This window comes from Homarus americanus, unplaced genomic scaffold (genome assembly GCF_018991925.1).
Source record: "Homarus americanus isolate GMGI-L3 unplaced genomic scaffold, GMGI_Hamer_2.0 scaffold19318, whole genome shotgun sequence".
In the NCBI taxonomy this organism is placed as follows: Eukaryota; Metazoa; Arthropoda; class Malacostraca; order Decapoda; family Nephropidae; genus Homarus; species Homarus americanus.
The window spans coordinates 3,120,415-3,192,503 of record NW_024732238.1 but is presented as its reverse complement, the minus strand read 5'-3'; the positions used below and the strand labels follow the sequence as shown (position 1 = coordinate 3,192,503).

The following is a 72,089-nucleotide window of genomic DNA, read 5'->3' as shown; positions in this document are numbered from 1 at the left end:
CTGGCTTAAACACTGTTCATCACTGATCCCACTTCTTTCCGAAACGAAATTGTCACTTCTGATTCTGTTGATATCCCGGTGGTGAGGATGGTCGGGGAGAGGGACTTGGGGAATGGGCCGACATGGACAAAAGGGGGCGGGGGGGCAGCTGCGCAGCCGGAGCAGCGCCTGAATAGGTCTTGACCCTCTGGTGGTCAGGATAGTGTGTGTGTGTACGTGTATTTGTGTATATATATATATATATATATATATATATATATATATATATATATATATATATATATATATATATATATATATATATATATATATATATAAAGGTACATGCAGTATACATAAAATGCAAAAACAACTAAATATGAAGAAACACACACACACACACACACACACACACACACACGCACACACACACACACACACACACACACACACACACACACTTGACGTACATATAAATATTACAATTATTAAGATATACACCTTACCTCCAGGTGTATGAGACGATGGAATAGTACACTGGGTTATGGGTCTAATTACAGGTGTTACAGGTACAGGTGTGGGACTCAGGAGGCCTAACGTGCAAGACGGAACACAGCACTAACCTGCAGGAGGCTGATGCTGTGGAGTGGAGCTGCTGACGAAGGAAATGTATTAGGTGCAATAATCTTGGTATACACACACACACACACACACACACACAGTGACATTGTTCTTAAAAAGGTAAATTAGCTTCGGTTCTAGGAATTAATTATCATTACGACTTGAAAATTTATACAGTAAGTTCCAGGAAAGCAACTATTAGCAGGTCACACATCTCAGGTCATATCCACAGGTCACACATCCCAGATTACGCTCCAGGTCACAGGTCCTTGTTCACACATGTCAGGTCACATCCATACATCATTATGCCCCAGGTCTCTCCCCAGCTGTAAGTTATTCTCACAATATTTAGCGTTTTTATCTTTATCCTCTTCCTCCTCCTCCTCCTCCTCTTCCTCCTCCTCCTCCTCCTTCTCCTCCTTCTCCTCCTCCTTTCTCTAATTATATCCGTCTCCTTCCTTTAAATTATTATATTTATCCCCCTGCCTAATAAAACCAAATCCAACCAAGAATAATTTAATCATAAAGGATTGGAAACCACTAGGAATGGAACCGATTAGAATTTTGGATCATCAGGCCTGAGACCGATTAGGAATGAGGCGGCCACTTTGATTGGGAACTGTTAAGATTGGAATAGATTAAGGATTAGGATAAAGATTAAGATTAGGATTGGGGCCATTATACCAATCACTTGTTATAATCTTTAAGACTTACATGAGGTTCAGGAGGCAGAAGGTAGCCATCACCGTCAGCGCCCCCCTGGAGGTTTTCTTTAGCATTCGTCCCATGAGTCACCACACACCTGCCGCCACACACCTGCTGCTCCACACCTTCTGCTCAACACCTTCTGTCTTATCGGATACGCTCTAGACCTTTCAGCGTCAACACCACAACTGGACTGGCTAAAAGGACTCAGGGTGAGGTGTATGGGTCGAACGTAACTCGGGTTTTTGAGATGATTTTCCCCCTAACGTTTCTTCAGCGTTAGACTACACTCTTTAATGATTTGCAAGCGTCTTCCATTTGGCTTCGAGGAAAAACACGAAACAAAATCCTACCAGCTCGTTGCCTCGTCACCAATACAACTACACGGGGATAAAATTTCTCCTATAATACAGAAGAAAAAGATTTAGTAAAAAGAATTACATCTACGATCCAAAAGTTTCTGGGAAATCTATTTCTATTTGTTCTCGGTGTCACGTCCGCAAGATGCCCTGAGAGGCGCACCCCTGAATACAAACAGGAGGACTTATCTGCCTCTCCTCTCCCACCTACCACACAGCAGACACGCACACACAAACACAAGCTTTACCACAACAACTGTATGTTCAAGAGTTCTCCTGTGTCCTCCTGTTTATAATTACAGATTTAAGACAGTTTACAGCTAATTAATAATGAATGGAATATGGCAACAAGTGATGGTTGTGGTAACCTGTACACTTTGGATAATTTTTGTTCCTTCGTTCAGCTGCCTGGTCGACTGGGCCTCATGTACAAAAAGACTACAATCCTAATGGGCCCTAATCTTAAGTTGCTACATTAAGTTACGACTAGGTCTTATTACCATGAGGGACTATTGGGATTAAGACACTATTATTGAGGCCTATTAGGATTCAGGCTTATTAGGAGTGGGGCTTATTACACACATACCTGGAGAGCTAATTATCAAGCTTCTACCTGTTAACCACCGAGATATAGTTTGGTTAAATTTATATTCAGGTATATATCGACTATAACTATAACACACACACACACACACACACACACACACACACACACACACACACACACACACGTCTCTTGATTTCTTCCTCCCTGCCTGTCTCACACCTACACCAGTGCCAAATATCGTACTCTTTGTCCTTGCATAACTACTGCCTGTCGTACCAAGTGTGAAGGATTCCTTGACAACTTCGTAAAACTGGAGACGATTAAGACAGATTTTTTTGGTTTACGGGGATTAGCCCACCCAAGTACAGGTCACAGAGCAACAACGGGGCCTAAAGGGGGCAAAAAATAAATAAATTGAACCCAAAATAAATACAGAAATGGGAAAAAAAAGGTTAAAGTAAATCAGAAGTGGTGCCGATTAGGCCTGGAGCTCGAGAGAGAGAGAGAGCTCGAGAGAGAGAGAGCTCGAGAGAGAGAGAGAGAGAGAGAGTACCGAGAGAACCAGTCATTACATCCCTCCTCACTTACAATAACTCGGGGCTCTGTAGTGGCAACAGCCGGGTTTAGGACGTTCTTTCCTTATTACTGTATCATAAACTGTTTCATCCAGAAATTAAATCTTAGAGAAGAGTTAATGAATATGACCATAAATCTTAATAATGTTTTCATCTGTGTTGTAGATATTTTTTTATTAATCCTAAAATTATATGGAGAGTCGCCAAGAGCTTAAGAGGGAAGGAAGTGACAAAACAGAGAGTCTCATAAAGGAGGAAAAAGATAAGATTTTCCTGGACTGCGGGGGGTTGACAGAAGGAGCCCGGTGGACAGGCAGCCAGTTGGCGAGGAAATGTCTGTCAAACTACAATTATTTTTCTAAAGGAAAAGAAAAGAATATATACTTCATTTCCTTTAAGCTGCGACAGTTGGCGGCTTAGTCTACAAGTAGTTGTGAGTGCTGGGGTAGTGCAGTACTTTGGGTAGTACTGCTGGAGGTGAGATTTAGCCATTACTGTCCACATTACTTTATAATATTAACACTGATCAAAGTACTGGGAGGTAACAGGACGAAACTCATCATAAAACTCAATGTTAAGCTGAGTAAAGCCTCCCCCCCCCCTTTACTGTCTATTTGTTTGTCCTTACGTGAGGGTTAAATGAGACGAGCTGCTGGTGGACAGTAACGATCAATACAGCGGTAATGTCTCCTCAGTGTTATGGTAGTACAGACGTCTTAATGATCAACACGTTTATAACTTGTGTGCTTATATAGTTAATTAATTTACAAGTGGAGTTCTTATAATTAACAAACTCGTAACTACTTAATGGATATAATTATGTTCACTTATGTTCATTATAGGTAATGTTCACTTAATGTTTACTATACGTAATGTTCAATTAATGTTCACTTATGTTCACTATAAGTAATGTTCACTTAATATTCACAAAAGGTAAACTTCACTGTTCGTATGCATTGGATCACGGTAGGAAAAGCAAGATGGCGGTGGATAGAGGGAATGTGTTGCTAGCCACTACCTTCTTTTGTGTGCTAATGTAAGTAAAACATGTGTCATATACCTTACCTAACCTAACCAGTATTATCAGTATATTCTTGGGCATAATACACTAGACATACGAGGAACCTTCAGCATACAACACTGCACGTCCTCCAACAGGCTGCAACACTACCTTCAGGAGCTGCCGTTTGGGTGTTCCCCTTCGCCATGCAATGACTCCACCCACACAGTGTCCAGCAGGCCTTCTGTACACGACCATCACCCTCATGCAGGTCAGCTGTTCCCACTGTGTGTAGATTACGTGGTCCCTAACATTTGTTGGGGGAGAGTAGGTAGTTGGAGCTGTAATTGCATGGAAGTTACCGAGGAGCAAACCTTGTCTTCTTTAGGGCTGAGTTTAGTGTTTTGTCAAGGTCAACATAAAAGAGCTCATTGAACCCGACAGCCAGTTGGTATGAGATGGTGTGGTGAATGGTAAAGCCGACACGTGAATAAGATCGAGTTGTGTGGCTACCTGTCGTGTGAGTTGGTTCTCGTCTAGAAAGTTGGACACGAGGCTGCTGTAGTGACAGTTATACCTACAGTAGACAGATCTTTCGGTACAAGGGACGCTCGCCTGACTCAGTGACCCGACACTCATATAAGAGATGACCTTACTGGGCCAGAAGTAGGACAGTAGTAGACAGGTTACTTTTAGGCCACTTGTCTCGTCTTCTCTTTATGCGGGTGAGCACAATGGCTCCTGAATATGCTTGAGGAGTCACGCAAACAGGACCAGGTTACTACAGCTGTCATCTCCGTCTTCCCAAGCTACCACTCGACTGTTGCCGCAGGACTTTCTCGGAACTGTGTGAATAATAATGAGTGTGGTGCGGGTTTTGATTGCTGGCCTGTCAGCCGAGTCCGTCTGACCCGCGGGGACAACACAGGTCGAATACCTTGGGTCTCACTATAAGCTGTGACCAGCAGACAATGGCTTGTAACAATCTACACATACCTTTATACTTCACTGTACTACAACACTGTACACTATAACACCCCCGCACTATAGTACAGTGGTTATATTGTATGTTATAATAGTTACAGCAAGTTATATACCTTATACATTACCTCAGTAGGCTGCCATGTGACTCACCACTCCTTCAAGTGTTCTCACCAGGCAGGTGTGAGGGTCGGGGGCAGGAAGGGGACGTCCTCACAGGAGCGCTACACCAACGGGTCGTGAGGAGAGCGGGTATGTCTGTCGTGTGTCTTGCAGTACTCCATGTTACTGACATATACTCGTCAATTATACTAATACGGATATATCAATACAAGAGTAAACACCTCGCTATTCAACCCCCCCCCCCGTCTCTCACTCATTTCCTTTCTCTCTCTCTCTCTTTTGTAGGCTTTATTTACATGCTAGTAAATTAGATCTAACTACATAACAATAACTTTACAGGTGACAATTTAAGGGTGAACATGACAGGACCATCATGGCAGCCGTGGCGAGAGGATGACCCAGGGAGCCCGTGTGTCAACTATGAGACCAGGTCAGTCAAGGTCTGTCGTTATAAGACCAAAAGATCTCATTTTTTTGTATCAGACTTAATGGTGAGTTATAAATAAACAAAAGACTCAGTAAACAGCTCAGGGTTTGGTAACTCCTCCTCCTCATTAAATTCACTGTGTCCAAAAAAGTTTAAGTTTGTCGTACCTGTCTGCTGTAAATACTGTAATGAGGAAATTAGAAATAAATTACCAGCTTGAGTTTGGCATCGAAGTATCTGTAACTTGCTGACAAAGGCTTTATGGAACACTGAAGGTCAAGCACCCAGTAATGAGTTTGTTAAGTTGCTCAAATACGTCTGTCAGAAGTGCCAGGTAAACGGGGAAGTAACGATCACTCACTCTCGTCTTACAGGAAATTGTTTTACGTATTGCAAAGAAAGAAATTCCTTCCCAGACTTTTTTCCCGAGAAAGTCATCTAACAACGGTGTTCATCAGTAATGTCTGGTGTTCGCTGCAGCAATTCAGGTCCCTCGCCCTGACATAGTTGACAGTTATAACCACTGACCTTTGTCGCCTGGCCTCAGAAAAATGATCGCCTTCATCCTCTGACCTAACCTGACTTCACACGCACCGCACTGTTGTTTTCCTTTGTCACCTGTCGAAGAAAAATGACCATGACCCTTGTAAAGACCCCAGCGACCCCCTGACTCTTTATGTGACCTTTCATGACGGTCTACCAGCACTGGGACCCATTACGTCATGGTCAACCAGCACTGGGACCCATTACGCCATGGTCTACCAGCACTGGGACCCATTACGCCATGGTCTACCAGCACTGGGACCCATTACGTCATGGTCTACCAGCACTGGGACCCATTACGTCATGGTCTACCAGCACTGGGACCCATTACGTCATGGTCTACCAGCACTGGGACCCATTACGCCATGGTCTACCAGCACTGGGACCCATTACGTCATGGTCTACCAACTCTGGGACCCATTAATAACACGAGGAGACCAACACAACCACTTGACAGGTTGGGTGGTGGCATGGCTCGCGTGTGGCTGGTGTCCTTCCCCTGCTCTGGCAACACCTGGACACGCTACCTGCTGGAGGCGGTGACGGGGATCTTCACAGGGTCTTTCTACAACGACGATTTTCTCTATAAGTCCGGTGAGTGGGTCACTATTATACTACTACTACTACTACTACTACTACTACTACTACTAAAGGTTGTATTCTACTTCTACCTTTACCTCCTCTCCTCCATTAACTCACTCACTCCTTCAGGGATGCTGGGGGAGGAGGAGAAGGTAGACAGTGGGAGGACGTTGGTGCAGAAGATCCACGGCGCTATGATGAAGACAACATATCCTTACGACCTCCTGATTCGCCACTCCTTCTTCGACCACCGCCTACCTACCATACTGCTGCTTCGTAACCCTGCTAGGTGAGAGAGAGAGAGAGAGAGAGCATGGCCGGCACTGTACTTGATTGCTCTCACTTCCTCAACAGCAAAGTTAAATACCCGTTTACATATGATTATCTTATGTTAATTCATTCCTGTTGATAATATTCAAGATAAAATGAAGTACAATAGTTAAATCTGATCTACAATGTAACTAGGAATTAACAGTTACTTAATACCAGTTAAGATACAGTTAACACTCCATTACCTGCAACACAAGGAGATGGCAAACCACCTGTAGATGCTTAATCTTCAAGGCTAATTAACTCAGTGTTGTAATTAACTAGTAACAAAACATACCTGAACCACTGGAGAGAGAATGTTAATTAATTTCACTTAGGCACAACACCTTAACACGTTCCTTCACCACTGATTATGTAAACCATTCTGGGGATTTTTTTTGGGGGGTGGGGGGTGGGTTAGGTTAGGTTAGGTTAGGTTATAAGTATGACTCCACCACTTCCCACTCACCACCACCTACACAGAGCAATCATCTCCTACTGGAAGCTACTCATTCTTCAGGACAGAGGTGGACACACAGGTGACCTCCCGCCCGAACAGTTCCTCAGCAAAGGTGAGATACAACTTACTGTCCACCTGACTTTAATTACTTGAGATAATTCCAAAAGTCAGGAATCAGATGAATATTAGCCACACCTAACCTAACCTAACCTATATTTTACCTTCAGATTTCCATGATTTCGTTGAGACTTATGTTTCACACTGGGAGGTGATCGCGACAGACAGGCTGTTATGGAGCTCAGGACCTCTGTATGTGCTGCACTACGAACACCTGCTGCACAACACCACCCACCATCTTCGTCACCTCCTCCACTTCCTCAGGTAAAAGCACCCACCACCACCTCCTTCACTTCCTCAGGTAAAAGCATCCACCACCTCCTCCACTTCCTCAGGTAAAAGCATCCACCACCTCCTCCACTTCCTCAGGTAAAAGCATCCACCACCTCCTCCACTTCCTCAGGTAAAGGCACCCACTGCGGCGTCTCATTGTAGTGTAAATCAGACAAATATCGCTGCATTTCCTCACTAGATTACAATTTCCTCTCACAAATGCCACAACACTTGTGCTTGTCAATCTTCCTACGTCTCCCCAAGGCTACTGCTGCTATACTTAGGGACTACAGGACTACAACAACACTACTACGTCAGACGCTACAGCACCACTACAACACTGTTTCTAAGCACCATAATTCACAACCCTATATTCGAATACTACAAACATAACATAAGGAGGCACAATTCTAACCAATATGACCTTAATTTTCAACCTTTTGACCTTAAAATCATAACAGCCCTAAGGGAAGCTAATGGTTAATATATACACGGATTTAAAAGGTCACCTGGTGGTCGGGTTATAAGTTATCTTGACATTTACACATATAGAAATACTGCTGATGTCTCTATACACACAGATACCACCAAGGTGAGTGATAACAATTATTATTATTGTATGAAGTTATGATTCACTGTAGTGGTAATGATAATCCTTAGGTACCATTGTTATTTCACTGTAGTAATCACACCATACTCCCAAGGTACCATTGTATTTCACTAAAGTAATCACACCATACTCCCTAGGTAGCACTGTACTTCACCACTATAATGACACCATACTCCCCATGGTAGCACTGTACTTCACCACTATAATGACACCATACTCCCCATGGTAGCACTGTACTTCACCACTATAATGACACCATACTCCCCATGGTAGCACTGTACTTCACCACTATAATGACACCATACTCCCCATGGTAGCACTGTACTTCACCACTATAATGACACCATACTCCGCAGGGTACCAGTGAACGAGGATCGGCTGGCCTGCGTCTCCTCACACCTGACTGGACCCTTCAAACGCTCCAGCAACAAAGACTTCGATCCCTTCACCACCCAGGAGAAGATTATCATGTCCACTGTCGTCAGGAGGGTCACCCGTCTCCTGTTACTTCTGGATTACCCTCCACCTCCTGTCTATGAGTGGTTGTCCTAGCTGTCTGTCTATCCTAGCTGTCTGTCTGTCCTAGTGATGCTCCTGTCTACGAGTGGTTGTCCTAGCTGTCTGTCCTAGTGATGCTCCTGTCTACGAGTGGTTGTCCTAGCTGTCTGTCCTAGTGATGCTCCTGTCTACGAGTGGTTGTCCTAGCTGTCTGTCCTAGTGATGCTCCTGTCTACGAGTGGTTGTCCTAGCTGTCTGTCCTAGTGATGCTGTCCTAGCTGTCTGTCTAGTGATGCTCCTGTCTACGAGTGGTTGTCCTAGCTGTCTGTCCTAGTGATGCTCCTGTCTACGAGTGGTTGTCTAGCTGTCTGTTCTAGTGATGCTCCTGTCTACAGTGGTTATCCTAGCTGTCTGTCCTAGTGATGCTCCTGTCTACGAGTGGTTGTCCTAGCTGTCTGTCCTAGTGATGCTCCTGTCTACGAGTGGTTGTCCTAGCTGTCTGTCCTAGTGATGCTCCTGTCTACGAGTGGTTGTCCTAGCTGTCTGTCCTAGTGATGCTCCTGTCTACGAGTGGTTGTCCTAGCTGTCTGTCCTAGTGATGCTCCTGTCTACGAGTGGTTGTCCTAGCTGTCTGTCCTAGTGATGCTCCTGTCTACGAGTGGTTGTCCTAGCTGTCTGTCCTAGATGCTCCTGTCTACGAGTGGTTGTCCTAGCTGTCTGTCTTAGTGATGCTCCTGTCTACGAGTGGTTGTCCTAGCTGTCTGTCTTAGTGATGCTCCTGTCTACGAGTGGTTGTCCTAGCTGTCTGTCCTAGTGATGCTCCTGTCTACGAGTGGTTGTCCTAGCTGTCTGTCCTAGTGATGCTCCTGTCTACGAGTGGTTGTCCTAGCTGTCTGTCCTAGTGATGCTCCTGTCTACGAGTGGTTGTCCTAGCTGTCTGTCCTAGTGATGCTCCTGTCTACGAGTGGTAGTCCTAGCTGTCTGTCCTAGTGATGCTCCTGTCTACGAGTGGTTGTCCTAGCTGTCTGTCATTCGATGCTAACCATCCAACCATGAGATTGGTGCCATCTTTCCCAAGCGTCTGTCCCTGGATGGGCAAGAAAGACTGACACATTTACCTGAATTCGATCATAGTTTGTGACAGATGTAATACCTCAGCTTCATAACCAGGAATTATATAACTAAAACCTATTCCATTGATGTTCTATAATCTATGTCTATCTTTATATGTCTATGTATATTTATATGTCTATGTATTGTTTAATGTATTGATTATTTATATCATAGTGGAAATAATGTGAATAAGTTTTTGGTTTACTTTCCCTGGGGTAGAGGAGAGAGACGTGGTAAGGGAAGAATTTTTACCCTTGACTACGGTAAATTTTTATTGACATGAAAACACACAGAAATATTACACACAAGATAATAAATGGTGTAGAATATTATAGGTCCATTGAATAGTTAATGGGAAATGGAGAATGGAGAGAGAGAGAGAGAGAGAGAGAGAGAGAGAGAGAGAGAGAGAGAGAGAGAGAGAGAGAGAGAGAGAGAGAGAGAGAGGGTTAATAAGGCCTTGTTTATATCAACACACCTGAGTGGTCAAGGGCAGGGCAGGTGAGCCATGTCATCAATGGCTCAGTAACTTCTTGAGTCTTTTGGGAGAAAAACTCGACCGTCGTCTTTGATGGCGACAGTTTCCACTTCTCTGAATTCTGTTCTCAAACTTGTCGATTGGTGACCTGCCTGCTGGAGGACCTGCCTGCTGGAGAACCTGCCTGCTGGAGGACCTGCCTGCTGGAGGACCTGCCTGCTGGAGGACCTGCCTGCTGGAGGACCTGCCTGCTGGAGGACCTGCCTGCTGAGGACCTGCCTGCTGGAGGACCTGCCTGCTGCCTGCTGGAGGACCTGCCTGCTGGAGGACCTGCCTGCTGGAGGACCTGCCTGGTGGAGGACCTCCTGCTGGAGGACCTGCCTGCTGGAGGACCTGCCTGCTGGAGGACTGCTGGAGGACCTGCCTGCTGGAGGACCTGCCTGCTGGAGAACCTGCCTGCTGGGGTTCCCTATAACACAGGTACAGTACACCCTTGCCAGGGTAGTCTGTTACCTGTACAATCAACTGATATACACACACCTGTTGGTCACCCCAGGAGCCTCATAGCAGGGGTGACAAAACTCTCTGGTGTGTGTGTGTGTGTTACTTGAGTGACCCAGAAGTAACAGCTGTGGAGTAACACGTTAGTGACTCGGTTCCCAGTGGTTGGATGTGGTCGTAAGGTTGTTTCTGGAGGGAATAAATCTGTCGTACCAGATTGAGAGAGCGGCCATAAAGTTCTGGAGGTCTCAGGGGAGCAGTCGTGTGTGTGTGTGTGTGTGATTCAACAGACACAAACCCACATCAGTGAACCCCAGGCGTCCACAGCGAGAGTGACGCTACAACGAGACAAAACTGTAGGAGTAACAGCACCCGTTGTCCAATCATCACCGGCAAACTGCGCTCGTCACAACAGGTGGTAGAGTGGCGCCACCTGTGAGCCAGACAAGGTCATCGGTCACCAGGAGGACGAACACTCATCATCGGTCGTCCAATATTGTTGCGAAATCCATCCCAGAACTCAACTAGACCGTGTTAGTTATCGCTATATGTCCGTAAACATTGATACTCCCGCGTGTGACCGATGCTTTTACCTGTCTGATTAATTCTCCTTGTTGGTTTCAATATTAGGTGATTAAACGATCTTTTTATTTAATTACTGTTAATCTAACTATCGGGTCCATACTAATGCCGCTGGGAAAATTGAAGCATAAATTGAATTAATGATCCATAAAGCGAATTAATCTTGAATGGTTATTTTGGTAGTGGCCGACTCACTGGTCCCTGTGGTGAGGTGTGGTGAGTGAGGTGTAGTATGGTGTGGTGTTGTGAGTTAGGTGTACTGTAGTGAGTGAGGTGTAGTGTGGTGAGTGAAGTGTAGTATGGTGTGGTGAGTGAGGTACAGGTGTGGTGAATGAGGTGTGGTAAGTGAGGTGTGGTAAGTGAGATACAGGTGTGAGGTGGTAAGTGAGGTGAGGCATGGTGAGATACAGGTGTGAGGTGTGGTAAGGAGGTGTGAGTACAGGTGTGGTAAGTGAGATACAGGTGTGAGGTGGTAAGTGAGGTGTGAGGTGTGGTAAGTGAGATACAGGTGTGGGAGGTGGTAAGTGAGGGAGGTGTGGTAAGTGAGATACAGGTGGAGGTGGTAAGTGAGGTGAGGTACAGGTGTGGTAAGTGAGATACAGGTGTGAGGTGTGGTAAGTGAGGTGTGGTAAGTGAGATACAGGTGTGAGGTGTGGTAAGAGTGATGTGTGAGGTACAGGTGTGGTAAGTGAGACACAGGTGTGAGGTGTGGTAAGAGTGATGTGTGAGGTACAGGTGTGGTAAGTGAGATACAGGTGTGAGGTGTGGTAAGAGCGATGTACAATATACAGGTGTGTTACAAACTTCAAAGGTGCGAATAATTAAACAGAAAATCACTATAGATTAAATTAAACCATCGCTTTAGTCAAGTAGTTAATCTTCCACTATATTATGACACTCATCTTATTGTCTGTCTGTCTGTCTGTTTGTCTGTCTGTCTGTGTCTGTCTGTCTGTCTGTCCGTCTGTCTGAGCCCAATGGACAATCTAAAACAGGTATTGCCAGTAGCCTATACCAAAACACTCACTAAAGCACACATCCGCGTCTAGTCAGTCGTTTAAAATGTAAAAAAAAATTCCAAGGAACTATCAAGATGAGAGGTTGTACACGTGAAATAACAGGTATTATATCACAATAAGACAAGTGTTATCACCACTGACATGAGATTATAAGGTGGAGGAGTGGTGGTTAATACAGGCGATCACAGGTGTCGCCTACCCACCCACCCTCCAGGTGTGAGGTGAGGTGACAGTAATTTTGATATCACTAACACCAGATAGACGGACACAATTTGTTTTCAATTTCAACAGAGAGAAAAACTTATCATTAATCCTGACGCAGTTAACCCAGAGAGTCAGTTAAGGTCACGGAATTTAGTTAAGTGTAATTTTAAAGCCTCAATATCCTGAACACGTCTCTAATTAAGGAGAGAACCTACCTGTATTTACCTGTAACATTTATGGGAAGAAATTATTACTATTTTTCCACCTTGCTGCTAAAAATACCACTTGAGGTTAATGGTCACGTAAGTTAATTATAAACATTCGGTATTCAGAAGCTGAGAGACCCAAAGGTATGTATGTTCGGTCAGTTTTCCACCTAATTGGAGATGAAAGAATCCACCTGATTGGTTTGGTGAGGTGAGACAGCCCATCTTATTGGTTCAGTGAGACGAGACAGCCTACCTGATTGGCTCACTGAAATTCAGAAAACCCCAACCCTACCTAGAGTCGTGTTGAGCGGGTAATGGAAGCCGACACACACACACACAGACACACACACACACACACACACACGGAGGTTGTAACTTAGAGCAAGAGTAAAAGAGCTTATTTTCAACTCCTTGTTTATTGTTTGTCACCGAGGCAGCTGGCAAGAGAAGTAGAAACTTATATGTGAAACTTTACCAGCGTGTGTGTGTGTGTGCGAGACAGAAACAGCCACCATCATATTATTGGTGCAGGCTGTAGAAGAACCTGCAGCAAGCTTTACAGGTTACACTGCACTGTTCTTCTCATACTCTGAATTCTGTTGGCGTTTATAGTGTAGAATGTTGCCTTAAAAGAACCACTGTTTTAGCTGTGTAAATTGCCTGAACGTTTTCTTCTCAGCGGCAGCCGTGAGAGGTTGGCTACTTTGAGAGTGGAAAAAGAAACAGGTAATCTGTATCTCGCTTGGGAGAAACCAGGTGGAAGGCTGTGATCGCGGCCATTTGCTCTACTGCACATCTTCCCTCTCAGCGTTACTGCAGCGTCTGACAACATCATCTTTACTGCACATCTTCCTCCCAGCGTTACTGCAGCGTCTGACATCATCATCACTGTACACCTTCCTCCCAGCGTTACTGCAGCGTCTGACAACATCATCTTTACTGCACATCTTCCTCCCAGCGTTACTGCAGCGTCTGACAACATCATCTTTACTGCACATCTTTTCCTCCCAGCGTTACTGCAGCGTCTGACATCATCATCTTAACTGTACACCTTCCTCCCAGCGTTACTGCAGCGTCTGACAACATCATCATCACTGCACACCTTCCTCCCAGCGTTACTGCAGCGTCTGACATCATCATCTTAACTGTACATCTTCCTCCCAGCGTTACTGCAGCGTCTGACATCATCATCTTAACTGTACACCTTCCTCCCAGCGTTACTGCAGCGTCTGACTTCATCATCTTTACTAATAAACTCCTTAATAATTCCACGTCGGGAACACTGTGTGAAAAGATATCCCCAAGTCCCTCGCCACAGCTGTGCTCGCCACGTTCTGGGGAAAAGTTCTACAAAGTTTTGACAAGAGAAATTTGTTTCGTGAGTCAGCAGGTGTTTCGTGAGACACAGAAACGACCGAGTTAAACGACATACAGGGGACGATGTCTTTGAGGAACGAGAAGACAGGAGTTGTGTCGTCTTTACTGTATTATCACCAAGACGAACAAGACCATAAGATGATGTTAAATATGATGAAAATACAGTTATATGATGAAAATACAGCAATATGATGAAAATAAAGTACACAATGTAGGAAAAATATAACAAAGTATCGGGACTAGTTTAGACTGTGACGTGTTTCCTGGATCGGTATAAAGGGGAAGACTCTACCAATTGCATCACGTCTGCCAGCTCTTACAACAACACACTCCATTACGTTACTCAAAGCTGCTTACTTCTTTCCAGGCTGTTTATAAAGTCCCTGTGGCCCACTTTTAAACTTTAATAACTCTCTATGTTGATATAAGACAAATAATATATATATAACAGATTAAAGATAGATTTAATATAGTTTTAGCATAATTACTACATAAATACATACAAAATTATTGATGTTAAAAAATGTACACACGGACTTTATAAACACGCTGTAGGCCTCTAGTTCTTGTTTGTAGGCCTATATATTGTTTGTAGGCCTAGTAGCTATACAGTCGATGGTGTTTATGGACATATATTTTTCCTTAAATTCTCTCGCCATCAAAACTCTTCTGTCGTGATAGATCGGGAGGGAGGGGTTGGAGAGGGGATGGAGGGAGAGAGGGGAGAGGAGAGAGAGAGAGGAGAGAGGTAGGATCTGTTGGGCCATTTTATGTCACTGTAGCTAGGGATCAACTCTTGTCTGGTAACAGTGTAGAGAAATATTTCCTTCTTGGTATCACTGAATGGAAAGTACCACCGTCTTCCTGGTACCATTATACTGTGTTGGTTTATGTCTTGTAGTGTTGATTTATGTCTCGTTATCAGTTTGGCAGATAAGGTGATAGTGAGCTTTCTTCCATTGCTATCAGTTTGGCAGATGGGTTCGTTGTTGTGTTGAGGAAGTTCCATTACCGTGAGAGAGAAGAGAAGACGTGTTTTATTACCGTGTGAGAGAAGAGAAGAGAAGACGTGTTTTATTACCGTGTGAGAGAAGAGAAGACGTGTTTTATTACCGTGAGAGAGAAGAGAAGACGTGTTTTAATACCGTGTGAGAGAAGAGTAGACGTGTTTTATTACCGTGTGAGAGAAGAGTAGACGTGTTTTAATACCGTGTGAGAGAAGAGAAGACGTGTTTTATTACCGTGTGAGAGAAGAGTAGACGTGTTTTATTACCGTGTGAGAGAAGAGTAGACGTGTTTTATTACCGTGTGAGAGAAGAGAAGACGTGTTTTATTACCGTGTGAGAGAAGAGAAGACGTGTTTTATTACCGTGTGAGAGAAGACGTGTTTTATTACCGTGTGAGAGAAGAGAAGACGTGTTTTATTACCGTGTGAGAGAAGAGAAGAGTTTTATTACCGTGTGAGAGAGAAGCGTGTTTTATTACCGTGTGAGAAGAAGTTTTATTACCGTGTGAGAGAAGACGTGTTTTATTACCGTGAGAGAGACGTGACCGTGTGAGAGAAGAGAAGACGTGTTTTATTACCGTGTGAGAGAAGAGTAGACGTGTTTTATTACCGTGTGAGAGAAGAGAAGACGTGTTTTATTACGTGTGAGAGAAGAGAAGACGTGTTTTATTACCGTGTGAGAGAAGAGAAGACGTGTTTTATTACCGTGTGAGAGAAGAGAAGACGCGTTTTATTACCGTGTGAGAGAAGAGAAGACGTGTTTTAATACCGTGTGAGAGAAGAGAAGACGTGTTTTATTACCGTGTGAGAGAAGAGTAGACGTGTTTTATTACCGTGTGAGAGAAGAGAAGACGTGTTTTAATACTGTGTGAGAGAAGAGAAGACGTGTTTTATTACCGTGTGAGAGAAGAGAAGACGTGTTTTATTACCGTGTGAGAGAAGAGAAGACGCGTTTTATTACCGTGTGAGAGAAGAGAAGACGTGTTTTAATACCGTGTGAGAGAAGAGAAGACGTGTTTTATTACCGTGTGAGAGAAGAGTAGACGTGTTTTATTACCGTGTGAGAGAAGAGAAGTCGTGTTTTATTACCGTGTGAGAGAAGAGTAGACGTGTTTTATTACCGTGTGAGAGAAGAGAAGACGTGTTTTATTACCGTGTGAGAGAAGAGAAGACGTGTTTTATTGTCAGTATGAGGCTTCTCTTCCCCCAGCTGAATCTTTTATGGGAAGCAATCCGGATCATTTTTCACCACTCTTAAAAGAACGTTCGGACAATTGTAGTTTTACGAGACGATTTTTGGTCGATTTTTTTGTATATTTTATTCATTTATTTATTTATTTATTATTTAAAATGTGTTGATGCTTTTTTTTTCAGTGACTTTTGTTGTTAATTAGAAGAGTGTAATTTACCCGAATCATACACCTGTACCTACACACACACACACACACACACACACACACACACACACACACACACACACACACACACACACACACATTAACACCATAATATCATAACCAACCAATAGCTATAAAATGAGATCACGTGACTAAACCAAATTGCCTTTTCCGCATGTGAACAAAACTACAAAGAGGGTTTGACGTAAAATAGTAATAACACCTGTCCACCTCATGCAGCTGTTCCTCCCCGTCTGCCTGACTTGTGTTTACAGTGTGTCGACGCTCGCATGACTTGAAAACAACAATAAAGTATTAGGAGAAATATATTGTGCCAGTATTGTACTATTGTATGACGCACGAGGCACCTGGACAAAACCTAGTCTACGCCCTTTTACCGTGCACTAGCTGTTACTCATGATATGTGCACGTGAACCCTGTCGTGCACTAGCTGTTACTCATGATATGTGCACGTGAACCCTGTCGTGCACTAGCTGTTACTCATGATATGTGCACGTGAACCCTGTCGTGCACTAGCTGTTACTCATGATATGTGCACGTGAACTCTGTCGTGCACTAGCTGTTACTCATGATATGTGCACGTGAACCCTGTCGTGCACTAGCTGTTACTCATGATATGTGCACGTGAACCCTGTCGTGCACTAGCTGTTACTCATGATATGTGCACGTGAACCTGTCGTGCACTAGCTGTTACTCATGATATGTGCACGTGAACACTAGCTGTTACTCATGATATGTGCACGTGAACCCTGTCGTGCACTAGCTGTTACTCATGATATGTGCACGTGAACCCTGTCGTGCACTAACTGTAACTCTGATGTGTGCACGTCACTTCTGCTGTACACCAACAGAATTCATGATAAATGCCTGAGATTCCCAACCGTGCACTCACCATAGCCTTACGCGTGCACAACTCCTTCTTGTGCACTGGCTGTACCCAAACACGTGCACACTACTAATAACTTCATCTAGAGAGTCTTGTTGTTATATGAAAAAGAAGATAACATTTGCCAAGGTAAAAGTTGTTAATAAGGAATTGAATTTGAAGTTTGCTGCGGATAGCAGCTAGTTTATTGTGCACCCCGTACGCATCCTGTGAGCGGTAGCGCAAAAAGGATAACAGAGCAGAGGTCACGAAGGGTGTTTATCAGACTCCAGTGACAGCGACAGCCGCCCTCCCTGTTTAAGCACACCACCACATCCCTACTTGATGCCACGTGTTTGTCCCCACACCTTCCCTATCCTCCCTGCCCACTTCTCCCTATCCTCCCTGCCCACTTCTCCCTATCCTCCCTGCCCACTTCTCCCTTTAAAATGTTGACGTAGATGGTTCAGGTAGTAACTGAGGTAGATTATCTGCACCAGACTAAGAGCTCACTAACCCTGGTACAAGATGACAAGAGCCCCGTCAGGAGTGTGTGGCATTTCATGTTAAATATAATGGGGATAAATAAATGTAATTGCGAAAACAATCGTGAATACGATTACATTTGAAGTGTAATCAATTACGATGTAACGCAAATCAAATAATGTGATCGATTACGATTATTTAAATACGTGTAACTGGTTGCAATAAATTATGATTACAGGTCACCAGTACCTTGTATCTGTCTTATGGTTAAACGGTGATGCTTCAGCACCGCCGTCAGCCTCAGTACTGGTCGTCCTCATACAAAGTCGTAGTTAAAACTGAGGTAGTCGAGTATATAGCGGCTGACGAAGGCCCTCCTGAGGGTGGAATTGAGTTTGTGCAGGTAGGTGGAGGCGAGGCTGGAGGCGGCTGTGGTCTTCATAGGGACGGGGAACTGACCCATCTCCTCCTCCACCTCCAGCCACTTAAAGATATAACTCGAGTCTTGGTCCAGCTGCTCAAACTTGCCGATGAAGTCATACTGGATGCCACACGGGTTGCATATCTGGAGTATAAAATGTTGAACTTATTGCATAATAACTTAAGACTAAAGGAAATTGCATTAGAATATTAGGTCATGTGAGGCAGCTCCTGTTTATACCCAAACATTATTACTTATATATCCGCCTAACCTATATTACAAACTTTCCAACGAGGAAGAATTAAGGAAACTGTTAGGTAACTTGTTCCACATATCTGCAACTCGATATCAAAATCCACGTTTACATATTTCCTTCCTAGATAAAATGAAATATCTAATATCGGTCACTCTACGTCATCCAAGATAATCCATATTCAGGTTTCTTAATGTCTCACTAACGGTAGATAGAGTCACACTACTGCTCCTATCATTAATGCTCCTAGATGTACAGTAAACCCTCTTACCCATATTACTTCCATAAACAAGATGCTGTCTGGGTGTTAGGGCCCAACTCACCATTACCCCTAAACCTGAGCTCATAACCAGGTCCACTATTTTCTTTATCAGTCTAACAGTTCCACATTTCTCATCATTAAACTGCATTTGACATTTTTCTCTCGATATCGTTAGCTTATTGAGGCCATCCTGTGATTCTCTCGAGTCCAGTGTTTATGTAGTCAGCTGAGGGTCTTACTTTTTGTTTATGTCTGAGTCACCTGAGCGTCAGACCTAAAGATCCTTCATATGAGGAGTGAAAATGACGTAGAGCTTTGTTGCCTCAGTTCCTTGAGAGGCATTTGGAGACTCTTGTGTGTTGCTACGACAGTGTGGAGACTAATGGGAATTTGCTTATAAAATTATAAATATGTATATTACGTTAATGGCAAAATTATCCGGCTATCACAGTTTGCCTTCCCTTATCCGGGTAGCCATCTCCTGCAATCGCCGTGGTGATGTCTCAGTCCAGACCACCCGGGGTTCCGTGGTCAATGTTAACACCTTAGAATGGTCCGTGGTCAATGGTAACACCTTAGAATGGTCCGTGGTCAATGGTAACACCTTAGAATGGTCCGTGGTCAATGGTAGCACCTTAGAATGGTCCGTGGTCAATGGTAACACCTTAAAACCTCTGTAATATATGTGTAAAGTTTCAGATCTCTAACTGCTTCCGTTTTGGGTGATGAGTCAACACCTGGACTCACCTGGTGGACAGGAAGCCAGTGGCCATCCCAGGGAATATCCTCGTATTCTTCCTGATGGCTGATGAATCTTACAAATTCCTCGAACTTGACGACTCCTTCAGGATCTGTTGACGAACTACTGTGGGATAATAATGAATAAATTATGTGATGTTTGGTAACTGGGGGTCACACGTGTGTCTGGGCCAAGCAGGACACGAACCCTTGACATACGAGTGAGAGATACACTAATATTAATAGAGGTATTGATATGATTATGGATATCTGAATGTATTTTTATTTATATGCGTAAGTGTATACGTGTGTGTGTTAGCGTATATACTTGTCTGTGTATACGTGTGTGTTTGTGTGTGGGTACGTGATTGATTCGTGGATTGGACCAAACACACTCTCTCTCTCTCTCTCTCTCTCTCTCTCTCTCTCTCTCTCTCTCTCTCTCTCTCTCCCACCTACCACACAACTTGAGGCATCAGTTACTGTTGTCTACCAGGGGAAATACCTTCTCTGTTACTGCTTAATATATCATCAAGTTTGGAGATTAAGGAGTGAATTATCTTCCTGACTCACTCAATACACTTTAAGGGGAGGTTTGTTCTTTTTAATCTAGTGAACGTAGAGGTGATAAATTTTCCCCCACAGTTTCAGTATTCTATTTCCGAATTTTTCGTTGCAATTCGGATTTTCGGTATTTTTTTCTCCCATTTCCGATTTAAAGGATTTTTTTCATTGTTATTTGGGATTTAAAGGATTTTTTCATTGTTATTTCGAATTTAAGGGATTTTTTTCGTTGTTATTTCAGATTAATGGGATTTTCTTCGGTATTTCGGATTAATGGGTGCCGGATAATCGGTATTTCCAGTTTCATTTCGGATTTCAAGGTGTTTACATTTTCATTTAAGATTTATAGTTTGAGACATGGGTGAGACATAGGTGAGACATGGGTGAGACATGGGTGAGACACGGGTGAGACACATGCAAGAGACACGAGAGCCAGACACACAAACATGAGAAAGACACTTCAGAGATAAATTAAGACAAAGAAAGACATACCCAAATTTCTCAGATATTTTCTTCTTCATAAAGTGAGATATTCCAAGGTCTTCCACTTCAGTTATCACCTCCATCTTGTCCCGGTAGGCTGAAACGACTCGATGGAATGGGTGACGGATGAAGAGGAACTTCCTGTACGAGGCCAGCATGTCCGGCCACACGTCCTCGAACTTGGGCTGAATTAACATGTATTCCTGCGTCTTGAGGTGAATGTTGAGTCTGGAAATATTAAATAATAGCGATGTGTTTGGAATTAATGGATAATGCTTTGTTTTGACGTGTATTACTGTGTGTGTGTGTGTTTGTGTGTGTTTGTGTGTGTGTGTGTGTGTGTCTGTGTGTGTGTGTGTGTGTGTGTAAGCACTTTTCCTCACCTGTTGGACATGATGCCAGACACATTAAATGATGGATTAGTTAACCTCAGCCACACCTTCTTCCACGCGCTGCTGGCCACCTGTGAACAGATGGTCAGACGTCATTATGGGGCTCAGAGTTGGTCACTGTACTATACAATGGATATCAATTTCCTGGAAAACATTCAATGGAGGATGAAATCTGATTTTACCTTCTCCCGAGCAACGTAGAGTGAGAGGCGACATGATCGAGGTGTATACACTGAAGTCGGAGTTATATAAAGATGATATAACTAAGATAATTAAGCTATCTAACCCGTAGCGAACACATAATAATGGTTTAACTAAAATACTTCAGCTACCAAACCAATAGCGAGCACAAGAGCAGTGGTTTAGGCGTGAAGAAGGCAAAAACACGTTGGGAAGCTTCAAATATTGGTTGGATATGAGTGATAAAGGTTGGGTGTAAACGGGGCTGCCTAGTATCGTCTACGAGGTATACTACAGCTTCCTTTCGTCTTACCTTCTGGGCGCTGCAGTAGAGGAGCCTGCGGGTGTCGTCGACGTAGATATGTTGTAACTGGAGGGGTGAGATCTCTGAGGACACGTTGAAGACGCTACAAATCTCCTTCACTCTTCTCCTCAATTCTTCACTTCGCTCCTTCGGTCCTGTAAGATAGTTAGTTAGTTTGTGGTCCTGAAGGTTAACGAGAGGGAATATTAATACACACTTGCAGGTTATATCTTGCCGCAAGTGTCTTAAGAGTGTTAAAGCACACCCACACCTTGTTCAGTCTTTATCAGTCTTCCAACCAAAGCATTATTGAACTCTCACTCAAATATGTTAAAAACCTTCTTCCTTGTTGACTTACATTCTTGAACAACAAAAAATGGTTATTGTACTTGAAGAAATAAAAATAAAAAACAAAATAAAAGAAAAAAACAAAAAACAAACATCACCTCACAAGTTTGTTTACATGCTCCATCAAGCTTCGTCTCGTTATTTACTGAAAGTTAGAACTAATCGTAATTTTTTTCTTGTGTTTTTTTTTTATAAGTAATTGTCTATATCCGAGGAAGTTGAAGAGCGAGGGGATGGGGCTCTAGTGATGTGGTTAGGTTAGGTTAAGTGAGGTGAGTGTTTGTATAATTTCTTCCGTTCTAAGAGAGTTATTATACAAGTTTAAAGATGTTAGGGTACTGTGTTGTGCTCTCTCTCTCTCTCTCTCTCTCTCTCTCTCTCTCTCTCTCTCTCTCTCTCTCTCTTTTCGTTTTCTCCTTCGCTAACCTAACCTAACTTAACCTAACCTACCTGGTATATATTCAAGGACATATCTGAGACAAACATGACTGAGGGTTCTTGTTTTTGTTCTGCAATTGAGGCTCTGGATCAACAGGTAAACTTCACTGATGATGATGATGATGATGATGATGATGATGATGATGATGATGATGACTAAATAGTTCCCTATCTCGACAAAGGTCTGTTGTTCACTTCTGTTGTATGAGAACCTCTTGTTATTCTTTGACTCCTTTCCTGAAGTGATCTTTGGAGTCGGTGATTCTCTCCTGAATGACAACAAGTAGAAAAAAATTGAGACGTTTTGTTGTAATACTGAGCAGAGAGGATGGCCTGAGACACTGAGGAGGAGGAGGAAGAAGAGGAGTCGCAGGAGGAGGAGGAGGAGGAGGAGGAGGAGGAGGAACGGAAGGAGGAGGCTCGGACACTGAAAGACTGACCTGAAGAAGATGGCCCGAAGGAAGACTGGTCTGGCCGGATAAGTTGGGCCAAGAACACGAACAAGGCCAAGAGACCCACCTGCACCAACACCACCTGTCTCCTCACACACCTGTAGAAGAGGAGTAACAGAATACATCACTAAAACAAACATAAACGGGAACAATTATCATTATAATCAGTTTTCGACCAATCAGGAGGTCCGTGACGTCTAACTGGTCAATTTTCCACCAATTAGGAGGTCCGTAACGCCTAACTGGCTAGTCTTCCACCAATCAGATGTCTAACTCATCAGTTTTCCACCAACCAGGAGGTCCGTGACGTCTAAGTGGTAAGTCTTCCGCCAATCAGATGTCTAACTCTTCAGCCTCATCACTACCGCAGTTCATCACCCCCACAGTTCATCACCACCACCGCCACCACAGTTCATCATCACCACCTTCACAGTTCCTGACCATCACAGTTCATCACCACTTCCACAGGTCATCACCACCACCACCACAGTTTATCACCACCCCAGTTCATCACCACTGCCACAGTTCATCACCACCCAAGTTCATCACCACCCCAATTCATCACCACTTCAGTTCATCATCACCACCACAGTTCATCACCACTACCATAGTTCATCACCACCACTACCACAGTTCATCACCACTACCATAGTTCATCACCACCACTACCACAGTTCATCACCACTACCATAGTTCATCACCACCACCACCCCAGTTCATCACCACCCCAATTCATCACCACTTCAGTTCAACATCACCACCACAGTTCATCACCACTACCATAGTTCATCACCACCACTACCATAGTTCATCACCACCACTACCCCAGTTCATTACCACTACCACAGTTCATCACCACAAGCACCATCACAGGAGCGCAGGCTAAAGCACCTCATAATTTGCTGTGGCGAGGCAGTGTGCGACTCGCCCATCGAAGAGGATACGGGTACGATAATATTTTCACAACATTTCCTCTACAGAAATTACGCAAAGCTTTCCTGCTGTAGTCCACGTTTTACACCAGCCCATGTTGAGTCCCTCGGGCAAACATATCATCAGGGTGTGTGTGTAAGGTGACAGTGGGTGTATGTGTGTAAGGTGACAGTGGGTGTATGTGTGTAAGGTGACAGTGGGTGTATGTGTGTGTGTGTGTGTGTGAGGGGACAGTATCATAGGTGTCTTCACGACCCTTCTGTGCTGCAGAGTTTGGAAGACGGTAAAGCAACGTGTGTCCTCGTTAAGAACCGAGTGAACACCTACATGGTCTTTGCTAAGGTGATAAATGTTTCTAGATTCTGGAACAGTTTGGTTCCAACACACCTTCGGGCCTAACACAAAGAGCTAGTTCACGTTTATGCATAACTGTAAGAAAGGAGACGAAAATGAAGACTAGCGCAGAACAAGAGAAGCAGAGGATAACAAAATATATATGATTCTCAGCAGGCGAGTTGTTTGAGGGGGAGGGGGGGGAGGCGGAGGAGGTGAGGGCGGGGTGGAGGGGCGAGAGGGAGGCAAGAGGGGAGGAGGGGGCGGGAGAGGAAGGCTCAAAAGCACCCATCAACAGAGGTAAACTTTTTGTTGGGAGACTTGAAGCTCAACAATATTGTGTGGAGCGGCGGCAGCGAGGTAGAGGAAGTGTCTGCTGTGTGTGGGAGGTGGATGGAGTGTAAGGTGGAGGAGAATTAAGTGGAATACAGGTATGGCAGACGTGTGGCTCCATTCTCTCTATGTATACTCAGGTATGTATATTTTTTTACCTTTAATTAGCCTCCATAATTAATGATAATATAATCACTTAAAAACACATTAACATATTCTAAAACTTATGATTTATTGACGGAAATTATACAGTATTTAACAGTAATGATACACACACACACACACACACACACACACACACACACACACACACACACACACACACACACACACACACTGTATATTTTCAGCCTTCTACTGCCAAGCTCTTCAATAAACCGTTAGTATTATTATTATATTATTATATTATTATTTACACACACACACACACACACACACACACACAACAGATGACGTCATAACTCACCTCGCTTTAATTTATCATCAGAGGAAAAAAATAACCTGTAATTAGTGACTTCCCAATCTAGGTAAAGTCAAATATACAGTACGTGCTAAACTCCTCTTATCAACCAACACAGTTTCTACTATTCATCTTCTTATCAATTTTCTACAATTTGTCCTTCTTTCTTTTTTTTCCATTTTTTCCTTTTCTTTTTCCTCAGAGTAGTGGCAGGCGACTGACGTAACACAGGTCAACTTGACGGGACAAACAAAGATTGAGAATAAGAGTCACTTTTTCCTCCTGGGAGCAGAGGTTTGAAGACGACGATGGTATAAGGAGGAAAATAAAACCGATATTACTTATGTAGCTCCGGGCGATTAGTAGCAGATGGGAGTAGAAAAGGGGTGAGTGGCAGTAGGAGGCGGTGGGTGGGAGTAGGAGGAGAGGGGGAGTGGGAGGAGCAGGAGTGGGAGGAGTAGGAGGGGGGAATGGGAGGAGTGGCAAGTGGTAGGAGGAGGAGAAGGGTGGGGGGTGGTAATGATAGTTATTAGTGAAATTCTTCAAACTCTCAGAATCTGTCAACAATCTCTAGCTTGTCCACACCTGCATATACAACACCACATACACCTGCCCCAACACAAATTAATCCACACGGGTGTTATCGTGTTACCCAAGCAGGTGTTTTCTTTACAGGTGTCCTCCAAGACCAGACCCCCAGGCCACATTACGCCTGTCCCTCGCCACATCACGCCCCGCCGTCCATCATAACCAGCGCCTGTCCCTCGCCACATCACGCCCCGCCGTCCATCATAACCAGCGCCTGTACCTCGACACATCATGCCCCACCAGACGCCCTTGTTGGTTGCTACAGGAGGCTCCACCACTATGAAACTACCTGTGTCAGCACTGGGCGATTACCTGCACCCCCTCACTATCTCCCCTGAGTGCTCGTTAGCTCGCCTCTCTCCCGCTCTTGATCATGATAAACTCACCTCCTCCCTAATAGAGTAAAATCGGGAAGATGGTCCACGTGTCGTGAAGACCGAGAGGCTGCCTTAACACCTTCATGATGGGGGTGGGGGGACTTCACCTTTATTTAGATTTAGTCCTGTGATGTGGTAAACTAATTGACCTTTGACCTCTGCCCTAGATATTTCCACACGTTGTATGCTGTTTAATGCTGCGCTGTTATTCCATCAACTGACTTTGTATATGTATATTTTTTACCATTTACACCGTGACCTTTTCCTAACACATGTAGGTGATGTAACCGTGATGTGTCCGTGATATGTCCGTATTATGTCCGTGATGTGTCCGTGATATGTCCGTGATGTGTCCGTGATATGTCCGTATTATATCCGTGATGTGTCCGTGATGTGTCCGTGATATGTCCGTGATGTGTCCGTGATATGTCCGTGATATGTCCGTGATATGTCCGTATTATGTCCGTATTATGTCCGTGTTATGTCCGTGTTATGTCCGTGTTATGTGGTGTATAATTCCTCTTACAAAGAAGTTAAAAGGAACATAGTCAAGGCTATACTTACATGAACATTATAATCAAATATCAACCGATGTTTTAAACTTTTATATAAGAAACTGTGAACAAAAACATCACTAGACTTAATAAACATCCCATAAATGTTTCCTCCTGCCCACATCTCTCACGGGACCTAAGACAAACACCTCAGTACCTCATAAAATATCCACATTCTTAAAAAAAAATAAAAATTCCATAAAATCCCCCCCTCCCCCCTCATTAATTAGTCATTCTAAAACATTGTGATAATTTGCATGATATTATTTCGGTGTTGGAGTTAAACCAGGTCAATTTGATGTATTCTGACAGGTTTAGATTATGGGAATAAAATTTTACATACGTTTTAAGGCTTACGTTTAGAGAGTTTTCATCTGCATATTCAGCACTGAGTATTTATAACGCTGGGGATGCATACGAGAGGCGACAGGATATATAAATGGTTGATCGTACGCTGTGAAGGTTATTGTTATACCTGAAAATTGTTATACCTGTAAATATTAGAGGAGATTTATTTTAATTTATTGTTTGATTCAAGATACCCACCTGAGGTACCCACATGAGGTACCCACCTAAGATACCCATCAGGTAATGTCCGTCAGCAGGTAGTGTCAGTCAGCAGGTAGTGTCAATCAGCAGGTAAGGTAGGTAAGGGAGAGGGGAGGGGGGGTAGAGGGTGGCACCATTGATTAACTCTACGGGTTCAACACACACACACACACACACACACACACACACACACACACACACACACACACACACACACACACACACACACACACACACACACACACACACACACACACACACACACACACACACATACTCAACTACACACCCAGTCAAACATGCATTCTCCCACCCTCACTTCTGACAATCATCATTCTTCCTATTCAATATATTCATAAGACGAATAAAATTGATGTTTGTATGTATGTATGTATGTATGTATGTATGTATGTATGTATGTATGTATGTGTGTGCATGTTTACTCAAGGCGTCTGATATCAATCTCTGTGTATCTTTAATCTTTACTTTGAGAGAGAGAGAGAGAGAGAGAGAGAGAGACCATATCACTATAAAAGACTTACATTCATACACCAGCCAAGACCATTAACCACACTATGTACCTGACATGTACCAAATTCAATTCCCCCCAAAAATAAATCAAAAGAATAAATATTTTTTTTTTTACCAAGTTGGGGAAGAAAAGAAAATATTTAGGGGAAAAAAAAGAAAGAAGGGAAAGTTTTAGGGTGAAATCTAGTCGTATTAGAGAGTGTGGAAGTGGATGGTCGCCCCAGATGGTGTTGGCAGATGAGAAATGCCCCAATGAACACAAATTTGGCGGGAAAATTGTAGAATATCACACAAATTTGGCGGGAAAATTATAGAATATCACCGTGAGTTTTCAGGGTTTGTGGCCGAGTGACCTCCTGAGCCTCTAGTGTGTGTGTGACCTTGGTGGTGCTAATGAGGAGGAGGTGATGAAGGAGGAGGTGATGAAGGAGGTGGGATGAAGGAGATTGAGGATAGATCTTCTTTTACCATGATATGATTCCCTTAGTCTCTATCCTCCATTACCACGTGATGGAGGAGGAACAGTGAGGTGAGAGGGTGATGGAGGAGAATTGGGTGAATTAGCGTAGTGAAGGAGGTAGTGTGGTGGTACAGAAGGAGGGGTGGTGTAGTAGTGAGGAGGTAGTGGTGGTGATAGAGGAAGGAGGGGAGTGAGGTGTAGTAGTGAGGGAGGTAGTGGTGGTGATAGAGGAAGGAGGGGGGTGAGGTGTAGTAGTGAGGGAGGTAGTGGTGGTGATGGAGGAAGGAGGGGGTGGGTGAGGTGTAGTAGTGAGGGAGGTAGTGGTGGTGATAGAGGAAGGAGGGGGGTGAGGTGTAGTAGTGAGGGAGGTAGTGGTGGTGATGGAGAAGGAAGAGTGAGGGAGATCGTAGTAATAGTGTTGGTGGAGAGAACATCAAGTCGTGGCAGGTAATCAGAGAGAAGGAGTCGATCTAGGAGTCGGGGAGGTGGTCGTGGAGATCGTTTTACAGGTCGTTGGTTTAAGCTGGTTTAAGGATTATGGGATTACCTGAACATTTGCCCCCAGATTATTTCACCTGAGGACTCTTAACCTAACCTAACCTAATCTAACTAGTAGCGTTAGGGTGGTTAATCTTCAGGTGACGTAAATGAGAATCACGTCCTCACTAAATGACATTCTTAAGACTATAATGATGGCTCTTTGGGATCTGTTGACGAATATTGTTCTCTAGACCATGAAACCTGTAGACCACGACTCATACAACCAATGTTATTCTCAAGACCACGACTCATACAACCAATGTTATTCTCAAGACCACGACTCATACAACCAATGTTATTCTCAAGACCACGACTCATACAACCAATGTTATTCTCAAGACCACGACTCATACAACCAATGTTATTCTCAAGACCACGACTCCTTCAGACACATAATATCATCCGTGACAGCAATAGACATTTGGTATCATCCTGACTACAGCGAGAGACAAATTACATCATTCATTCGTAGCAGATAAACCTTTCAAATTCTTTCTCTCTCCTTATTTCCGGGTCATTACACTTGATGACAACTATTTCTGGATTTTTGCTGACGTGAATGGTATTTTTTCGACATTCTTTTTCTTTTTTTCGTCGTTATGTAGAATTGTTTCAGTCTCCTCTACACCCCCTGACCACCCCCTCCTCACCTCCTCTATGGTTAAACTTCGCCTCCCCTCTCCTCTTCCTCACCTCCTCCCCACCCCCTCATACCCTCCCCCTCTCCTCTTCCTCACCTCCTCTCACCCTCTTCCCCTCCTCCTCCTCACCTCCTCAGCGGGTAAACTTCGTCTTCCTCCTCACGCCCCCCCCTTGTGTTGAAAGTCAAATAGCCTCTACTCCAAACTGTGCCAAACTTAACCATTAAGTTTTGGAGCCAATTAGGATTAAACTCTATTATGGCTTGTTATGTAAGGTAACCATTAGGATCAGGGGCCCATTATGGAGAGGTGCGTGTTACGACTTGTGACTATTAACCCCCTCTCGTTATTCTGGCCTCCAATTGCTAGGTAGGGTATTATTTTCTGCCCTGTTTGTCTGTTTGTTTGTCTGTGTCACTTGCCCGAGAGAATTAAATGTTCCATATAATCTGTACAGCCTTGCTCAACCCTCTACCCTGGCTTAGGACTATTGCAGGTTAGGTTAGGTTAGTTTAGGTTAGGTTTTGGAACAATTATATTTTACAGCCACTAAGATTAATGCCCTTGTGAGTGAGGCCAATATCTGAGGTGTTCAGTAGGGTAGAGGCTCATCAGGATTGGAACTCATCACAAATGGGGTCATCAGTGTTGGGTATTAGGATCCAATGCTCCATGACGATTGGAATTCATCACATTACCACTGAAACCCCTTAAAATTAGCCCTCATTAAGATTGAAACCCGCCAGAATTATGCCCCCATTAAGAGGTGAGAACTCTTTTAACCAGCCAGCCCCACTGTTCTCCCCACAACAACATCCTAAGAAAAAGCTGCCTCACACACCTACCAAACGCATTTCACTTGTTTGAGGAAGGTCCACGTCACCACACTCTGGGTCTTCATCTGGCGAGAGTGAATACATACCCTTCAGTGTATCAGAGACTCTCATTTTTTATCGTAAACAACTCAAACATCCACACCATTGTCCCCAGTTATCACACACCCTACCCTCCTCTCTCCCTGTCTCCAATACGCTCGTCTGTCAGGGCATTTCCGTCGTTTTGCAGACTTGTGTAGCTGGGAACAATGCCGGCCCCGGTAAGCGACAAGGTCTGAGAAGAGCCTCGCCTTGCCAGGAATTGCTCAGCTTAATACCGTGTGTGTGTCGTCTAAGGTAATAAACATGGTGGGCGTCCCATTGACCTGACACCGCCAGCCGCGTGAGCACCTTACCACGACACGACAGGTTGTTGAGTGTACGAGAGACTGAGGTGTGTCTTGTGCAGTTCAGGAGGAGGCGGAGGGGGAGAGGGGGGAAGAAGAAGAGGAGGAGGAAGAGGAGAAGGAGAAGAAGAAGAGGAGGAGGAAGAGGAGAAGGAGAAGCAGGAAGAGAAAATGCCAATACATATGTTCTTCCTTCATCACCTTGCTTCTTTTCTTTCTTATTTTTCTCCACTTCCTGTTTGCAATATCTCTAAAATCATTATCCATAAACACGAGAAAAAAAATGAAAATAACATAATAAAAACAAGTCAGGATAAATGATACAATAAGAAAAATATTAACATTTGACCAAGAAAAATCCTCGACTAAACAGGAAAACATTGAGGAAAAAGCTTCAACCACGACACCACAACACCACGACAACACCCTGTACCTTAGCCAGCGTACAGGTGAAACTCACGACAGGTAAAGGTGTTAAGTGTAGGAGGAAGACCATCATTAACAGTGCTACTAGTTAATGGTGGTGATTACTACCTGTGTGTGTGTGTGTGTGTGTGTGTGTGTGTGTGTATGTGTGTGTGTGTGTGTGTAGTGGTTATACACACAGAATACCTCCCCCTGATGTACTAGTATTTACACAAACATTTATTCACGAGTTGACAGCTTATGTAAACGAGTATTAAACCATCACTAAATTATAAACCTTTGATCCACCACCTCTCCTGCTGCGGGTTTAACGTAAGAAATTTACCATCATTAATCTTAAGCTTTGAAACGTAAATGTGGTTAATAATTTCTAACCCCACCAAAAAGGTTAAAACAGTTAAGGTAAAAATGTTCTCGTTAAATACACGTTCAGAGATGATTTTTTTTATATTAATGGTGACTTGTAAGGTCGAGTGGAGGCGACTGTTTGATCAAGTGTTGGTGATATTGACATAAATTTGTCTTACGTATTCCCCCTACATCTTTGATCATCAGAGGGTAGGGCCCAATAACATGAGGGCCCTTTAGGATTGGGCCCCCATTAGGTTCGGGGACCATTAAGACCTAGTGAACTTCGGTTAGGTTAGGTTTGATTAGCGTGAATATATTTAATCATCAGGTGATATAAGATAAGCCAGTTGGGGGACTAATCCTCAGGTAACTTCAAGGTATTTTAATTGGCTTACGTTTCTTTTCAAAGTTTTCACCTGAGTAAACACCTGGTACCTGTTGATGATACCTGAGTAAATTACCTGTTTGTTGACACTTACTAAGGAGCTCACATCAACGCCAAACCCTGATGATTATTTTGGTTGCTGAGGTAAGAGAGTGGAGGCAGGTAAGGTAAGGTAAAGTTAAAAGAATATAAGATGAAAGTTAATTGTAAATAAATATTGTTAATAGAATGAGAAGCATATAGGTTCTTATAGATCTTACGTCTTTTGGTGTGTGTGTGTGTGTGTGTGTGTGTGTGTGTGTGTGTGTGGTGTGTGTGTGTGTGGTGTGTGTGTGTGTGTGGGTACAAGCCACACAGGTGAGCAGCGACAGAGAGGAATTACGTGTATGTGTTTCTCTAATTACTCAGGTGATCACTGTTGTTGGAGAAGGTTAATTACGGAGAGGCCGGGAGCAATGTGGGCCACTTACCTGGTGGGTGAGGAGGGGAGAAGGTGAGGTGGTAGGTACAGATGATGACTGATGCTGTAAGTGGTATCAAGTATAAGGGATAAGGGTAGAGCCAGTCCCAATGATGATACTTACCCCACATCACCCTACTTCACCCCACATCACCCTACCTCACCCCACACCACCCCACATCACCCTACATCACCACACATCACTCCACATCACTCCCAGCTCTCTCCAAATCACCACACATCACTCCACATCACCCTACCTCACCCCACATCACCCTACCTCACCCCACATCACCCTACCTCACCCCACCTCATCCCACATCACCCATCGTACACAAAATACCACCACTCTGTCCCATTCCTTACTATTCATTATGATTATTTTTTTGAAGGTAGAAATTAAACTTTTTCACCTGAGTTTCTTGATTAAGGTGACATGATCCTCACAGGTGTAAGGTGACATGATCCTCACAGGTGTACTTTTTCCCCCTGTTTATTTGGACGAACATTAAAAAAAACTGAGGATTTTTTTTTCGTGAATGTCAAAGGCGTGAATGAAGTGAATTATTAAATATCTTGGAGATTTTCTTTTTAATTGATGAACTCTGGTGTGTGTCAGAGAGAGAGAGAGAGAGAGAGAGAGAGAGAGAGAGAAACTATGCTTCAGACTCTCCTGGAGATTGCAAAGTCGTACAAGTTATTATGACAGAAACGAACCTGAGCAAACAGTGTAGGTCAACACGTACAGCTGTTTGTGTCGCTTCTTAATTATAGTTTATCTCTCTTGCCCACCTAACACCTATTGCCCTCCACCCTAACACCTATTGCCCTCCACCCTAACACCTATTGTCCTCCACCCTAACACCTATTGCCCTCCACCCTAATACCTATTGCCCTCCACCCTAACACCTAGTTTAATACCTATTGCCCTCCACCCTAATACCCCTCCACCCTATCAATACCTATTGCCCTCCACCCTAACACCTATTGCCCTCCAATTCTATCACCCATTGCCCTCCACCCTAATACCCATTAGTCTCCTGACCCTAATACCTATTAGTCTCCAAATTTAACACCCATTGTCTCCACCCTAACACACCTATTGCCCTCCAATCTCTATCATTCCATTGCCTCTCCACCTCTATCACACTCTATTGCCCTCCACCCTATCACATTTATTGCCTCCACTTAACACACCCATTGCTTCAATCTCTCTAATACCTCTCCCCCTGCCTTCCACCCTAAGCAGGAGACAGCTGAGAGAAGAGAGACATGTGAGAGAAGTAGGAGACAGGAGAGAGAAGTAGAGACAGGTGAGAGAAATAAGATACAGGTGAGAGAAGCAGGAGACAGGAGAGGAGAAGTGAGGAGACAGGTGAGAGAACAGATAAGAGAGAAGTGAGAGACAGGTGAGAGAAGTAGGAGACAGGAGAGAGAAGTAGGAGACAGGAGAGAAGTAGGAGACAGGTGAGAAGAAGATACAGGTGAGAGAAGGAGAGACAGGAGAGAGAAGTGAGAGACATGGGAGAGAAGTAGGAGACAGTTGAGAGAAGTAGGAGACATGTGAGAGAAGTAGGAGACAGGAGAGAGAAGTAGGAGACAGGTGAGAGAAGAGAGACAGAAAGACACAGTAAGTTGGAGAGAAAATTTTCACTAACTAAGTAACTTGATGCTGAGAGGTTAAGAAGATGAGCAGTCTAGAACCTGAGTTGGTAAGTAGGTAAGTAGGTAAGTAGAGTAGGTAATCGCGGGAGTAGGTAGGAGTAGTCGGTAATCGCGGGAGTAGGTAGGAGTAGTCGGTAATCGCGGGAGTCGGTGAGTAGTCGGTAATCGCGGGAGTAGGTAGGAGTAGTCGGTAATCGCGGGAGTCGGTGAGTAAGTCGGTAATCGCGGGAGTAGGTGAGTAAGTCGGCATCGCGGAGCCGGTGAGCAAGTTTGCACCGCGGAGAGGTAGGGAGTAGTCGGTATCGCGAGCCGTGAGTAAGTCGGTAATCGCGGGAGTAGGTGGGAGTAGTCGGTAATCGCGGGAGTAGGTGAGTAAGTCGGTAATCGCGGGAGTCGGTGAGTAAGTCGGTAATCGCCTCTCAGATCGACAGACATACGGCGTTCTCTCTCCCTCATCATCAGTCGACGTGTTGGCAGATGAGAATTAGAAATACAACAGAATCTACCATTAGCGGAACCATTGTCTTAGTGGATACATATGATTAGTGGAATTTCTGATTAGCGAACACTCCATTTAGCGGATACCTCTGGATAGCGGTCCATCAGATTAGATAACTTGTTATTTAACGGATACCTCTGATTAGCGGACGGGCTTGAAATTATTATCATTGTTTGTTAATGTGGAACTTTCTCATTATCAAGAATTAATGATCCACACGTCTAGAACCTGTATATTCTTGGGGTGAGGGACGGTAGTTAATTTGGCGTGTTTTGTTATTCACCACTCGTGCTGATTAGCTGGGGCAGGAGGGAGGTCTTTGTGTTCCCTTCATTAAATCCCCCTCTTTCTGCCCCTACCTACCCCTTCCTCCTCTCCTATCCCCCTCCTTCCCCATCTCCCCTCTCCCTAATTCCATCTACCCTCTCCTCCCCTCCTCCACTCACCATCTCCCCTTTTCCTCCCCACCCTCTCCCTCCTCTCTCCTCCACCAACCTCCCCCTCCTCACCAGTTTTTGTTAGCAGGAAATTTAATGAAGTTAAAACATTTTCACGCGTGGAAATATCATACACGTCTACCACGATATTCACAAAAATACAAGTGTGACGCAGTAAAAAAAAAATGTTGTATTGTGGTAATGTCAAAAATATGCCTAAAAAAACCTTCCACAAAAGGAAGAGTTTTTGGGAAAGTTTACGAGAGATGAACTGACGATCTGAGTATATGATAGCTGACGACCACGACCTGACCTGACCTGATGACTTGGCCTGATGACCTAACCTAACCTGACCTGATGATCTAACCTAACCTGATGACCACGACCTAACCTGACGACCACGACCTAACCTGATGACCACGACCTAACCTGATGACCACAACCTAACCTGATGACCACGACCTAACCTGATGACCACGACCTAACCTGATGACCACGACCTAACCTGATGACCACGACCTAACCTGATGACCACGACCTAACCTGACGACCACGACCTAACCTGATGACCACGACCTAACCTGACGACTACGACCTAATGAACTGTACGACCACCAAAAGAGGACAACAACACTGTCCTCCAGCCTTCCTCACCTGAGAGAACCTGAGTCATCTATCAAGTGTTGGTGAAGGTGAGGAGGAGGGGGAGGAGGAGAGGGAAGAGGAGGAGGAGAGAAGAAGAAGAAGAAGAAGGAGGAGGAGAGTAGTAGTAGTAGGAAGAGGTAGAGGCAGAGGCGGGAAGAGGAAGAGTTGGTTCCAGTAATGCCTCAGCAGAGATACAGTGTTATTTAGAGAGGTAAACAAACTATTAATTTAATGCCGTGGCTGAATGGATACACAACTCAACATCTGTCCTAAGTGTTTGCTGGTTCGAGCTCTTCTTCACCCCCTGACCCACCCAGCTGCAAATGGGTATCTAACTTTACAATTGAGAATTAGATAGAAGTCAAGTACAGTGCCAGCCCGACTCTCTCGTTTTACACAGTGGGTTATTTTCCATAGTGTCCCTAACGAGTCGTGAGGCTTATGAAACCCATTTTAATTTTTTTGTCTTTTAGAGTAAGGAGGGAGGCGTGTTTCTGCTGGGCGAGGTGTCGTTTGGGGAGAAGGGGTGAGAGGAGTTGTAGGGGAGTAAAGAAATGGAGAGGAGGGGGAGATAAGAGGGAGTAAAGAAAAAGAGAAAAGGGGAAGGGGAGAGGGAGGAGAGACGAGAGGATGGGGAGAGTGACGAGGACGGGGAGGTAGGAGAGGTGGGGGATAGGACGGGAGTGGGCGGGATATAAAGAGAGAGAGAGAGAATAGAAGAGATAAAAGTGAAAGGGATGAAAAGAGATGAGGGTGAGGGAGAGAGGAGGGGAGAATGAGAGAAAGGAAGAAGGGAAGAGAGAAGTAAATAGAGAAAGAGGAGGCTAAAGGAGAGGGAACAGAGAGAAGCAGGAGAGGAAAAGAGAGGAGAGCTCGGGTAGCCTCGGTGTGGAAGTCGTGTTAGAGGCAGGTGGTGAAGGGAGGGAGTGTGGTGGTGGTAGGAGGGAGGATGGTTGTGTTGGAAGCGGGTGGAGGGGGGGAGGGGGAGCAGGGCGTGGGGAGGGAGAGCAGGGAGGGGAAAAGGGGGAGTCGTGTACCAGGCAGCTCGAAGCCATTATCAAATCACTGGGTGTTGAGAGCGTCCTTTATGGCTGCATTTGTATGATAATTCGTCGCTCACCGGGTGATAAGACAGTCATTTAGGTGTCTCTGAGGACCACCAGCAAGCATCAGATTCTCTTTATGACGTACAAGATACAACACTACTCGCGATATCTTTGTTACAAGCGTCGGTAATGACTACAAATCATCTCGGATCACGTGAAGATTAGGCACCCTATCTTCTTCGTTCATTCTGATGATTAAACACCCTAACCTAGCTTAACCTAACCCCCCAGCCTCCCCCACCAGCCTGGTGAGTATGGCCGTGTCATCAACACCACAATCACCAGAGAGAAATGTCTCTCTGCCATCTTCGAGGTAGACCAGCAAGAGGTGAGCCGAGCCACATACAGTACAGTACACCTCACACTGTTGTTCTCATCGTGGTGAGTGTGGACGTAATGCTCTCTTATCGTGTTACCCGACACCTAACTGTGGCTTAACATTTTCTACTCGGCCACAATTATATTTCCTCTCTTATTGTTTAATTCTTTGAGGCGCTCCACCTCAGGAGTTCCCCAACACTGCTAGTTCTCACTCACATGCGGCTAGAGTGTAGTTTGAGCTTTGGCAGATGGTGCTGACGAGTCTGCCAGGATAGTCAACACAGCGGCAACTGCCGCCACTGGCAGACATCCTCCTTCTAGTGCGTCCTCAACTCCTGCAGATGTTGTCATTTGGTGAAGGAACGATGGCACTGACTACTACCCGGTGTAGTGATGCCCTCAACACTGAACATAAACTTTCATAAAGGCGACTGACCATGTTCCAGAGCCCGTGATGGTCCACAACCTTCCGCTCCAGAGGGTCGCCTGGCAGCTATCATCACACACACACACCCGGAACTCAACCATTAATTTAGTCATAATAACATACACCTCCTGTGTCATCTGAGCCACGTATCAACTCCTTATATTTACCTCAGACAAATAATTTTCGCCTGGCTTATTTATCTGCCAATACCAGTCGTGTTGAACCAAAGGCCAATAACTTACAGAAATATAAAGGAAATTCCGAGCAAGTAAAGAGCTCCCAAAAGTAAGAAAAGAGCTCCTGAACGATTAAAGAGCTCAAATATTAAGAAAAGAGCTCCTGAACGAGTAAAGAGCTCAAATATTAAGAAAAGAGAAACCTGAACCCAGGTAGGCTCAAATATTAAGAAAAGAGCTCCTGAACGAGTAAAGAGCTCAAATATTAAGAAAAGAGCTCAAATATTAAGAAAAGAGCTCCTGAACGAGTAAAGAGCTCAAATATTAAGAAAAGAGCTCCTGAACGAGTAAAGAGCTCAAATATTAAGAAAAGAGCTCCTGAACGAGTAAAAAAGCAAAAGCACCTGCAACAACCTGTGTGTAAGTCAAGTATCCCATCAAGGCTCACGCCTCACAGTTGACTGTTCTGGGCCAACAGAGTGCAGCTCTGTATACAACTGTTGAATAAATGACGTGGCATATAGCCCTTCATCACGCCTCCTCCCTCTCTCTCTTCTTCCTGCTAAGATAGTACTGGCAGTGTTTGGAGGGGTGAGGTGCTGCTAAGAGGGAAGGGGGGCAGGAGGTGCTAAGGAGGGGGCAAAGGAGGTGCTGTTAAGAGATGAGGGGGAGTGGCGCGGGAGGTGCTGTTAAGAGAGGAGGGGATGGGTAGCTGGGGAGGTGCTGTTAAGAAAGGAGGGGAGGGGAGGGGGAGCAGGGGAGGTGTTGTTATCGGCAAACTTTTTCGTCTAAAAATTCTCTTTGTAAACAAAATTTTCTCTTGGGTCATTACGTGTTAAAATATTTGCCTCTTACTAAGCTTATCTGAGCCAGCACACTGCCCCCCCTCACCTCCCGCCCCCTCACCCACGGCTTATGGACTATAGCCCACGCTTGCCTGAGTCTCTACCACGCTTCAGTGTCTCTCACCTACGCCCATTACACCACACCATCACACCACACCACCACCCCACACCAACACCACCATCTACACCCACGCCACCACCCACACCCACGCCACCACCCACACCTGAAGAAGTTACCTGTATAATCTACTACTCAAGGCATGATAATCAGGATACATTCTTAAGTTAGTAAACAACATCAAAATACTTTAGTGTAGCGTATTACCTCGTAAACACACTCTGTAAACACTGTAAACACACTCTGTAAAGGCACTCCGTAAACACACTGTAAACACACTCTGTAAACACACTCTGTAAACACTGTAAACACACTCTGTAAAGGCACTCCGTAAACACACTGTAAACACACTCTGTAAACACACTCTGTAAAGGCACTCAGTAAACACACTGTAAACACACTCTGTAAACACTGTAAACACACTCTGTAAACACACTCTGTAAAGGCACTCAGTAAACACACTGTAAACACACTCTGTAAACACACTCCGTAAAGGCACTCCGTAAACACACTGTAAACACACTCTGTAAACACACTCTGTAAACACTGTAAACACACTCTGTAAAGGCACTCCGTAAAGGCACTCCGTAAACACACTGTAAACACACTCTGTAAACACTGTAAACACACTCTGTAAACGCACTCTGTAAACACACTCTGTAAACACACTCTGTAAATGCACGTTGTAAACACTCCGTAAACAACCTCTGGTGATGTACCCTCGAGGTCTTCATTAAGTGTTAAGTTGTTTATTTGTTTGTCTTTCTCATCTCACTCTGTCTACACCTCACAGAGTCTTTATAAACAAAATGCTGTTCATTTGTGTTTGAGCAAAATTACTGACAATCTAAGTTATGAGGTACAACCATCCTTTGTGTCTGTCTGTCTGTCTGTCTGTCTGTCTCTTTCCCTTTATGTCTGTCTATCTCAACAAATATTATGCATTCCTCTAACACACACTAACGCACACACTACACAGTTTAACACTCACACACTAACACACACACACTTCTCCCATACACAAACAGCCATTTGAATGACCAACCAACACCACGTCCCCGCCTCTCATTTCCTCGTCAGGTCAGCCAACAGGAGAGAGTCATCTGGCGGAGAGAATAACGATCCTCTCTTGAGAATGACATCAAGGACGAGGAGAGGCTTGTTAGTGGCTACCTGTGTTACTTCTATTATGCTGCCCCGCCCCGCCCCGCCTCACCTGACCCCTCTCCGTCCAATCATACCCAGCCACGCCCCACTAGCGTTCACAACCTATTGTTACATGGTTTGGTTGCTTGCCTCTCTCAGTTCACACACACACACATATATTACTTCAGAGATCAACCTGTCACAACACCATCCCTCCTCTCTCTACTGTGTTGTATATTAATGATACGTAGAGTAGTATCCTTCTCCCCCTCCAGTACCTCATTTACCTTCCCTTCACTACTCGTCCACCCTTCACCTCCTTCACCTTTCTCCTTCACCACCCTTCTCCCCCATCACCCTCCTCCTCCTTCACCACACATATCAGAGGGGGTAGACTTATCTTCTGCACCATAATAGAACCTCACTATAAGGGTGTCGTCGTAGCTTCAGACTGATACAATTTATGCATGAGGTTTTCTTCCTTAGCAAGATTCTCCTTAGCGTCCCTCTCCTCCCCTGGCCTGGCTCATCTCTCTACCTTTTCAACAACATATGCATCAACATTCACACTTCAATATTCTTTCTGTTTTATGAATGAGAGACAAATGGTGGATTTGAGTGATATTTTGCTGTGGTTTAATTGGGTGTGGTGGGGGTGGGGTGTGGTATGGTGTGGTATGGGGGGGTGGTGGGGGTGTGTGTGTGGTGGCGGTGGTGGTGTGTGTGTGGGTATGGTGTGGTGGGGTGTGGTATGGTGGGGTGTGTATGGTGGGGTGGGGTGTGGTGTTGTATGGTGAGCTGTGGTGTGGTGTTGTGAGGTGTGGTGTTGTATGGTGAGGTGTGGTGTTGTATGGTGAGCTGTGGTGTGGTGTTGTGAGTTGTGGTGTTGTATGGTGAGGTGTGGTGTTGTATGGTGAGGTGTGGAGTTGTATGGTTTGGTGATGGGATTTGATATGGTATAGCATGTTATGTGATGTGGTATAGTACAGTGTATTGTGGTGTGGTATGGTGTAGTGTAGCGTAGTGTGGCGTAGTGTAGCGTAGTGTGATGTAGTATAGCGTAGTGTGGTGTAGTATAGCGTAGTGTGGCGTAGAATAGCGTAGTGTGGTGTAGTATAGCGTAGTGTGGTGTAGTATAGTGTAGTGTGGTGTAGTATAGAGTAGTGTGGTGTAGTATAGAGTAGTGTGGACAAGTATAGTGTGGACAGTATAGTGTGGTAGTATGATCAATGACGAGTATGTATTTAATATATCAAGTTGGTAATTATGTGATATGCTTTAGGCAGCCAATGATGGTACACAGGTATATATATGTGGTAGACTTAAGCCAACTAATGATGGTCAACAGGTATACAATGATTACTCCTTTCAATACCGCGCAACGTTGGCTTCAAGAGATACCCCTAATTGGTGTGTGTGTGTGTGGAGGGGGAGAGAGGCGTGAGCTACGAGGGAGAGAGAGAGAGAATGTTGGATATGTGTGAGGAAGTGATGATGATGAGGGAGAACAGGAAGAGGAGGGAAAGTAGGAAGTCATGGAGAAGGAGGAGGAGAGGAAGAAAGATGAGACCCTCGTGGGGAAGAAAGAGGATGCAAGTTTGAGGGGAAGAGAAAAAGGGAGAAGGAATGAGGTCAAGAAAAGCGGTAGGTGGGGGAAGGTAAGAATGAAACAGGAAAAATATAAAGGGGAGATAAAAGTGTAGTAGACGTGAAAGAAGTTGGAGGAGCTGGTGTAGAGATTCCTAAGGGAGGGAGAGAAGTATGAGGCGTTTTAACATATTTCCTCCGTGACTGCTGGGGAAATGTACAGTTCCGTTCAGAAGTTCGTGGTACACTGGCAGTGAAGTCTGTTGTACCCTTCCTGGACGACAGGTCACTACGCCGACCCTCCTACCAACACACACAGTGGATGTGGCAACGGAGCAGTGTGATTCGAACGAGTACCCATAAAAAAAATAGATTGGAAGGATATTAATGTGAATATCGGCCAACGTTATTGCTGACGGATGATAGGAGTATCCACTTGAATATCAGAATACAATAGGGAAATTAGTTTCGAATGAACAATCGTTTTATGTATGATTAAGGGCAGCAGTACGGCGAAAACGACTAAGGGCAGCAATCGCCTTACGTGTGATTAACGGCAGCAGTGGGGCGAAAACGAAAAATAGCAACAATCGCCTTATGTATGATGAAGGATAACAGTACGGCGAAAACGATTAATGGCCGTCACACTGAAGCCTGTTAACACTCTCTCGTCACACTGTTAACACTCTCTTGTCACACTGTTAACACACTCTTGTCACATTGTTAACACACTCTCGTCACACTGTTAACACTCTCGTCACACTGTTAACACACTCTCGTCACACTGTTAACACTCTCTCGTCACACTGTTAACACACACTCGAAATACTACCAACACACCCTCATCATACTATTAACACACTGGTCATATTAAGGACACACACACACTCACTCAACAAACTAATATAACACATACTTAACACATTCACACTCAACCCACACACACTCTTACCTGTTACGTGTGTAAATTAAATATTACTCCAACTACACAACACAATCTCTACACAGTAAAGAATATTTCTCTTGAGGGACATTTATTCTTTTGATCTTACATTCCGTGGTAGGCTGTGTGCGTGCGAGTGTGCAAAAGGAGCAAGGCAAGTGAGTGTGACAGAGAGAGAGAGAGAGAGTGTGTGTGTGTGTGTGTGTGTGTGTGTGTGTGTGTGTGTGTGTGTAGTCCAGCCCTTTGTTGTATCACTCTCACATTCACGACCACAAACTCAGTTATACTGGCCTGGTTAACAAAGAAGAAAGAAAACTCCTTTTAAAGTGTTTTTTTTTTTTACTTGTCTTCTTAAAAACTATAAACTCACCCAAGGTTTATTTTTGTTTTGTTTTGTTATTTTGGTTTATTTTATATATAAATTAGTACATACATACATACATACATACATACATACATACATACCCACCCCACCCAAGTGTGTGATAAAACAGGTGTGTGGTGACAGGTGCATGAAGTGACAGGTATGTGAAGAGACATGTGTGAGGGGACAGATGTGTGAAGTGGCAGGTGTATGAAAGGACAAGATCAGGTGTGCAGAAAAACATTTATGTATGCTCCTAAATACCAGCCATTCTGAGACCACACATTCTTACTTCGTTCTCTACCAAGTATTCCGAAAACACAACTCCACTATGTTCCTCAATTGTGTTCTAACTGGCTTCTATAGGGAAACGTGTCTTTCTAAAATCATGTGGTCGTGTGGTCGTAAAGTGGTGTTGTCGCTTGGTAGTGTCATGGCGTGGTCGTATGGTGGAGTGGTCGTATGGCAGTGTGGTCGTATGGCGGCGTGGTCATGTTATCGTGTAGTCGTATGGTCATAATTATGGTGGCAGGATCGTGTCATCGTGTGGTCATATGGTGGCGTAGTCGTATGGTCGTGTTATCGTGTGGTCGCAGGAACGTGTGGTAGTGTGATCGTGTACCTCCCTCCCAGATTCCAGTCACCAATCTGATTCTTGGGTGACGTCCACTAAATTGCTTTTCCTCTCAGGTGCCAGACAAGAGCCAGGATCCACTTCTCGCTGGTGTGCTCCTCAACAACTGGTGGCTCAAGGGATTTTATTTTATCCTACTTTTTTTTAATTCTATATATACTGTGTATATATATATATATATATATATATATATATATATATATATATATATATATATATATATATATATATATATATATATATCACCAGATACCTCAGTTTATTTCATCTGACGATTAAGCACCCTAATGCTATCTGAGGGCGTTAGGTTACCTGGACTGATGAACACAATATCTAATAAACACTAAAAAACCCTCACCTACCTGACCTGACCTTATCTGACCTAACCTGACCTAATATAATTCTATCTGAATCTGAATTAATACAGGAAAAGTTACAGTAATTTGGTTAATATATTTGATGACATAGTAAAAAACGCGATGATTTCATCAATGCTGCGCTGATTTTTTTGTGGAATTAAGAGAAAATATTATGAAGTTTCACTGTTTGGGCAAAGGATTATGAGCATTAAGGGTTAAGCTGGAGATTATCCCAAAACTGACAACTTACATGTGTAAAGGACCACACACACACATGTATGTACGCAAGCCCCCAATACCCCACCACTGTTTCACAAAATATATACATGAACCTTACTTACATCAAAAAAATATTTAAATATGAATTTGAACATAAAAAATACATTGGCACAGTATATTGTACAATGTATCTTGCATCTGAAAATAAAATTTGCATGTGTTGCATTGAAATGCATATGTATTTTATCTGTGCTTGATAAAAAAATACATTTATACTGTACTAAAAATAAAATATGAACATAAACATCATTTAAAATAAACTTCATACATCATAATTATATGTAGTGAAAAGAAATAAATATGTATGTCATCTGGACCTAAAAAAAGTGCATTTATATTGTAGTAAAATATAAGAACCTTACCTCCATCTGAAAAAAACCCACTACAGTTCCTCTATAACCTACATTGTAAGTGTTACTTATTCTTTTAATTAAACCTATACATTGTAACCTAACCTAACTTCAACTTGGAGCTAACAGTGTTACAAGCCTTGACTTACCTCAGTACATGACGTTAACACCGTTAGGTTCCCTGTACTGTACGGTCTGCAGGGTTAGTAAGATGCATGCCTTAAGAAAATAAAAATAAGGTCTGCTCCCCAATAAAGCAAGACTCAGGATTTAAAGTTTATCCCACTTTATAAAATATCGAAGGAGAGGCAAATAGGCAGAAAGACCGACTCACTACACTACACATTGGCTTGATGTGCAGCACCAAGTTACATTCTCACATAAATGATTTGTGTGAGATTTATTCAACTTGAGGAGATATAAAATCCCAAATATTACCCGCTCACGGTGTGCCCACGACACACACACAACAATATGTACGGTATACTTAAACCTCTGTATTATTAGTTGTGTGTTTAGCTTTCTGGAAGACATGTTTGTCATAAAAATGTTTAAGAATATGATAAATGTTTGTCATAGAATGTTTACTTTATAATACTTGACATGAGTGATCTGGCCTTGGTGAACCTGACTCGAGTGGCGGCCGTCTTCCTCCATCCATTTCATGAGTTAAAACTAAAATCTAGCAAAAAAATAGTTTTCCTCCTGTATATTATGTGTGTTTCTCTATGTATGAAAGCTTTTATCTTCTATGAATAAATTTCACCAGGTGGCTGCTAAGGATGGGATAACATTTTGAATATTACCCAGATAGTAAAAATACTCACTGGTGGTCTTGCTGGTGGCGTCATCCCAGAGGTCACTAATTTTCACTTGCCGAAGATCACTTATTTTCACTTACCGAAGATCACTTATTTTCACTTACCGAAGATCACTTATTTTCACTTAACGAAGATCACTTATTTTCATTTAACGAAGATCACTTATTTTCACTTAACGGAGATCACTTATTTTCACCTAACGAAGATCACTTATTTTCACTTAACGAAGATCACTTATTTTCACTTAACGGAGATCACTTATTTTCACTTAACGGAGATCACTTATTTTCACTTAACGAAAATCACTTATTTTCACTTAACGGAGATCACTTATTTTCATTTAACGGAGATAACTTATTTTCACTTAAGTCACACAAACATTCATTAAATATCTCAAAACAATATCACTCGGTGTCTCATCACTTAACACACTGAAGATATATGATTAATATTATCGATATTTTCACCAATAATTCCTTAAATACATCTGAGAAAAGTTTGTTTACATCGCAGCTGTTGATCTTGGCGTAACACTTGAAACTTTCTCACCTTTCCACACCACAGCTTTTATCTGAGATATTTATAGCGCCAATATTCCAACAATGTTTTACACAGTAGATGGGGGAATCAGTTCATGGTAGAAGGTTATGTGGGCGACAGTGCCTGGACTTGGTGATAGATCTGATATGTACTAAACAGTCACCCCGCACAAGTCCTGTCACCTCTCCTGCTCCACGAACCTCGAGATTCAGATTCATGAACCCGAAGCAATAGACATTGAAGCATTATTATTCGTTCTTTTTTATGATTCGGGTTCACGAATCTGAATCTTGAGGTTCGTGGTTCAGGGGGAGAGGCAACAAGGGTTTGTTTTTATGGGTGACTCTACTGTTTGTGTCATGTCGTACCTGTGTTCCCATTACCTGTGTTGTCATGTAGTACCTGTGTTCCCATTACCTGTGTTGTCATGTAGTACCTGTGTTCCCATTACCTGTGTTGTCATGTAGTACCTGTGTTCCCATTACCTGTGTTGTCATGTAGTACCTGTGTTCCCATTACCTGTGTTGTCATGTAGTACCTGTGTTCCCATTACCTGTGTTGTCATGTAGTACCTGTGTTCCCATTACCTGTGTTGTCATGTAGTACCTGTGTTCCCATTACCTGTGTTGTCATGTAGTACCTGTGTTCCCATTACCTGTGTTGTCATATAGTACCTGTGTTCCCATTACCTGTGTTGAGTAAACCGGTGGAGAATGTAAGATAATTGCTAACTGAAGGGTGTGAAGAAGAAAGCGAAGGAGAGAGTCAAAAAGAGAGGAAAGGGTGAAGAAGGAACAAGGTAAGAGGAAGCTGAATTAATTAATGAAGGAGAAAGGGAAGAGTAGAGAAAGGAGTGATGATAAATGAATTGACGTAGTGCATAATGGAAGAATGGAAAATGAAGATAAGGATGAAAAAAAACAAAGAGAAAGAGAGAGAGAGAGAGTGATGAACGACAAAGACAGAAAGTTGGATAGAATAAGAAGTGGGGGAAGATGGAGGAGGAGAAGAAAAAGAAGAAAGAGGAGGAAGAGAGGGGGAAGTAGAAGAAGAAGAAAGCTTAAGGGTTAGGTTAGGATGGTTAAACTTCAAGTGAAATAAGCTGGGAGCCAGTCTTAATGCCATTCTCATTTTATTGATCAGTTATTAGCATATTTTAAAGCTGTGAATGATGAGTTTGTAAGAAAAAGAAATTTAGTGCAGACTTATAGAAAGGTCTGTTTGATGTTTATATTAGAGTAGAATGAGGCAGTATTGTGATGTTAATATAAGTGTATAATGAAGCAGCATTGTGATGTTAATATAAGTGTATAATGAGGCAGCATTATGATGTTTATATTAGAGTAGAACGAGGCAGCATTATGATGTTAATATAAATGTATAATGAGGCAGCGTTATGATGTTAATATAAGTGTATAATGAGGCAGCGTTATTATGTAAATGTTAGTGTATACACTGAGGCAGCATTAGTGTGGAATAAGACCATTATCACGGGGTGGGTGACACAAGAAACCTGACCACACACACACACACTGTCACAGCATCTCGCGGGGAATCTCACCTTCCTCAGTAGCTATTATGAGAACGTTCATCAAAGAAGTCTTGTTAAGTCTTTGATCTTTCTCTCTCTCCATCTGTTGTTCTCTTTCTCATTCTCTCTTTATCGCATGCTTGTGTATATACTGTACAATATAATCAGCAATGGAAGCATCATTTTGAAAGCATAGTTTAATCATCCCTAGTTATATCAAGGTTGGGACAAAGAGCAAAATATTGAACCTTTAGAACTAGGTGAGTGCTCCAGGTTATTTTTCACAGCTACAAAGAACAACAGCCACAAGATTAATGATTGCGTGGGTATATTATGGTTACGGGTGCAGTATGTGTTGGAAATAATAGGTATACCGATGTTCATTTGTTTTGGGTGGTTTTCGCACGGTTCGAGGTAAGGACTCAGAGGGCAGATCTCTCTACCTTGACACGGAACAGACCTTCTTACTTCTAACTAAGGTGCACCGGGAGGGTTTGTGTGATCCTACGTTTATACACACGGAGGTTCTGGTTACGACTATGTACGGACGCGGTAAGAAGTGTTTTTGGTTACCATGACTTGTTTCCTATTGTAAATATGGTAGCAAAGTAATAACGATGTTTATTTTTGTAAGTAAATAATATCTTAACATAATGAAAGCAAATTGATTCAAGTTTAGGTTAGTTTTGTAAGTAAACGGTATTTTAAATGAATGAACAATTTTCACAAAATATTAAATAACTAAGTCAGAAAAGAAAAGTTGTCCTTAGTAACAAAAACAACAGTAGTGGTACAAACGATGGCTGACTCAGTGGTAGTGATCACGTCTCTGGTGTTAAGGATGATCATATAAAGTAATAAAATAAGAAAAAAAGTCTTACGTCACCATCTTCTCTTATTAAGAAGTAAACTAATTTATGTGTTGGCAGATCTTCCCATTAGTTCTACGAGAGCCAGTTTGTGTTGTCTTAGAGCTGGTGTATTGACCTCCCCCACCACTAACTCACTACACCATCTTCCTGTTAGACCTTCACTGTTTATTTTCTAACTTTTATCACCATTCTCGTTCGTTTATCGTGAGAATGTGTTTGAATCATCACAGTTATACGCCAATTATATTATTTTAGTTATTGGTGGATTTTGTGTACTTGTGACCTCGTCTCTTAGTACGTGTTTACATATATATTTTTTGAGGGGGTAAGAGGACTAGGTGGCATAGAAGCGTGATGATTACACACACACACACACAGCCCCTCCACACACACACAGCCCCCCACAGCCCCCACACCCCCCAGCCCCACACACACCCACACACAGCACTTGCACACAGCCCACAAACAGCCTCCACTGACCCCCACACACCCCCCACACACATTTACACACCCCCACACAGCCCCCACCCCACACAGCCCCCACACCACACCCCCACGGCACCCCCCCCCCTAAACAGCCCCCACACAGCCCCCACGCACTGGCCTCTCCCACTGACCCTCCCCACCTATTCCCACAGCCTCCCCACAGCCCTCCCCACAGCCCTCCCACACAGCCTTTGTCCCGCTCCCCACACAGCCCCCACAGCCCCCACTTCCCCTCTGGCCCTCCCACAGCCCTCCCACACCCCTGACCCTCCCCACACGGCCTCCCACACACACACAACCCCTCCCACACACAGCTCCCCCCACACAGTCCTCTCCCACATTACAGCCCCCCACAGCCCCCACAGCCCCCCACCTGGCCTCCCCCCACTGGCCTCCCACAAACAGCCTCCCACTGCCCAGCCCCCCACAGCCCCCTCCCACAGCCCCCCACACACAGCCCCCACACAGCCTCCCCACAGCCCTCCCACACAGCCCCTCCCCCACACAGCCCCTCCCACACACACAGCCCCTCCCACACACACACAGCCCCCCCTCACACACATCAAAGAGCCTCATCATCTGAACAAGTCACCAAACCACCATATCTTCTCTCTCGCCTCCAACCAGCCAGGGGGGGCCGGCGTATGATCACCTTCATCGGCAGGTATAATGTTCCTCCCCGTCCTCGAGGTTAACCACCATCACCTGAGCCACATCATAAACACTCGCTCCTTCCTTCACCACCACAATTATGCATTAACTTACAATGTGACCGAAAGACACTATAATTTACTTTCCTGGGCGGGCAGCACCGAGTTCTCTTATTTTATATGATATTATAGTGTTTATTTCTATGATATTCTACCCCCTTGCGGTTCTCCCAACACTACTCGCTGGTATGAGGGTCCTTAGTCTGGAGGTCCCGTGTGGCCGGAGTACTGCACAAGTGTAGGTTGGGTTCCAGCAGGCGGTCTTAACCCCCAGTCTGGCAGGCAATAAACTGAGACGACTGCCGCCTCTGACAGACGACCTCCAGCTAGTACGTCCTCATCTCCGGCAGATGTTGTTGTTGGGTGAAGGAACGGCGGCCCTGACTCCTTCCTGGGGTAATGTTGCCCTAAACACTGAACATAAACTTCCACGAAGGCGACTGACACGTGTTCCAGACCTCTTGATACGCCCTTACGGCTCAGAACCTCTCGCTCTCTACACTAGACCAGGACCCGATGCTGAGATATCAACGAGGAACTGAACGAGCAGTTTGGACAAAATTACATGTAGTGTTTAGTGTCCTCTGAGGGAAGTATTCTCACTTTTATAGACCTCAGATAAAGCTGTTTTATATATACAATTGTTGATGACTCGTGCCTTATTAGCCTATAATACGCGCATAAAGACCTTAGTTATTGAAGCACAGTTATACATGACAACATCAACATGACTCAGTAAGCTGCTCCCTCCACCAACAGTAACGAAGCTTTAATAGATTAACGATAAGGATTACAGAGATCATTCGTGATAAAGGGTATCAGGTCAAGACGTCACCTCCATCGACCAGTCAAGACGTTTTTGAGTTATATAATCAATCCTTCCTGACTTTGTTTATCTCCGAGGATCACTGCTTTCAATTTCGTTCATCCATCTTAGTCTCACCACCCTTCCCCCTCCCCTCCCTTCTCCTTCCCTTAGCCTCAGTTTTACTCACTAACATCACTACCTTTATTCCTTTACGTATAATTGAAGTATTTTCCATATTACCAGTAGAACAACAACAACATTACGGCCCTCTGTGTCTCCACTACTTTCTACTTCTGATAAAAAATATTACAAAAAACTATTAAAAAAAATATCTAACTTGTTACTATGACATAATTTACATAAATGAACATTAATTTTAAGTATTTATGCTCATGTATTAAGAAGGTCACGCGTTCCTCATCTGACGTTCTGAAGTAATTTATATCGACTCGTACACCTGATCAAAGGAAAATGGAACTCTTTGTATTCATCTTTTGTACCATAACGTGAGATGATATATTCCGCGTGTAGGTTTTGGTAACAGATAACTTAACTCTCTCTGTGATCTGTAACCCATCTCCCCCCTCCTACTCCACATTCCTTTCCGTACCTTTACTCACGTTGTCACACCTGCCTTACCTTCAGTATATCACTAGTATAATATAGAATCATATATCGCCCCTAGAGACAAGGTATACATATCTTATTTCCACCGTTACCGCCACCTAACCGTCACCCAACCGTCACCTAACCGTTACCGCCACCTAACCGTCACCCAACCGTCACCGCCACAGCCATAGCCGCCAGTGGAGTTGGACCTTCTGAAACACACCGTGAGGCAGCAAGACAATATATATTCGAGGCAGGAGTTCAGGAGGAGCACACGAAGGTTGAAGGTCAGTGAGATCCGCAATGCAATTTATATTCATGTGTTGATAGTGAGGACGCCAGGGATACTGTGTTGACATATTATTACCATTCTGATATACTCTACTTCACCTCTCTCTCTCTCTCTCTCTCTCTCTCTCTCTCTCTCTCTCTCTCTCTCTCTAAACCACCATAGTAAATACAAATTAAATAAGCACATAAAAACAAACTGTGGTTAATCCATTAATTCCTCCTCTTCCTCCTTCCCCTCTTTTTCCTCCTCCTCTCCCTATCCTTCTCTTTTACTCCTCATCTTCATCTTTCTCCTTCACCCCTCACTTCCCCTTCTCATACTCCTCCTTCCCTCCTCCTCTCGTCCCCTTACGGCTCCACTCTTTTCCTTATCATCTTCCTCCCCTTCCTCCCCCCCTCCTCTCCTCCTTTTCCTCTCTTAACCTTCCATTCCTCCTCCTCCTCTCCTCCTCTTCCCCTCTTAACCTTCCGTTCCTCCTCCTCCTCCTCTCCTCCTCTTCCTCTCTTAACCTTCCGTTCCTCCTCCTCCTCTCCTCCTCTTCCTCTCTTAACCTTCCGTTCCTCCTCCTCCTCTCCTCCTCTTCCTCTCTTAACCTTCCGTTCCTCCTCCTCCTCACCGCCATGAACCAGCGGTATATCATCGGTAGCTGTCACCAACACTTATATATTAATGGTATACATCAGCCGGAATCGAGCCATCTTCCGGCTACTTGGTCTGTCCTCTCTCTCTCTCTCTCTCTCTGTTATCGTCACTTTAAGACCACCACCACCAGCCAATAATTATCTAATGCACTTCCTACTCTCATTTTACCTCGACAGTATAATCGTTCCTTTTGTTTTCGCCATGTAATAAATCTCACTTAACCATACTAACGCTAAAGTTAACCTAACCTAACCTAGGTAGTGTCGGGGAGTTTAATCATCAGGAGCAATAACCTTGGCTGTCTAATCTTCCTGTGAGCCATTAAGAGTACTGTGTTGTGTTGCGTTAATACAGAACCATCACATGTGTGGGAACATGTGGTGTGTTAAAGCATACTAAGTGGCCGCTTGCTTTAATAACAGGGTCGTGATCCTACACCAGGCAGTAAACCATCCCCATTATCACGACACCTGCTGTGTACTTCCTCACCCGGTGTAGGTCTTACGGTGGTGTTCACCTGGGTGGTCGAGGGTGAGCCACACCCTGGCTGGTGGTCGAGGGTGAGCCACACCCTGGCTGGTGGTCGAGGGTGAGCCACACCCTGGCTGGTGGTCGAGGGTGAGCCACACAGTACACTACTCTCTGCTCCTCGTTGTCATACTAAACACAGATAACGTCACCATCACCGCCGCCTGCTTTATGGACCTTGTTATGTTTTTACTTTCCATAAACCTGTTGTTACTGTCACACAGCCACAGTAGTTGTGTGTTACTGTCACACAGCCACAGTAGTTGTGTGTTGGCTGTGTTACTGTCACACAGCCACAGTAGTTGTGTGTTGGCTGTGTTACTGTCACACAGCCACAGTAGATGTGTGTTTAACAGTAGAGAGTTTGTATTGTAGTGTGGCCCCTAAACTACTGTATGTATTTCTATACTCGTAAACCTGGGCAGTTGTCAGACAGTGGTCACGAGTGATAGGTCACCTTCCCTACACCTTGTCGAGTAAACACTGTGGTCACGTCGGTTAGATTACGTTACCTACAGAACGTCGAACAAACACTAAAACAAGTCTTAACATCACTACACATGTGAATGAGAAAAACAAATGTCTCAAGTCTCATGAAATTCTTTGAGTGCAAGAAAACTACGTCTGCTTTTGGTTAAGCTGAACATATAGCCAATGGGAGAACCAGCCTAGTTTGACGTCATAGATCCACGATAGATCATTGGCTGAGGTATTAGCAATACAATACAGGCGGAGCTTAGTGTGGATGTCTCTCTAAAATCTGAAGTCCACGAGGGAGAGACAGATTTTAAGAGATTCCAGAGGGAGATTTAGAGAGGCTTGGGTCTCCAACACAACACAGCTTATGTGAGGCTCTTCCCGTGTGGCACTGATACATTAATGCTTTTGGAGATTAATATTACAGCTGAAATATATATGGAACAAAGAAGTGAATTAGGTTTATTGGAGTCTTTAGTGACGTAGTGAAAGAGATTATTTAATGCTATTCTTTCCATCTTTGTTATTGTTATTCTGCCTGTGTTTTATATTCTCTTATCTTTTATGTCTTATTCTCTATTTTTCCTTATTCCATTTATATTGTCATTCTCTCCATCATCCTGCCCCACACTCCTTCCCTTCTTCACCATGTCGCCTCACACTCCCCTTCCATCCCTCACCATGCTTCACACTCCTTCTCTCCCTCACCAGGTCGCCTCACACTCCTTCTCTCCTTCACCATGTCGCCTCACACTCCTTCCTTCCCTCCCTCACCATGCCGCCTCACACTCCTTCCCTCCTCCTCCAGTCACTCTTCCTCCAGTCACTCCTCCTCCAGTCACTCCTCCTCCCCGTCTTCATTTCCATCTTTTTCTTCCCGCTTCTCTTACACCGCCGCCAGAGACTGTTCATCATTATTCACTTATTTTTACATTTCGTGACAGCCTGAGCCTTTGTCACAGCTACAGTACACGTCTATGTAACAGTCACAACAGATACTCGTCTCTGTAACAGCCATGGCAGACACACGTCTTTGTAACAGCCACGACAGACGCTCGGCTCCACCAAACAATATATTTGGGCTAACATATTTTTGCTCTTGATGTCAGCAGTAAATGGAGTAACTTTCTGTGTATGTTTTAGGTGAAAAATATATAGAGAGAAATAGTGGAGCCATTGTGAGTGTGGCGTGAACCTTGTAACGGTGAACACAGAGTTGTGCTTCTAGCTGAGGACGTTTTAACCCGCCAATATTTACACACGCCCAGAGTCTGGCACCAGTCCAACTGAAATTTGCCTGATTGCTTAAAGTTAAATTTACACAAAGTCCGTATGTGTGCAGGACTCAGCCTTCTGCCATGTTGGATTTATTTTACCTGGGATTATTTTTGATGTTAACTTTGAGCGTTGATTCTGAATTGTGAAGTACAGGTATTGACCTATTCCTCTCTTTTATTTATTTGTCTCCCTCTCCTGCCTCACCTGTGTCACTCCCTCTCCTCACCTGTGTCACTCCCTCTCCTCACCTGTGTCACTCCCTCTCCTCACCCGTGTCTCTCCCTCTCCTCACCTGTGTCTCTCTCTCTCCTCACCTGTCTCTCTCCCTCCCTCTCCTCACCTGTCTGTCTCCTCCCACCTGTCTCTCTCTCCCTCTCTCACCTGTCTCTCCCCTCTCCTGTCTCTCCCCTCTCTCCCTGTCTCTCTCCTCTGTCTCTCTCCTCTCCTCATCTCTCCCTCTCCTCACCTGTCTGTCTCTCTCCCTCCCCTCACCTGTCTCTCTCTCCCTCTCCTCATCTGTCTCTCCCTCTCCTCCTGTCTGTCTCTCTCCCTCTCCCTCCCCTGTCTCTCTCTCCCTCTCCTCATCTGTCTCTCCCCTCTCCTCCCACCTGTCCTGTCTCTCTCCCTCTCCTCATGTCTCTCTCCCTCTCCTCACCTGTCTGTCTCTCCCTCTCCTCACCTGTCTCTCTCCCTCTCCTCACCTGTCTCTCTCCCTCTCCTCACCTGTCTCTCTCTCTCTCCTTTATTTAATCCTCTCATACATCCTTGTCCTCATCTTTGTCTGTCTATCTGTCCGTCTCTCTACCTGTCTCTATCTGTCTATCTGAACAGAACCCATCTATATGTCTGTTACTCAGTCATCAATGTGTCATCAGCTGTCGAATCAATGAGCTTTAGGACAGGAGATGAGCTCAATACCCACTCAACCACCGCCTCCCCACATTACAGGTTTCAAGCCCACTATATCACTTCACCAATGCGTATATTAACGTTCACTTTGGCAGTAATATTAACTCCATTGCTGGCTTAAACCCCTATAAAATATCGATACAAAATGTGGAATATAATGACTGACTTATCGTGTTGCCAGGACATATATCTATATAATACAGTTTTATTTATATATAGATAGTGATGTATTGTTGATAATTTACCATAGTAATTATTGTTGTGTGAATGTATGTTTGTGCTTCATGCTGATACATATGACAGTATTAATATGTAGCATTAGTCAACTATGTCAAGTGCTGGTGGGATTATGTTTGATGATGTAATGTATCCTCTGATTAATGGGACAGACAGACAGACAGACAGACAGACAGACAGACAGACAGACAGACAGACAGACAGACAGACAGACAGACAGACAGATGTGGCTTACAGTAGTAGTGGTCGTAAAAAAAATAACTTGTGGTGTGTGTGGTGGTGGTGATGGTGATTACTGCCTTGGTAACACTGTCTTTCTTCTTCTTGTTGGCGACACTGCAGAAACTTACTGATGGCAAGGTCTCTCTGTCTGTCTCTCTGTCTGTCTCTCTGTGTCTCTTTCTACCTGTTCGTATGTTTGTAAGGTTCTCATCTGTCTCTCCCAGTATCTCTCTATCTGTCTCACACTCTCACTCAGTATCTCTTGTCACAATATGTCTCTGTCTCTCTCTCTTAGTATCTCTATATCTCTATCTATTTCTCTCACTCAATACCTCTATGTCACAATATGTCTCTGTCTCTCACCCAGTATCTCTATGTCTCTATGTGTCTCACTTTTCCTCTTCGTCTCTCACAAACTTTTCACATTTCGCTCCTCGCCAATTTCAATCTCGACCAAGTCTTACAACTAAACCTTTCTGTCCTTAACTTTTCTTCTTGTTCCTGGTACTCTCTCTCTCTCTCTCTCTCTCTCTCTCTCTCTCTCTCTCTCTCTCTCTCTCTCTCTCTCTCTCTCCTCCGTCTCATCAACACATTCTTCTCTCACTGTGAGGCTGTATCGAGCGTTTTCCGGATGTCTTTTGTCTGTAGCTGTGTGTGTGTCTGTCTGTAGCTGTGTGTGAATGTCTGTAGCTGTGTGTGAATGTCTGTAGCTGTGTGTGTGTGTGTGTCTGTAGCTGTGTGTGTGTGTCTGTAGCTGTGTGTGTGTGTGTCTGTGTGTAGTTGGGTGTGTGTGTGTGTGTAATCCTGCTGCGGAGAGAAACCGCATTTCTGGAGTTGGCTTTGCCATCTGCCAACGCATCCTACACAGGCTAACTGAAATGCTTATTGGGATCAACGAGCGCCTCATGACGCTTCGAGTCCCACTGAATCACTCACGTCATGCCTTCTTCATCAGTGCATACTCCCCAACACTGGATGTAGAGGATGACATCAAGGAGGCCTTTTACGCCGACCTTGACAGGGTGTTAACCTCTATCCCCAGAGAAGACAAGGTTGTGCTCCTTGGAAACTTCAATGCCAGAGTTGGCAGAGATGCTAGCATTTGGCAGGGAACCATAGGGAGAAATGGACGAGGCAAGTATAATGCCAACGACCTACTCCTCCTCAGAAAGTGTGCTGTGCACAGCCTCACTATCACCGATACCTTGTTCCCGCAGGCCGACAAGTTCAAGGGTTCGTGGCAACATCCACGATCCAAACACTGGCATCTCATTGACTACATCATTGTCAGAGAATGAGATCGCCGAGGTGTCCTCATCACCCGTGCCATGCGTGGCTCAGACCACTGTGACACTGATCACCGGCTTGTCAAAGTCAAGCTCTCACTTCACGTTGCCCCAAAACGGCGAAGGCAACAAGCCTCCAGAAGAGGTTTTAATTCTAAGCGTCTGGAGGACCCAGCAGTAGCACATGCTTTCAAAGAGCAGCTCGAACACGGGCTTATAAACAACCCAACAGCAAAAAACGCGAATCCCAGTGCTGAATAGGATACTCTCACCACTTAGACAAAAACCTGCAGAGAGACCCTCGGCCAGATCAAAAGAATACTGACTGGCAGAACAACCCTCAGTCTCGGACCAAAGCTGATACCTTCCGCAAGAAGAAAGCGGCAGCCCAGTGGGAACTTCGCATTCCAAAGAATGACTGGCTTAAAAAATAAAAGCATGTGAAATACCAAAACACATGCAGATCAGCAAAAGATCCGCTAATTTTTCAATTCCAATAAAACATTTTATGAGCCAACCACTCGTGGCGCAGCCCCCCTCCTCTCATCTGATGGTAACTTCATAATTAAAGATGATGAAGGCCTCCTTCAGCGCTGGAAAGAGCACTACCATTCGTTGCTCAACCGAAACACCGATGTGAATGTCCTGACTACCCAGCAGGTCCCTCAGCATCCAGACCTGACGCACCTTAGCTATCCACCATCCCTGGATGAGGTAGTTACTGCCATCAAACAGATGAAAAATAACAAAGCCACAAGGCCTGATGGAATCCCAGCCGAGGTGTATAAAGCAGGAGGACCTCTGCTTACCAGCCGTCTCCACTCTCTCCTGGAGAATATATGGGAAAAATAGGAAATCCCCCAAGCTCTTAAAGGCGCCCCCATTGTAAATATTTATAAAAAAAAAGGAGACTGATCAGACTGTGGCAACTACCGTGCAGAGAGCAGCGTCGTGACCTGTAGATGGCCTTCATCGACCTAACCAAGGCCTTCGACTCGGTCAACAGGGAAGTCCTCTGGTGGATCCTCAGCCGTTTTGGCTGCCCACCAAAATTCATCGCCATGGTGAGGCAACTCCACGATGGCATGAACGGCAGTGTCCTGCACAACGGCACCCAGTCTGAACTCTTCCTCATCCAAACAGGGATTAAACAAGGGTGTGTACTGGCACAAACTCCTTTCCATTTTCTTGGCTGCCTTCCTTACTCGTGCCAATGCCAATTTAGCCGGCGGGGTGGACATCGAGTACCGGGTGAAAGGGGGTCTTTTTAACATAAGACGACTCCAGGCAAGAACAAAGGGGTCGGCAGCTTCCATTACTGAACTTCAGTATGCAGACGACCTCACCCTTGTTGCTCACACTAAACACGACCTACAGGCGATCCTAAACACCTACGCAGATGCGTAAGCGCACTTCGGCCTTGAGGTGAATGTACATAAGACTCAGATTCTCTTTCAACCTGCCCCAGGTTCAGACATACCTCCACCATCCATCCAGCTTAACGGTACTACCCTCTCTAATGTTACCCACTCTCGGTATCTCGGCTCCCACCTGTCCACCACCGCAGACATCGATGAAGAGATTCAGCATCGGATCAGATGTGCATTTCAAGCCTTTGGCAGACTCCGAAACCGTGTCTTCAACTGTAGGGAGCTGAAATTATCTACAAGGCTGCACGTATATCGACCAGTGGTCCTCCCCACACTGCTATATGGCAGTAAGATCGGGTTACATACAGGAGGCATCTCAAGGCACTTGAAAACTTTCACCAACGTAGTTTACGTTCCATCCTCCGTGTTCGATGGGAAGACAAGAGAACAAATGCCAGTATTCTTGCTGACACCAACTGTAGGAGCATCGAAGCTACCATTATCCATGAACAACTACACTGGACTGGCCATGTTACCCGCATGGACGACAGTAGACTGCCAAAGCAGCTACTTTACAGTCACCTAACGAATAGTAGACGTAACGCCGGCTGGCAACTGAAAAGGTATAAGGATAGTCTCAAGACAAACCTGAAAAAAGTGCCAAATCGATCCCCTCATCTGGGAGTCGATTAATCCATATCGTAACGCTTGGAGGAGCACCACACGAGCAAGTGTCAATACTTTCGAGTTTGCTCGACTGCAAACCGAGGCAGACAAGCGCCAACGCCGGAAAGACGCTGCCGCCGCTCCTCCCGCACTAGATGCAGCCATCCACATGTACAACGAATGTGAACGACGTTGCGGGTCCTGTATCGGTCTCTTTAGTCACCTCAAAACTCGCCATCCTAGGTGACATCTCTAATAACTTATATCATTGTATCATAGCTGGATGATCGTCATACTCGATTCCGAGTGACAGCAAAGTAGTAGTAGTGTGTGTGTGTGTGTGTGTGTTGGTGTGTATGTATCTGTTTGTGGGTGTGTGTGTCTGTCGGTGTGTGTGTGGCTGTGTGTGTGTGTGTGTGTGTGTGTGTGTGTGTGTGTGTGTGGCTGAAAACTGGTGGAATATCCAGCCAATCAGAAAGCAATGAGAGAATATTCAGTCATATGAAAACATACCCCTCTTACTTCTTCCTCCTCCTTCCTACTCCCTTTTTCTTCCTTCTTCTTCCCTCACCACCTTCTCCTTCCTCCTCCCTCCTTACCCCTTCTTCCTTACCTCAAGCCCCAGGAAACTCGTCACCTACAGTCGGGTCCTCACACTATACACGTCACAGTTCACACACACACACACACACACACACTGCCATCCAGTATGTTCCTCCTCGTCCTCCTCCTCTCCTCTGTACGTTCCTCCTCTTCCTCTTCTCCCTCCTCCTCCCCCTGACGCTTCTCCTCCTCCTCCTCCTCCCCCTAGTTCATTCTACACTAGTTATCTTGTTTTCCTCCATCTAATCTTCTTATTCCCTCTCCTCATTTTCCTCCTCCTCTTCCTACACACTCCTCCTCCTCTTCCTACACCCTCCTCCTCCTCATCCTACCCCTCCTCTTCCTCTTTTTTCTCCTCCTCTCCCATTCACGTCATCCACATATTGGAAGGATTAAGCTGACTTCACATTTGTTGTAAGAACGAGAGAGAGAGAGAGAGAGAGAGAGAGAGAGAGAGAGAGAGAGAGAGAGAGAGAGAGAGAGAGAGAGAGACGCCCTCTGTCTCCTACATCAGGCAACATAGTACACAATGTTGCAGCTCATATTAATTTTCTTACAAAACCTAACCTAATCTAACTCACTCAGCCTCGCAATATACAGTGTTGGATAATAACAAAATATCCATATATCTTTTTTTTTAATAGTTTTTTTTCATAAATACTCTTATTGGACATTCCACAACCAATTATATTATCATCATCATCATTATTATTAATATTATTATTATTATCATCATTGTTGTTGTTGACACTCTCCTCACACATCACACTCGGTCATCATTTGGTGTTTGTTTGTTCGTCTCAGTCTTCTCACACTCTCGCTGTTCTTGGCATAAATCCTTACACAGTTTTAACCTCTGTTAAGCCTTAAATTTCAGAATCATTTCAAGTTAATTCCTTCCAATTATACAAGTGTAATCTAGCGTTAATCCAATTATCTCCAACGTTTGGCATTAAGTTCAGTATGTGGGGCGGTATGGATGCTCTCCAGCACTACAGTAAGTTCAGTGTGTGTGTGTGAGGCTGCCTGGAAGGTCTGCAACACCTGGATGGTCTCCAACACCTGGATGGTCTCCAACACCTGGATGGTCTCCAACACCTGGATGGTCTCCTACACCTGGATGGTCTCCTACACCTGGATGGTCTCCAACACTACATTAAGTTTAATGTATGGGGCTGCCTGGAAGGTCTTCAGGATAAGTTTAAGAAGTCCTGAGGAAAAGGTAATGTTGACTTCCAGGAAGTTGAGAATGTCAGGTCCTGGAAGACATTAAGTACTTGTAAAACTCAGACACAGGTGAGTGTCTCATCAACTCCTACTCTTATAACCTTCGTCAGGTAAGTTTTCCTCCTGTTTAAGTTTGAGAGAACGAAGTTAGTCACACACTTCCCGACTCTGTAATACCTGGACGCCATTTATGACCGCCATCATTGTGTCAGTGTTTAAGTGAATGAGTTGTTGTATAAGTCAAGTAGAAAATTTAACTCCGGTACTTTAGTAAATAATAAGTGTTTATTTTTTCCCTTATTGATGTTTATAAACTTGTCTTTGTTACTCTTTGTTGTATAAACATTTCCTCACTCCTGTTAATGTTTCCTCACTCCTGTTAATGTTTCCTCACTCCTGTTAATGTTTCCTCACTCCTGTTAATGTTTCCTCACTCCTGTTAATGTTTCCTCACTCCTGTTAATGTTTTCTCACTCCTGTTAATGTTTCCTCACTCCTGTTAATGTTTCCTCACTCCTGTTAATAAGCGTTCCCTCACTCCTGTTAATGTTTCCTCACTCCTGTTAATGTTTCCTCACTCATGTTAATGTTTCCTCACTCCTGTTAATAAACGTTTCCTCACTCCTGTTAATGTTTCCTCACGCCGGTTAATAAACGTTTCCTCACTCCTGTTAATAAACGTTTCCCCCCTTACTTTCATCTCCATATAAAGTATAAATTACCACAACTTCCTCCGCGTTCCACTTGACGTCATTCATCAGAGACTTTCATTATAACTTTGTCGTTAAGTTAAGTTAAATTATGTATATCTTGCCTTATAAGACTTACATGACCTTGTATACGTCCACTCACTACAAAAACGATCTGAGATTTTTCTTTGCCAGACAATATGACACAACGGACGAAGGATTTTGACAACCTTACCTAGATAATTATAATAGGAGTCGCAGTGTTCATTTTGACATCCATCGGACCTGTCTGTAGCGATTGTTCAGTTCTGTAGTTATGTGTAGGCAATTGGTTCATTACCGATAAGGAGGCGTAACTTAACTTAACCTAACCAAATATTATTCACATCATCATATTTATGTCAACAAACACAAATAAAACAAGACAGGCAGACAGACAGACAGACAGACAGACAGACAGACAGACAGACAGACAGAGAGACAGACAGACAGACAGATTACACATTAAATACACTGTTATATTATTCCATTACCAGACATAATTATAGTGATGATGACATGGGCAGTGTTTCACCTCCTTGATTATGATTTTGTAATAATAATATATGAGGCTTCACTCTCCAATAATGACTGGTAAATACTGCTAATAAATGCTGTTATTTGTTTCATCCTGTTAAGTTTAAAAAGATATATATATTTTTACATACTTGATTCTATTATAATCAAGTAAAGGCTATTTTAATCTCGATGGTATAGTGTTATTTTTATCAGCAAAAAAAATTAAAATGAAATCAGGTGGAAAAAAAAAGTGTTTGTGGAAGTTTGCTAAAAAAATCGATAGAGTAAACTTTGGTAGAGTTGTCAATTTATTCATTAGAAAAGTTTGTAAAGACTGTTGATGGATATATTACAAAGTAGATGTTAATGAAGCTACCAGAATATTCCTTTGTGAAGAATATGAAAAAAAATATATAGTTATTCATATTATTTACGTGACGACACTTCAATATTTCATGACAAAATATAATAATTATTTTTCAATTTTTACTGATACCACAGATCAAATTATGACTCGCTATTTTAATTAACTTGGCCACATAAAATAATGGATTGAAACGAAAAATATATGGAAAGTGTTGAGTATTTTTTTAACTTTCATTAATTCAGTAATGAAAGTAGCAATACACACGAGACGTAATGACGTCATGCTCTGTTTACCACGGTGCATTCTGGGAAATTCGAGAGGGAATGACGTCACGCTCTGTTTACCGCGGTGCATTCTGGGAAACTCGAAAGGTAATGACGTCACGCTCTGTTTACCGCGGTGCATTCTGGGAACAAGTTAGGTTTGACTGCACGACATATTGAAACCAAATACAAGTTATCGGAAGTTTCTTTGAAGCAAGATAGGCATTTTATGATAGACACCTCATAGACGTATAATAGACACCTGATAGACACATGACAGACATATGACAGGCACATAACAGGCACACAACAGACACATGACAGGCACATGATAGACGGTACATACATTACTGAGGAGGATCATAACGTCCACTCATGAGTGACTTATTACACCCTCTTACACACACACACACACACACACACACAGCTGTTATTAATGTCCACATACAGCGTTGTGATAGTGTATACAATATAACTAAACAGACATACAAACATTTTTCCTCCTACAACCTTGATAAACTGTTGTGTTAAATTATCATTCATATGTTGCTGTCATATTTTTTCACGCGGCTGCGACACTTTGCTAAATTACTGTCATTTATTTCAGGGGATATACAGGGTGACCTAAAAGTTAGTAAAGTGAATCATTTGGGTACACAAAGATGAATTATTTTTTTTTAGGACATACTGTATTATCGTCCTTAGTTTATATTTTAATCAGAATTATATATATATATATATATATATATATATATATATATATATATATATATATATATATATATATATATATATATATATATATATATATATATATATATTTTGGCCAGATGTAAATATTAATTCCTTTATGGTGATATTTGATTACCTGGTAAACTATTTGGCTTTAATGTTAAATGTTATGGTATATAAAGGGATAATATATTAAATTTGTTAAAGTAGAGAGAGGATGATAGTGATGGTGGTGATAGTGGTGGTGGTGATAGTGATGGTGGTGATAGTGGTGGTGGTGATAGTGGTGGTGGTGATAGTGGTGGTGGTGATAGTGATGGTGGTGATAGTGGTGGTGGTGATAGTGGTGGTGGTGATAGTGGTAGTGGTGGTGATAATGATGATAGTGGTGGTGATAGTGATGAAAACAAATAAGAATCAAAATAGAAAAACACAGACAAGATGAGAGAAAGAAAACCCTCAAAAATAAACAAGAATTGGGTAAAACGTGAGTAAAATGTGTGGATGTGAGAGAGGGCAGGCACAGAGGGGGCTTATCTCAAGGTATGGCCGCCTCCCTGTGACCACCGTGCTGAAGTGTGTGTGTGTGTGTGTGCAGAGATGGGAGGGGGGGCACTAGTATAGACAGAGAAAGACGAAATGAAGCGAGAGAAAGAGGAGACGAGATAAACAAACAGACAGACAGACAGACAGAGAGAGAGACAGACAGACAGACAGACAGACAGAGAGAGAGCGAGAGAGACCTGATTGTTGAATGTCTACTGTTGGGAAGACGAGGTGGTGGGTGAGGGGTAATGATGCATACGTAATGGAGGAAGGAGTGGGAAGGAGTGGGGAGGAGTGGGGAGGAGTGGGAAGGAGTGGGGAGGGGAAGGAAGGTGAGAGACAAACCTAGAGACAGTGAGAGTTAAGATAAGGGAATGGAGAAAGAGATAGAGAAAGGACCTCATATAACCTCCCCCTTCCCTCCCTCCCATATGACCTTCCACACACACATGACCTCCCACACACATGACCTACCCCTCCCTCACAAATGACCTCCCACACACATGACCTCCCCCTCCACACACACATGACCTCCCACACACATGACCTCCCCCCCCCACACACATGACCTTCCCCTACCACACACATGACCTCCCTCTCCCACACACATGACCTCCCCCCTTAGAAGCGGACCTGATATTAAGATCCATTAAGACATCAATAATGAACAACAATAAAGAGTTAACAAACGTCTACCTCAATTTCTTGCAACATTTCTACTAATTCAGCCAAATCATTTCTCACCTGTAACAATGGCGGGGAAATATTTAAGATAAAAGAGACAAACTTTAATTACGAACCTTTTTAGAATCCTGCCTCTGTTTGCCTCGTCCTGTTCAACACGTCTTGAGGATAAAGTCAGTCCGGGAGTCGAACCTGAGGCCTCCGTCATCCACATCGACGGCCAAGCCACTGCTGAAATTCATATAGACAGTGTTAGCACATATCACCTGATTATGTAAACAATCTTCACCTACGTGCCAGGGTTCGATCCCGGGTCACCAAGGTTGGTAGTCAGATAGCTCTCCACTGGACCACGATGAGATAAAAACTATCCTGCCTTAACGACTTCAACATCACAATCATTTCCCCAGCACTACATAATCACTTCCCCAGCACTACATAATCATTTCCCCAGCACTACATAATCATTTCCCCAGCACTCATATAATCATTTCCCAATTGACTACCATGTTACCCGCCTTATGACCCGGTGCACCTGGGCTCCATCGGACGGCTGTCTTCGACATCGTTTAGGCCATCATATCTGCAGCCCCTGGAAACTCCTACGTCACTGACGCCATCTTGGAATCGTTAACGACGCCATATTGGAAACGTCACTCCAACGTCATAGCATATCGCCATCTTGGATGTTCGCTTTTGTAAACAAGAAGTGACCGTGTCCTCAGTCTCACCAGCTGTGTGACTGCACCCCCGCAGAACTCTAAGGACTTACCACAACTTCGATCAAGTCTTTGTACTTCAATCAAGTCTTCGTACTAGGTATTTCACAGACACGCATTAGATTTTTACACACAGTAAACATATTCAACACCATACCATCACACTTATTTATAAGTGCCTTACTTTATATATTACCGATGTATTATAATTTAACTATTTTAATTTTCTCATTTACTTATAATTTAATTCATTTACCGTAAATGGATGGGCAAAGTTATTATTGAGTATAATTGTGTATGATTGAACTATCATTATGGATGCTTTGTTTCATTTATCTGGTTCAGACATTACGCATTTAGCAAAAAGATTACAATAGTACCTCTGAACAAACCGAAAACGTAATACTAACTAAAGCAGTTCTCCCTATCGGAGCTGGCATTCTTACTGTAGTGGGAGCAATGTTTGGAGATCACCTTAAATATTTTATGCCATTGTATCGTGCCACACTGCAGGACCTGGTAGGGAGCACAAAGTGGACTAACCCCCACCAGTGTCTCCTGGAGAATTGGGCACAACGAGGCTGCAGCTCCTCTTTAGTTCCACTGTAGGAACAAATACTATTACTTCTGGTGGGGTCCCGAGTGCCCCTGGTAAAGACAATCTGGGCTGTACCCGTACAGGAGCTTAGCATCTTAATCAGTTCGCTCCTTGGTGTCCCGGTCTTTCCCATCTGCCGGGATACCATTGACCCAGGTTTAGGAGGCTGCCTCACTACATGCTGAGCCTCCATGTGATCCCTCTGATGGCGTCTCTTTCTGAGGGGGAAGCTGAATAGACTCGTTGGTGTAGGATTCTTCAAGGCTTTGTTCAGATTAAGTTGAACAATTGCTTGCCCGAGTCAACTGAATTTTGAAATTTACTTTCTCGAATATTTATTTTACTTGCGAAGATAAATTTTTGGAGGAACTTTGCTTCTACCGTGTGTGTTCGTTATGACAGGACCAATACACACGCTCGTCATCCAGAAGGAGGGGGACACAGGCAGGGAAAGTTTCATACACACACACACACACACACACACACACACACACACACAAAACTCAGCGTAAAATATATTACGTCATTATGTTGCATTTGTGTGAATTAAACGGTCGCTGGAAGTGTTTATAAGTGAAATAAACAATATGACGTCAGCACACACACACACTACATACATACGAGTACATAAACTTAAAAGCGCAGCTCCGGTGATGTTAGCGGACTACCTTCCACACATTATGCAAATAATGGCGCCTCAACGCAGCTAGATGTATTATTTTGAATAAAATCACTTTCTGCATTTCGGAAGTTAGTAAATATCACTAATTTACCTTCGGCAGGAGTGAAGACCAGCAGAAGGGCGACGCACGTGCTCTCCACCTCACGACAATATCAACACTACTCCGGCCCTGCCCTGGCTCCTCAACCTCCCTGGTCCAAAGTTCATCCTCGCCTGTCTCATCACTTACTGAACCATCTCCAGTTCGAACAGACGCTTATGTCGTAGTAGTGACGTGATATAAGTGTCACTTTGTTATTGCCATCATAAGAACATCGCACCTCAGTCATGCCAGTTACCAGGATGGGTGTCGTGGCCATTTTGTTACTGTATAAACTAATACAAGAAATTAGTGATGGTTTCGAAACAATTGACCGAAACCTCGACTCACACACACTGAATCATCTCAGACCTAGCAGCCGCTCCTGTAATGACGAGCACGAGACATTACCCTTATTATATATGGCTCAATCGTATTTTCTACACACACACACACACACACACACACACTCTCTCGTACATTGTCTCTCCAGGTACAGCGCGAAGCAACACTTATTGAGCTGATATTCACAAACGATACAATACTGAGTTTGATAAAAGGTGTCAACGTATTTACAGTTATTTTCACAATAAGAATTACATCTTAGTGATGACGATACTCTATGGAACCACGGTGCTAAGATAACAAGATAGAGATATATATTAAACATAATTCAGCAGGATATACTGTACTTTACATTTAGTCATTTTAATAATAAACATCTAAAAAATAAGCTTAAAACAATTTATCTAGATGGGATTTTTGTATTATCACCTTCATGTCTAAGTTACTCCATTTATAAAGGATTTGCTTCACTGTATGAACAAAACGCTGGTTGTCAATTTAGCCCCGCCGACCGTGAGCTGAGTTGTGCAGAGTGTGGTGGGGAAGTAACCCCCTCCCAGCCTCACACACACACACACACACACCAATACACACACACACACACACACACACACACACACACACACACACACACACACACACACACACACACACACACACACACACACACACACACACCAATACACACACACACACACACACACCAATGCCCCCCCCACACACACACAAATGTGAACCAAATAAACAGCAAAAAACACACAAAAATCAAACAAACACATACAGACGAACACAAGGAAACAAATACACACAGAAAGGAATAAAAAAAACACCAAACTCAGAATCATGCATACAGCCATTTGGTCAAACCTGAAAAGTTAAAAATCACAACTTTTTTCTCGATTGTAAACCCAACTAGTAGTATTCAGGAAAAATAACACAGAAAACGCACGTAACAGGGACATCTTCCTTCAGGGCCTTTGGGAGCTTTCTGTGGTGTTGGCTGTAATAACTCAGATGATTCTTACCACAATCTGAAGTCAGGGTAGGGATTGTCTCTCACTTGTACATAACACTTACTTAAACAGCATGTGCTCTAAGATACCTGTAGGTGAGACGAGAGTAACTCAGGTGAATATTATCAAACACCTGAATCACTGACGTAAGATTCATTAGAGGTACAGCTACGTAATCCTGGGGAGTAAGTCTGTCAGTCCCACACCAGGAGATACGAAATGGGGTGGAAGAGGATCACAACTGTTCATATCTTTAGAAAATTAATTATCACAATTTCAACATTTCGACCACAGATCCTTAATCAGCGTATCAAGGACGACCTATACTGAGATTATGGGTAAAAATAATATTGGGGGGAGGGGGGGGGTTAAAAATTATATAAAAATACGTAAAATTGCGTAAAACGACGTAAAAATTTAAGGTAAAAACGTAAAAATACGAAATAAATACGGTAGGAGGCTTAGTGTACACGTGGTCGGTACAGGAGACGGGGATGGTCGCTGAGGGGCAAAGAGAGTGAAGTCACGAAAGTCTATAAGGGTAAAGTCGGTAACACTCAAGTTTTTTCCGGTAACTTTCATCCGACAACTCAGCGTCGGCAGCAAATTGAGGATAGTTGCAGGTATATTCCGGCAGAATCGGCATTCCAACCAAATCGTTTCCCTTCATCACAATCTGTCGAGTTGGGGCGAGTCAAAAGAGAACTGGTGTTCTTTTTGTTTTAAAATCTTAAACATAACAGTTATAAGATATTTCTAATCTGCTTAATGTATTTTTTGCAAGGGAAATATATAAATACTTTTATTTAGTCAAATCTATTTTTACAATAACAGGTGATTTGACATCGTTATGTTATTGTTTGTCCTGTGGTCGTTAGAGTCAACACGCTCCCCAACGCCTGCACTCGCAGAATGAACCCTCCAACCAAATTTACATGGATCAGGGACCAGGGACACACGCTACACTAAACCCAACTTCAGGGCCTCATTCGTAAGAGTAGCTGAGGGTTGCAAAATCAAACCCTTCTAGAACATTGCCTGTAAAACAACGAAAACAAAGACTGGTGTTGGGAGCATCTTGAAATAGCTGCTGTATTTGTCGCCGAGTGTTTAAACTGAATGATGAAGAAATATGGCGGTGATGTTGAGGTGGATTAAACAAACTGAGAAAATGGAAAGTGATAAACTGATGGGAAGGGTGTGGTAGGGGGGAGAAGGTGGAAGGGTGTGGTAGGGGGGAGAAGGTGGAAGGGTGTGGTAGGGGGGAGAAGGTGGAAGGGTGTGGTAGGAGGGAGAAGGTGGAAGGGTGTAGTAGGGAGGAAGAATAACAGTACTCCAGACGGGGAAACACCTCACCCTTGAAGACTCAAATGTTACACAACTGAGAAGTATTGGTACAAGAGTTCCAGGCTGATGGTGCTAACTAATGACGGCTCTCCAAGAAGGTATATATTACTAGATGGATTGCACTGATCCTCCCTCTCACTGAAGACTTAAAAGGTTCAAGTGAACATCCTCGAGGTTGAGTCAACTCCAGCACACGAGAGGACTGCCTCAAGTCAACTAGTTTGTGGAAATGAAAGACCAATTAGTATGATACTACTGATGGTTCAATGGGCAGAAAATTATTTACTTTTGTCTCAATATTCATAATCTTAATGAAAGTCCAAACTCGCCAAACATCTTTGAATACATAATATACTGAAGAGCTCGGCGCACCAAACCTCTTAAATGTACAACTATTCTACACACTGAAAGGATAATGACTTCAATGTGCAACTTACAGTATAATGTAAAAGTCATTAACGATATAACTACAACAAGCATACTTCGACTGCAATTCAAACTGATTATTAACATTAAATATTTGTAGCAAAACACAAGTACAAGCGGAGACAAATACCTGCAATGTTTAACTTTCTCTAATGATTTTGAGGCAATGATGAAGGAGTCTGGGAACCTTTAAATACTCTACCACGTCTGCCCTATGAGTGATTGATGTCGTAGTTGCAGTGATATCTCTCCCCATCGTCAACCAGGAGACTTGTGATATCTCCCCATCGTCAACCAGGAGACTCAGGATGGGGAAGTCATATAATGCTCCAATAGAACATCATGGAGGTGTTATAACTAAGTGAAGCGGCGCCACAATTGACTCACTATAACAAACACGACACAGTGTTAAGAGGGCAACTATAGGTGATTCACTACAGGTAATAGGAAGCATTATAAACGATCCTGGTGACTAATGAACCTCACCTGTCAGTAGTGATGGTGTGAGTTTTTGGTGTTATGTTCATGTTTTCCCTCTATAGTTCACTTCTCTTCCTCCTCCTCCTCCTCCTCCTTCTTCTTCTTCTTCTTCTTGTTCTCCTCCTCCTCCTCCTTCACACACACACACACACTGGCCCACTCCTGTTCTAAGCCCAGGTCGACCTCCCGCTTAGTAATGCTGATGACCTCGTATAAACAATTGTTATTAAGGTATAAACTTTTACCACAACCAATCCCAAGGAGAAACAGTAATGAGGTTTTCTTCATCTCTTGGCTTAACTTTTCTAATTTCCATCTTTGTGTTGTCGTTCATAAGCTGATTGACTAGAGGTTATTAAGAGAGACGGATCCTTGTCATCCAGGTAAGGGCTTCCTCTCACACACCTGTCATAGCACAGTAACGAAATTTATCTTTAAATAGATTTACTTTGACGAGAAGTTGGTAATCAGAGTAATCATAAGACAGAAATAGACTACCCGACTGAGAGAGAGAGAGAGAGAGAGAGAGAGAGAGAGAGAGAGAGAGAGAGAGAGAGAGAGAGAGAGAGAGAGAGAGAGTTAATTCACTAAAGTTTATGTCAGTTTGGCAACTCATATCTGCATCCCATTGCACAAACTTGCATGCAAATAAAACTCTTGGGAGGAAAGCACTCGAGCTACCATTAATTAGTGAGAGTGTTGGTTTGTGTGTATGGTGGTGCTGCCTAGTGTGTGTGTGTGTGTGTGTGTGTGTGTGTGTGTGTGTGTGTGTGTGTGTGTGTGTGTGTGTGTGTGTGTGTGTGTGTGTGTGTGTGTGTGTGTGTGTGTGGTGCTACATGGAGTGAGTTTGTGCGGGTGTTGAAGACCTTCCAAACAGTTTATGACTTATGTATTCAAAATTGATGGAAGAAATTAAAAGAATAACAATTGAATTCAACTGATCATTGTCGTATGAAACAATACACAGAGCTAAAAGTTATGACACAGATAAATGGGAACTGTGGTGGTGAAGGACGAAACATTATGGGAGGAATTGTGTCCTGACTAAGTGCCATAATACGAAGCAATACGAGATGAAATAACACAATGAAAATGAAGACTGACACCTGGAAAATACCTGAAACACAGAAGAAGTAAAAAACGAAGGAGAAATAAGAATTTGAGACACGAAATACTGAGAAACACCAAGATTTAGTAAAGAATTTATGAAACGAAGAATTGTGAGAGAAATAGTGAAATAAAAACAGAATCCATGGAAAGACAGATGAAAGAATGAGCTGACAACAAGTGGACAAAATTACTCGAACTAAGAAAAGAAAAGAGCAAAACCAGTAGACACTCAAGTAACGGGGCTGAGTGTAGGAACCATTAGACACTCAAGTAAGGGGGCTGAGTGTAGGAACCAGTAGACTAAGTGTAAGGGGGACTGAGTGTAGCAGGGGTGGGGGGGGGGTTGCAGGAGACGGCGGTATTTCTCAGAGGCAGGAAAAATAGATCTCTGGGGGAGGGACTGTAAGAGAGGCAGGTGGCAGGATATACATAAGCAAGAAGCCTTTCTGGGAAGACTAACAAAGACATGTTTATCAAGTGAGAGAGAGAGAGAGAGAGAGAGAGAGTTGAAACACGTTGGACAATAAGACTGTTACCATAAATAACTGTTTTGAAATATAAGTAAAGGCAACATTTATTCTTTGCAACATTAATCACTTTTTCTACAGTGGTTGTGGTGAGGTTCAATCTATTTCTACAGTGGTGGTGGTGAGGTTCAATCTACTTCAACAATGGTGATGGTGGTGTCCAATCTACTTCTCCAACAGTGGTTCACATTGCTACATCTTATTGTAGTGCTACGTCCTAGAAGCATCATCCTCATATTAAGTAAATCGTCTCAGCTAGTGTACTCGTTGTCTTAAGTAGCCTGTCTTGATGCCCACCGTCTGTCTTGGCGCATGGCGGAAAGTAGCCAGTCTCTTGTTTTTGTTGTGTGTTTTTCCTTGCTTGTTGTTAATTGTTTTGGTGAGTTCTTGAGTTAGTGTTGATGAGAGAGAGAGAGAGAGAGAGAGAGAGAGAGAGAGAGAGAGAGAGTATGATAGAAAGCGAGAAAGAGAGAAAGAGGAAAAGAAGGAGAGAGAGACACCGAAAGACAGAGAGAGAGAGAGAGAGAGAGTATGATAGAAAGAGAGAAAAAGAGAAAGAGGAAAAGAAGGAGAGAGAGAGACACAGAAAGAGAGAGAGAGAGAGAGATAAAGTCCTGTATCTCTTGCTTTTGTCTTAATATATTCTTATAATAATTCGTTTGTAATTTCTTTGCGTTTTCTTGGGTGGGATTGTGTTGGCTCGAGGTCCTTGAATGTGGTGGAGGTAATTTCGTGGGTCGTTGGGCCGTAATATCATGGTCGTAGTCTTTTCTCGATTAGTTGTCGTACTTGGCTTGAGTTACACGTATGTTAATGAATGCCGTGGTGTTTAATTTTTGTGGATAATGGGATCGTTATCACATTGTAGTCGTTCTTGGCTTGATCGTGGGGTCGTTATCTCATTATCGCAGTATTATCTTCATTGTGGTCGTTCTTGGCTTGACCGTGGGGTCATCATCACATT

The 72,089-nt window shown here is 43.6% G+C and overlaps 3 protein-coding genes across 4 annotated transcripts in view; 1 reads left to right on the top strand and 2 right to left on the bottom strand.

Moving 5' to 3' along the window:
* LOC121868317 (WSC domain-containing protein 1-like) overlaps positions 1-1,804 on the bottom strand; it is a 5,862-nt gene extending 4,058 nt beyond the window's left edge. The window contains exons 1-2 of the mRNA XM_042368794.1: positions 1,315-1,804; positions 603-631 (exon numbers count right to left, since the gene is read on the bottom strand). Of these exons, the coding sequence (XP_042224728.1) occupies positions 603-631; positions 1,315-1,388 (103 nt within the window). The 5' untranslated portion in view covers positions 1,389-1,804. The remainder of the gene's footprint in view (positions 1-602; positions 632-1,314) is intronic.
* Positions 1,805-2,911: 1,107 nt separating this feature from the next.
* LOC121868316 (WSC domain-containing protein 1-like) lies at positions 2,912-8,974 on the top strand. The gene is made up of 9 exons (XM_042368793.1): positions 2,912-3,822; positions 3,945-4,057; positions 4,945-5,019; positions 5,230-5,320; positions 6,318-6,454; positions 6,572-6,731; positions 7,235-7,323; positions 7,439-7,592; positions 8,568-8,974. Exons 1-9 carry the CDS (start codon positions 3,680-3,682, stop codon positions 8,761-8,763), a joined length of 1,158 nt encoding a protein of 385 aa, XP_042224727.1. The 5' UTR covers positions 2,912-3,679; the 3' UTR covers positions 8,764-8,974.
* A 9,177-nt stretch (positions 8,975-18,151) lies between these two features.
* LOC121868191 (carbohydrate sulfotransferase 11-like) lies at positions 18,152-23,714 on the bottom strand. Of its 2 annotated transcripts, none has more exons than XM_042368499.1 (7): positions 23,694-23,714; positions 22,791-22,900; positions 21,574-21,719; positions 21,072-21,151; positions 20,698-20,916; positions 19,651-19,768; positions 18,152-18,532 (listed from the first exon to the last, which is right to left on the bottom strand). In XM_042368499.1, the coding sequence occupies exons 1-7, from the start codon at positions 23,696-23,698 to the stop codon at positions 18,284-18,286; spliced, it is 927 nt and encodes a 308-aa protein (XP_042224433.1). In that variant the 5' UTR covers positions 23,699-23,714; the 3' UTR covers positions 18,152-18,283. The 2 variants fall into 2 exon arrangements, with proteins under 2 accessions (XP_042224433.1, XP_042224434.1); XM_042368500.1 differs by having other exon boundaries at positions 19,651-19,765.
* Positions 23,715-72,089: the final 48,375 nt, after the last annotated feature.

What these genes read in the sequence shown, in the direction of transcription:
- LOC121868316 (XM_042368793.1), top strand. Translation starts at nt 3,680, where the DNA reads ATGTTCACTATAAGTAATGTTCACTTAATATTCACAAAAGGTAAACTT. An exon ending in ACCTTCTTTTGTGTGCTAAT is followed by an intron (nt 3,823 to 3,944) that starts GTAAGTAAAACA and finishes GTCCTCCAACAG; the next exon opens with GCTGCAACACTACCTTCAGG. An exon ending in CGAACAGTTCCTCAGCAAAG is followed by an intron (nt 7,324 to 7,438) that starts GTGAGATACAAC and finishes TTTTACCTTCAG; the next exon opens with ATTTCCATGATTTCGTTGAG.
- LOC121868191 (XM_042368499.1), bottom strand. An exon ending in CTTCGGGCCATCTTCTTCAG is followed by an intron (nt 21,720 to 22,790) that starts GTCAGTCTTTCA and finishes ACTATCTTACAG; the next exon opens with GACCGAAGGAGCGAAGTGAA. An exon ending in TCTACTGCAGCGCCCAGAAG is followed by an intron (nt 21,152 to 21,573) that starts GTAAGACGAAAG and finishes ATCTGTTCACAG; the next exon opens with GTGGCCAGCAGCGCGTGGAA.